Below are 71,255 nucleotides of genomic sequence, written 5' to 3'. Positions count from 1 at the left end.
TGACATACTACAGCTGTGCCAGAAGGGCCAGAGAACTCTACTGGTATCTTCTCGAACTGGACTAGATGCTAAGATGACCCAAAGGTTTGTTGAATGGATGCATTTAACAGCAGAAGAGAAAGTCTCTGCCCATTGCCTCTGGCCAGAGCGCTTCAACTTTGGTAGGACAGGCATACCCAAGTGGTGATGTTGGTCTTTGTGGTCTGCTCAGCCTTTAGTCTCCAGGCAGAGTCTGCCAGCAGAGCAGGCTGCACCAGAGTGTGTGTGACCATATCTGCTGACGCATGAGCTGGTGTAATGTGTACCAATACCTGACCTAGTGCTGAAATGGCCCTGCTGAGGAAGGTAGGCTAACTTGGATGCTGTCACTGCAATGCCATCGGTATGCCGTTTCTGGGATGCTTCCTCAAGCTAATGTGCTGCACTCTGCACGGCATCACATTGTGGAGCTGTGCCACAGAGCCATAGAGGCTGCTTGCTCTCTGTTATGCCTCTGACTTTTAAGCAAGGCAAGTAGCACAAGCAAGTGCAGGGCGTGGAGATAAGACTGTGACCTTTTAGATTATTCTGTTGCTCTACTATAAATGCTGGATGGGTCCAGCCAGGCAGCTGGGTTCTTTTGTGAGGTTAAATTAATCTCATTAATTCAGATGTCTAAAAGTAACAGCCTTTAGTCATCAGTGACCTGGACTGCTTTCTTGTGTGGAGCAGATTTCTAGAGTCTACCTCCCACCTCCAGAGCTGTTCTCCCTGTGTTTCTGAATTGCTGTCTGAAAGATTGTTTTGATCCAGTGAAGGATTATGAGGCTTCAAAGGAGACCAAGATGCTTGGAGTCTCTGTGACAGGTCTGTGCACCTTACAAGAAAAATGGGTGCAACAAAGAGATGTGCCATAAAGAGTTAAATGGGGCTGCTTTTGTTTGGGCATTTATTTGGTCTTAGCTGTGTAAAGTGTCCAGGGAAGCTGTTAAGCGCATGCCAAAGTCAGCAAGAGCTAACCACCTTTATTAAAGCTTGCTTGAATCAGAACCTAAATGTACAGAAGTTGGACACGCTGGTTGCTTTACAGAGGGACCGATTACTGATGATCCAAATGTCTATGGAGGAAAACTGTCATACAGGAACACCAGGTGAGCGTCCCCATCTCAGCCACACTTCACCCTTTTCCACCTGTGCCTGCACAGGGAAAGCCATCGTTCTGTTTTAGCCGTGAGAGCCAGCAGTGCCACAGGCTGCTGTCTCCGCTGCCAGGCCAGGTGGGAGCTGGGGATCTGTTGGAAATGTTCAAGCTTTTCCACTTTCCCCTAAGGCTGAGGAGTAGAGCATGTAAAGGTGATCCAGTCCTCTTTGTCTCATCAATCTTACCTATTTACACCAAGTCACTATTTCCAAAAGTCCTGCCTTGACGGCGCTTAGCAGGGAAACGTGTCCAGTTATGCAGCCTCCATATGAAACAGCCACCAGCCCAACAGAGGAGACTCCATCTGCAAACGAATTGCAAGTTCATTTGTCTTCCTTGGGGATAAAAGCCTCTCAGCAGCTTGTTGTGAGCTCCCACAAGAAGAGCTGAATCCCGCTGCATGGGAGTGGGTAGTCCCTGTGCTGGCCAGCGTGCTGGCGGGAAGTGGAAGGGGGATTCAGGCAGAGAAGAAATTCTAGAGGGGAGAAATAGATGCAAGAAATTCCTAGGAATGTTACAGAAATCAACATCCCCCCCTCTGCTCCTTCCAAACCAACCCACCTAAAAAATGCCGTTTTGTGGGCTATTTTGGAAAGGAGTCCATGCCTGGGGAATTTTTGGCTGATGCTTATGGCTTTTAGAAGTTTCTGGGAGATCAGACGAATAGAAACAGGAACCAGATGGGACTTCTAGCTGCTGGAAAGAAAGGAGGAAAAAAAGGGGGGAAAAAATCCATCCCTTGTTTAAAATGTGAAGAGCACTTGTTCACTTCTGGGGAGTTTCCCCTTCACCCTGGATTTCTCATTTTAAAGTAATTTACCCCAGTTCCATTATAATCTCTTAGGACATTTATCTCTTTTGTTGTTGTTGCTAAGAGTTTTTCTTTCTTTTGCAATAAAAAGCAGTTTATTCTTAGGAGAATTTAAGCCTTTGCCTTGCTACATAAAAAGAAAGTCAGTGGTTGGTTTTGTTCTTGCAGCAGCCTCAACATCCCTTGGCCATTTACTCACTGAGCTTATCTCTGTGAGGCTGAAAAACATGTAAAAAGGCAGTGGTAGCGGAGAGTAGAGCAAAGCTGGACACAGCTCTGAGCTAGCAAAACCAAGCACGTGTAGGTCCTATTTGAGGTCAACAGCCATCAAAGGGAGAGTTGCACCATGCTGGAATGTATGGTAGACCCGAATGTGGCCCTCAGATGCATGGTGCCTGCAGTGACCCAACTTGTCAAGCACAGTGTTGGATTTGCGGTGTCTTGGCTCATGGGTTTTGGGGCTGTGGATCCAAAAAGCAGGTCTGGTCCAGTCCCAGGCTCCATTTTATCAGACCTTGGCTCCGAAGGTTCATTTCTGGAAAACATCCCGGAGGATGAATAAGGGCCAAAGAGTATTTTCCAGCTCCTGGGTCCAAGCTGGACTCTGTGTTGGGAGTCGCAGTCCAGCTGTGATCTGACACTGTGCTGGGTCTGGGCTCAGCTGTCCCTCATACTCACGGCCTTTTCTTTCTAGTCCAGCGGGCAACAGGGGACCAGTGTGGTGAGGTGTGTTACACGGTGCCCCTGCTCTACTCGGCAGAGCCAGGAAGTCTTATTCCCCAGCTGGTAGGAAGGAAGCAGAGTAGATACTACCTTGTAGATTAAGATTATAACTGGATAGTACCATACTTGTGAGCTTTGCCACTAATCTTCTTTTAAGGGTTCTGCTTTTAAGGAATTCTTTTAATGGTTAATTAGGGGTTGGGTTTTTTCCCTTACAGTTTTCCAGATATTTATGCTTCCTGGAAAAAAAATGCTCTCTTCCCAGGTTCCTATCTTGGTTTATAGTCTTCCTTTTCTTTAATCGTTTCGTATTATTTCTCGCGACCTCTGATCTGCAGCCATTCCCAAGATAGGGTCATCAGCACAAGGCAATGACCCTTGATAAACCTTCACCCGTGGTTTGTAAGTCGGTATGAGAGGAAATCCATCGCTGGGACTTAATGTATGAACTGTATTTTGAGGGAACCAATTGGAAGCTCCACAAACAATTTGAGGACTATACTGTGTGCTACGATACTTATTAGTGATGATGCACAAAGTCAACTGTAGATATTTTAAGACACAATAGTTGATCTTTTGTTTGCATTTTCAAATGTGCGTGCGTTTGAACACATGGCTTTGGTTCCAAGGTTCGTCACAGATGGACGTAACTAAGCCAGCTGCTTGAACCCTGTATTATGGTGACCAATCGATTAGATTAGTTTAAATGAAAAAAATGCCCCAAAATGTAAGGCTTTGGGTTTGAGTGTCCAATTTGAGTTCTGACTTTTGTGGCTTGCTTTCTTCCTTTGGCTCGGGCTGGTCCGGCAGGATGTCCCATATTAGAATGCTGCTCAGTTGTTGTTGTTCTTTGTGGTTCCAGTGAGCTGTTTTTTCAGAAATGTCTGGAAGCAAAGAGACATAGGGGACTTGGTTCACAGGGTTTGCACAAAAGCTTTTCTTTTCCCTTTTTTCCCCCCTCCTTCTTTTTGCTTCTCATGGACCTGAAGTACAAGTGTTCTCACGAGTGACATGCTAAGATTTTTTTAAGCAAAGTGCTTATCACATGACTCAGGTGACTGCTGTCACAGTCAAAGCAGTATCATCCTAGGAATTTTGTTTTAATTTAGCTTCCAGCTCAAACAAAAGTCATCTGAGTAGGCAAGCTTTTACTGGTTTCACTTTGGCTTCCCATGTCGGTTTAAGTTGGCCCATGTTAGCTCAAAATGTCTCCAGCTGTCTAGAAACTTGTTCCTAGCCTGCTGGAACATTCACAATCCTTTTGGCCAGTGTGACCTTAGTTATGAAGGCTGGCTGTTGTTTATTTCAGATAATTTTTAACAGTTCTATTATATATAAGGCAGCTCACATAATTGAAAGAGACAGATGTGTTGGTTGCTGTCCTTGCATTTGCAGGTTATACATTACTGCTGTCCACAATGCTCAAGCATGAGATCTGCCAGAGAACACCACCTCATTTTGTTCCATGGGAGTTTTTGCTAATATTTTCTTTTATATTATCACTCTTTTTGTCTCTCTGTTGGAAAGTTTCCATGTGTTTCACACTGAGGACCAAAGTGTCAGAAGATTAAAGGACTGTCTTTTTGCCCAACCAATATGAATTGGATGCTGAACTGTGCACTACTCAGAAAATGAAATGCCTTCTAAAGCAATAAGTGACTGGAAGAAGGCAGTGAAAAATCCATCAGATTTGCATGACTAATGAGCTTATCCATTAGTTATTATCCTTGTGTTTACTTGTAATGAGGATCTTCAAAGATTATTCTATATTGGCCACGCAGCTAATTTTTTTGCTTATGTAATTTTTTTCCATACCAAGATACTAGTCTGCTGTACCTTAACATACGTAATTCTCTCTTAGCCCAGGTGTCCATCCTCTGGAGGGTGTTGATCCTGCATCCATCAGCAGGGGACAGAGTGAGTGCCCACGCAGCCCAGACTGCACAAGACATTTTCTCTTTCCCCTGAAACTGGTTCTGATTTTCTCAACCTCTCGGCAACCAGACCCCAGCCTTGTTTCACGAGATGCAAATGTTTCTGGATGTCAAGTCCTGGTTTTCAGTTAGCGTACCTTGAGTTATTCAGCTCCTCAGTTCTTAAACAAGTGCTTCTTTTGTGGAATTCATTAATGCACTGTAGGGAGAAATTTTCTCTGTGTGCCTTTCTGATAGTTTTCTCAGTGTATGGTATGATTTCGTAAGAAAAATGTGACTTCCATAGCTGTTATTTTCAGATCTTCCTTGCTCATAATGTTTGAGAGGATATGTGTTGTCTTCTTTAAAAAATTAAAGGTCATCTTGAAATAGCTCTACAAGTTTCCGTATGTCCTACAACTACTTAAATTTATCCATTTTGGGGGGGTGGGAGTTAATACACCCAAAGCAGGACATCAAAGCATGTTACCTTTGGATTTTGAAACATTCAGGCTTAAAAGTAAAATATGAAGGAATTTTTTTTTATTTGTTTTGAAGTCCCTGCTATGTCATTCTCTTAGAAGGATCAGTAGAACTGGAAAAGGGGATTGATGTAACAAACTTGGCTTTTGACAGATCTTGCCACAGACCTGGACTGGGCACTGGTCTCAACCTCCACAACTCAGCCAGGCAGGTGGGTATCAGTTTCTGTTTTCTGGCATTCAGAAACTTCCACTGGACATAGAAAATTTGATGTTTACCACAAAAAGTCACCAAATTAAAACAAAGGAAATAAAAAAGTCTTTTGAGCCTGATGAGGCCTTTTTCCCTACAATGAAAGTAAAATCTGTGTTTGTGACCTAACTTGTCAGCTTTAAGAAAAGTATGTCTAAGCCTGGTGTTATTGTGGAAGCTGATTTTGCCAGCTCAGTGATATTTTTCCTTTGCCAAGAACCTGCAGGGGTGTGCTGGAATCATTTTGCCTGGAATCAAAGTTCCTAATGTGTTTGGGACTTTTATCACCTACTTCAGCCTGAATGAAAGGTGGGAGCTGCTGTCCTCCCCAGGCACTTGTCCATCATTTCTGTATGTTTGCTATAGAGCTTATAGAAAGTATTATCTCCATGTTGCCTGGAGCACGTTCAGAGTGCTTGCTGCCTGGGCACTGAAAGCAATGATGTTATTTCCTTTGAATCGTGCCTAAATTTCTGCAGTGCTCTCCACGCCTCGGTTCTCACAGGTTCCCTGAGCCGGAGTTTCACAAGGAGGATGCTCATGGAGCATCTCAGGACAGCTCCGTGGGGTGTGCTCCCTGCAAGGGAGGCGGAGAGGAGAAGTGCTGGAGATGACAAGGGGTCCAGCTCTGCTCTGGGAAAGCCTGGATGACCCCAGCCCAGCAAAGCCCACCCGTCACTCACCTCCGAGCGGCCGAGCAGCCTTGGGAAGGGACATGTCCCTGCGGCCTGTGGTTAAGTGCTTTGCTGAACAGGGGCCAAGGTCCAGCGTGGAGCCACCCCGCTCCCGCCAGCTCCCTCGCTGGCGCCGCACCGTGGAGCCGGCCCTGGGCTCGGGCTGGAGGACGTTACGAAATCTTGGCCCTGACAGAGAGCAGATGCATTATTGGGAAGCCCTCGGGTCATGAGAGGGCTAATAGTCACATTCCTGGCTGGGATGGCGAAAGATTTACGCCGGGCGCTCGCTCGCCTCGCCCTGCACCAGGCCGGCTCCCTACTTCACCGGCCCCCTCGGCTTTAATTGTTGTGTTAATGGCCCTTTTATTTGAAGCAGATCCCCTGGCTTACAGAGGAGAATGTCATTATGTCGTATTTTAGATGTATTTACATTCTCCTTGCCACAGGGATAACGTTCTAATTATTTTCTATAGCTGACAGCACCAGCGTCTCTGGTATTAGGGACCCCTTAGACCTGATTACATGGTCTGCTTTTCTTCAAATCACCCACAAATGACACGGTGGAGCAGGTTTATTATCAATTGACGTACCTTTGCTTAACGCAACCCGCTCCCAAAACAAATGTCCTGAAACCATCATACATGTTTGGAGCGTGTATCTTTGCTTGCGTGAAGGCAGATGGGCTGGGGAGGCCGAGCCGATGGCTGGGCTGACCCCTCCTGACTCCTCAGCCTTCGTGCGGTGCCGCGTAGCGTTTCCCCCACCAGCCATACCCAAAGGCCGTCAAAAACGACTTCCACGAGTTCTGCCGCTGCTGCCTCAAATGGTGGAGAATGACAGCATGGCCAGGGAACGGGAGGGCAGGGGGAAACGAGGGAGACATGGAGGAGGTTGGCTTAGTTTTGCAATGAGGCGTAGAGAGGTACCAGGGTCTGGTGTAGATGGCAGGGTGGTGCCTGTGTCAGAAGCTGGTTTTAGGGGAGAAGGGGAGCCAGGGCTCCTCGCTGGGGAGAGCTGTGCAACGTGCAGGTGGACAGGGTGGTGAGAGAAGATGCCTGACAGCAGGGCACGCAGGGCTGGTGGATGGAGGTCGGGGACCGCATGGAGAAAAAAGCTGTGATCAAAGACGAGACAGGAGAAATTGTGACAGCTTGATGAGAGGAGGTGGGATGGGGACCAACACAGAGGTGGAGATAAGAGCAGAGAGGGTGGCTTCAGAGCAAGGGGCGATGCCCAGGAGTTAGCTGCGGAGGCGCAGGAGCACACAGAAGTAGGGACAGCAATTGAGATAAGGAGAGTGAGGGAGGCAGTTATTAGAACAGAATGATTTGATTTATCCCGAGTCATTTATTCACCAAATTTTCCCCCTGAGATCTTAAACAGACTGAAGTGGTTTCAAATGTTGTCATTATTTAGAACAATTCAACAAAATGTTTGTTGCTTTGAGAAAAAGGGAGGGGTGAGGGATGGAGAAAAGAAAGAAAGGAAAAATAAAAGCCTGGATGGTCTGGTTTGCCACATTTGAATTTTATTGCCGAATTGGGATGGGTCAAGAAAAATCACTCTTTCTGTTCTCTGAGCGGGAGTTTCACTTACAAAGCTGCTTCTGATGTGAATGCTTACCCAAGCTTAGATGCAGTCTCCATGTGTATTCAAACATGAAACAACAAAAAACAAGTATTTGTGCGAGTGAAACCCTGTCGAGGAAATGTTTGTGCACCAGGACATCTCAACGGAGAGACAATTTTATTACAAAATTCAGGCGCGTCTTCATGGAGACTTTTCTCCTTGCAGCTCTAGAGATTATTTTATACTGGAGCTGCTGGGCACGCAAGGCGTTTTAAAAGCAAATAGAAAAGCAAAGATGCTGCCCCAAGGGACTTACAATTTAACTCAGACCAAAGCAGAGTGAAAACGTTGGCTGCATGATATTATAAACCAGAAGGTGGGCACTTTTATTTGGAAAGCCAAGCATTCCACTAAGTTATTTAGTTTTTCTTGTGTGTGTGTATGGTTTCTAGAGCCATTTTTAACCTCATCTTAAAAGAAATGGGTCTCATTCCCTCCCTCAGTAACATTGGAGCCTATCTGCAAGGTTCAGTTGAAAGGAAGCAGGAGGGTAGAGGTCTCAAAGGTACTGTGTTCCTGTTTTGTTTTGTGAAAATAAAAAAAGCAGGTGGAGGAGAGGCAACCAAACCATTATTTCAACTGAAAGAAAAGCTTCTGCATGTGCAGAAGCAGCATTACTAGTCTCCAAAAAATTTGAGAAAGGGGAAAAGGAGGATGGATGCTTACTTGCAGCCATTGTGGCTGCAGCCACTGGAGAAGTTTCCATCACTGCACAGATGTAGGAGTTGTATGTTTTAAGACTCAGGATAATTCAACCATAGGAGCAGCAAGTCCAGGAAAACAAGATCCTTATCTCCACCTTTCTTGAAGTTACCTGTTTGGCTTTAATTTACTCGTATGCATTTGGTGGATGGAAGTTTGGGGATGCTTCTTTCAGCTCAAAGAACCATGAATGAGCACAGCATCTCCTGCCTCTGCTGGAGAGCATTTTGGGGGTGGAGGTGCTGATGGCTCATCATCCAGTTTGCCACAGTGCAAACAGGAGCTAGAGAGAGGATGAGTTACAGTTTCTTACTGTTTTTATGTTGGACTGAGTAATAGAACTGAGCATCTGCTACCCTGTTTGGTCAACTTGATCGATCTGTTGGTCTCAGTATGGGATGAGGAATGACAAAACGTGGGACTGGTTCTGTACTGATGTCTATTTGTGGAGTTTCACTTGAGAATGTTTAAGTATGTGTGTCCTGTGCAAATTTGCTGCCCTGTGAATATCTGAACTGTTAATGAGGTGAACGCTACTGGAAAGCAAGGGTTTAATTCTCTCTGCTGCTTCAGTACTTTCCTAAAGTGCATTTCAAATCATACACTTGGTTGTGAAATCGGTCATCGATGCTGTGTTTGATGGCTACAGAAGTTGTGTGGTTTTCTTTATCTTTTTTCTGAGGAGCCCCTGATCAGATAACTTAAATTTCAGAGCACAGCACAAAAGAATAAATTGCAAGTACTCTGAATTATTAAAGGATAATAATATGAATAACTTAAAAGAGGAAATGCATGCTAGAATTTTGTATCATGTTGTCTAATTGGCCAGTAGCCAAAAGGAAAAGAAAGGCTAAATTGATTAGTTCAGCTTGTTTGTTAAAACTTTTTGGGTGATAACTTCCAGGTAGTTGTGCTTGGCAAACCAAATAATACTGTGAAGACCGTACCAGAGATTTGGGACTTCTGTTTATTTTCTAAAATAAAAACTATTTGATCACAGTGCTAATTGATAGAAAAGCAATGTAATCCACCTCTGTAGGGCTTTGAGTCAAAAAATGTGCAGCTACAGTGCTCTTCTGAAGGGGTCAATATGTAGTGCAGCAGAAAGATAAGAGGGACCATAGTTTTGCCAGGAGCACTGGACATGCACGCTAAGACATGTAGGAACAAAACTCTAGAAAAGCTTAGGGTCCATAAATCACTTCTGGTGGAGCCCAGGAGCGAAAGCACCAGCCAGAGCCCTGGTGGGTGGACTGACTCCTGGCACTACACCTTCACCATGTAATGAATCCTCTTCTATGCTGTAGGCACCACCACCATTATCTCTGCTCCAGCGGGGTCTTGGCTGGTAGAGACCCACAAGTCACACTTCTGCATGGAGCTCACTTTATCTTCATTGAGAGGTTGGAGGGCTGAGTCAGCCCTGCTGGGATTTGCACCAGTGGTTCCAGGAAGTCTGGGTATTTCAAACCTTAGGCTTAGACCTCTAATCATCCCCTTATCTAAACTGCCTAACATCTGAGTCTGCAAAATTGGGTTGGAAATCTCACACAAACATGCTTTCCCCAGCGGCATTTCTGCGTTTGTTTGCCAGTGTAGCCTGGGACTACAGAAGGGCACAGAAGATTCAGCTTTGAAACCAAAGGTTTAATCAAAGTGTTGCATGAAGGCCTGGTCCTTTCTTGATTGATGGCTTGCTTGCTGCTGGCTGACAGCTGGAGAGGTTCACCCTTTGGGGCAGAAACCCAGAATCAACGCTCAGAAAGTGTTGACCCTCTAGGGCCGTAAGTCTATAGGAACCCAGTTCTTTTAAATTCATTTCTACGTCTGCTGGGAATGGAAGGAAGGGGTTGATTGCTTTCTTTTAACTTAGAAATATGAAATAGTCTCATCCTAAAAGCCCTACTGCTCCATACATGCAGAAGTTGTTTAAATTATCCAAGGTGTTTTTTTCAGCCCAGGAATTCAAAGACAAACACTGTGAAGTTCTATGTCAGGCCAGCATCGCTGAATCCCTCTCCAGGTAATTTTTTCAACCTCACTTGGCCACAAAGCCTAAAGAGCTCAGAGATACGAAATTCTTACAGGTTTTGTGAGAATAGCGGGTTGAATGGGGATGACAGACTAAATTAGCACCCCTATTAGGAAAAGGTTGCAGTGTTAATTCATTCCTTATCATACAGCAGAGGGCGAGTCAAGGGGGAGCAAAGGGCTTTCTGATGTCCCCCAGCTGTGGAAATGCTCCAGTCAAAATTCTCACTTTATCAACCATCTCATTGCGCAGTGGCACCTTAAAGAACAAACAAACCAGCTTTATTTGTTCCCCATCTCTCAGAGCTGCTTGCTTATATGGCATTTTCACTGATAACTTACGTCCGTGTGGAAGTTCTTCTTTATCTTCACTTTTGTCCTGTCACTGAAGGAAAGGAGTATCCCACGGCTCGATGCTACATTGAATGGGGTGATACAACAGAAAGGAAACTTTTCAGTTTTGTTCTCTAGTCAAGAAAGAGGGACTGGTGTAAATAATTCCTCACAAATCAGTGCTTTGGTATGTTTGGTTTCTTTCAGAGCATCTGTGAGCAGATGCATGATAAATTTCTCATTTTAACCGATGTTAGCAAATCTCTGGAGAAACGGACTGTTATTTGCTGCCCATCTATAGTAGTTAAGCCAGATTCCTCTGTTCTGATTTATCAGATAGGATGACTGATGATGTTTGTAAATGTAAATTTTAAGTTTCCTCAAATTCTAGTGTGTAAAGCTTCAAAATAGTCATTTTCTATAAACAGTGTTGCTTGAAAAAGTCCTGCCCGTTGAATATCTGGTGAAGATGAATGCACATTGCATGCAGAGTTGGCAAAGAGGCACCCATCTGTAAACATACAGTTACTATTCATGGAGATTTCTTTTATCGTCTTTCCAGTTGTACAAACACAACACCACCACCACCCCGGCAATATTGCATTGTAAATTACCTTCCTTTTAAAAGCCCTCTCCCCTTAGTGCTTTTCATTCAGGAGATGGGAGACAGCCCTGGGCTTAGTTGTCTTCAGATCAAATGCAAGCTGCAGACTCCGGGTATTCACCTGAATTATATGAACCTCTGTGCTGTAGCTATTTACTTGTTGTGATACATTTCCTTTTCTTGATTAACTAAGCTCTGAAAAGACACATCTGTTTCAGCATTGCCCCCTCAAGGCAGTCCATCAGCGCTCTGTCTTGTAGCATCGCACCTTTTCCTTGACTTACCCTCTATGGCCTGCTGCATTTTTTGTCTTGTGGTCATGATTTGTGTTAGACTCCTGGGGCAGGGACTGTGTCGTGGTGGTTGCCTGTGAAAAGCCATCTATCGTGCAATGGATAGGAGAACTATTTAGGGACATGCAAGTGCTGCAGCCCCTTTTGTGGCTTAAGCCCCAAACATTGAGCTGGTGCCTGTTTCTAATTAGTTACTCAGTGCCTATCTATAGCCTCCTACAATGCTCCAAGGTCTGGGTACCCTCAGTTTCTTATTAGCTTTACTGGTGTTCAGCGTCCTCAGCACCAGGCAGGTCTGGTCCCCAATAACATACTAACGTACCAGCACCCTTTAGCATTTTAAATATATGCACTGAGCACTACTTTTAATAGAAACTGAACAGGACCGTGATTTGCAGTTAAAATAAATACAAGCTAATTTATTAGAATACACTATTGGAGTCACAGCCTCCACAGGGTATTTCTCTCCATTATACTATCCAAGTACTGGAGGAGTTTATTGCATGGTTTGCTATGTGGCATCCAAAACTCCTCTATAAATAGCTGTTGCTTTGCACCTAGGAATCATTTTAGGGAGAAAGGAGAGGAGGAGCCCTATGCCGATTCTTTGATCATGGGGGCCCTTAGGAACACCAGTGTTTGCCCAGCACCCTGGGCACGGCCCATGCCCTGAGGTCCTCTGCAGCAAAAGCAGCGAGGAGGTTTGCCCGGCAGTGGTGGCGTCTGTCGCTGTATTCTGCTCTCAGGCCTCCCTCGCCCTTTGAAGATTGCCCATTGTTTGGGCTATTAACATACTTCTGGGCTGGATGTTTATCTTTTTTGAAACTTTTACAGCAGGCCCAAACCCTGAGAAGCTCTTTGCAAGAAAGCACCACCGGAGCCCTTTGGTGAGCGTAACGCAACTCTGAGCAGCTCTTCCCTTTATTTGATCAGCTCCTAATACCTAACAGTTCTGTGAGTAAACATTTATAGATCAAATCAAAAGCTCGCAAAAGGAAGCACTCTCGATAGATTAGAAGCTAAACTGATCTAAATTAGAACAGATGCAGAGATAACCTTGCCTGGCTAAAAAGCATATACTATCGGTTGCACGCAGATAATTAAATGAATGAGCCCTTTTCTATTGAACAACTGATGTGCAATTGATAAACTTAATTAATAATTAACTTTTTAATTAAATATCAATTTAAAACAAGTGTGGTAATATGCCACTCGCATTTAATTTTGCTGCCTTTTCTTCATTAAAGTACTGTCATTAGGGTTACAGGTATCTGCTTAAGATGCCTCTGTGCGCTGCACAGGGAATAAATGTGTCCACTGGGCACTTGCCAGTGAAGAGGTGGTGATAAACAGCAGCAACTGGAGACAAAGCCAGTGTGCAACTACAGAGAGTAGGAAGGAACTGCAGATAAGTGCCACATCCCTGGACGTGCGTGGCTTTCTTAGCAGCAGAAGGCCTATCTGGATTTATGGCCTTGTTTGCTATTAAAAGAGGTGGCAGTGGATATAGAAGAGCTGAGCCCTCCTCATAAAAACTGTTTGGGAGGAAGGTCCTTCCCAGTGTTATGAATGAAGTGGCTGGATGAAGGCAAGACTGAGCATCTAAACCCTGGCCTGTGTTGGGGAGAGAGAGATCCATCACTTACTGCCTTGTTTCGGCAAAACAATCCTGAATAAGAAAGGGAAAGCTGCAATCTTTTTGCATGTGTTCTTCTCACATGATGCCTTAGTGCAGTTCCTATTAGTGCTAATGGGGTAATTGGCTCCCTCAATGTGAACTCCCTATAATGCATCTATGTAACTTGATTTGAGAGTGTAAATCCCATTAGCCTGAACGGCGATCTTTTCTGCGTCTAATTTACCCATTTGATCCTGCAAGCACTAACAGCTGATCTTTGAAAGCAATAAATAGGCATCTGACTTCCGCTAAATGGTGTTTGCAAACTTGCATGACGGTATCACACCTCCGGGTTGGTGCCCCTCTCTGTGCCCCTCCCCCCCCACAAGTCTGCCCTTGCAAACATCTGTGCAAAAGGGATATTGCTGCAGGGCTGCCAGCGAGCGCCTGCTTTTCGTCTGGCTCCCCAGGGCAGCCCCAGCTCTTGGCCACATGTGGCAGTTGCACGGCTGCATCCACACAGCGTGGGGTGGCAGTGGGTGGGTAGGACTCCCAGGTGATTGGGATGCTTTCTGGGGGTGCCTGCAATCAGATGCTGTGGTGATGGGGTCATAGCAGCTGCTTGGTCCGCTGGATGCCACTCTGGTTGGATACTGGACATTTGGAGATTATGAGTAAGCACACTGCATCGAATGAGAATAATAAGGAAGCAGATGGCTTCTTTGCTGCAGACTTTCCCATCCACCATCCATTGAGTTCTTGCCTCATCCTAATGCTGTTTGAAAAAAAATTACCTAGAGAGCACAACTGTTTATTTTATGTACCTAAATACAACAAAAGAGACTTGAAGCAAATGGCTCCTGCCCAGCCTTGGCATTTGGGATGGTTCCTTCCACCTACCTAGTAAGCGCTTACAAGGAGTAAGGTGGTATGCAGGAGGCAGGAAACTGGGTTTGCAAACTGGGAAAAAAAGGTGAAAGGCTGCAAGAAACATTTCCACCAAAGTTGCGCCTGTTAGCAACAAAAAGAAATATTTGAGCACCTCACTGAGGATATAAGAAAGTCTTTCCGCTGCAGTGAAGATTAAGGGTTGCTTTTTTTTTTTTTTTTTAACGTCTTGATTTGTGTCCAACTGAAAAAAGTAGGGTATAGGATAAGCCAACGAGGTCTTGACTGTCCTTCTGCAATGTGGGGCTTGAAGCCAATTGGAAATGACTCCTCAGAAGGTACCATCGTGGACACGGCACCAGACACCTATCCGGTCGGAACACACCGCCAATGAAAGGATGATTTCTTTTCCTGCTTTGCCTCATAAGAGGATATTCTTGCTTCTCCACATGTGAAGGGAAGATGGGTCCCTCCCGTGGGGAATGTTACTGCTGGCCACCACTTCCTTTCTGAAAGCCCCATTTGAAAAGGAGGAAATAGTTGGTGGAGGAAGTTCCTGAAAAGGAATCTTTCAAATCCTTATTTTTGTCAGTTTTTTTTCAGGGGACACCCAATATGATGGAAATAATTGGTGTGGCTGCCTCAAGTGATGGAAAAATTGCAGAAAACTGCAAAGGGTGTGACAGCAAGAAAACCGGCTTATTCTCCATTTATTGTACAATATTTATCATCAACCCGTTTTGTATATTTTGCTTTCTTTTGTGTAATCTTATCATCACTGGGGTTGAAAACGATGTAATTTTTTGCTCCTTTGAGTAGATGCCAAAAAAGCACTTACGTTGGAGTATTAGTGTATCATTTGGCTAGCACATCACATAATGGTTTTTTTACAGCAAGTATTTAACCGTGTTTTCATCCTGTGGGAAAGAATGATGGGTCTGTTTTGTAAAAATAAGACCTTGTGGCAATGTGGACATGCAAGAGATAGAAACATAATGCAACAAATTAGTTTCAACACACAGAAATGAAGTAGTCCAGGCTCCATATACATTCAGCAGTGCTGGTTTCTCTCTCTTTTGTCTCTCCTTGTTTCTCTCTTATTCTGAAATGTATTGCTGGATTTTATAGGAAAACTTTGCAAGCAGAAACTACTAGAATTCAATGAGCAGCCTGCTTGGGTTTGGGCATGCAAGATGTTATACTTGTATACATACACATATTCGTGTATATGTATGCACACCTATAGATAAAAATAGTATTTATGAGTGCATGTGCAAGAAAGAGAGAGTAGTTGCGGATGCTAAGCAGATACGATCAAATTCATCCATTTTGTGTGACTCAATGCAAGTTCATGGTGTTATAGCAAGAACCAAATTAGCTTTATTATAGACTGAAAAGATACTTTGGGTTTTTTTAGCAACAGAAACAGTATTGTAAAGCAGGAGAAATGTGATCATTCTAATGAAGACCCAGAACAAAAAATATTTTGTCTTTAGGTGCTTCAGAAATAATCAAGCAGTTAGTTGTTACAATTTGAGGCGATCCCATCAAATCCCTCCCAAATAGTGGTTAAGTGAATCTCTATTATAACCTGAAACCCACCATTAATGGGAAAACTCTTCATGCTGTGATCCATATCTTTCCAATCTATGTGTTTTTCAACCTATCCCCAATAACGGTCACTCTCATCTCTGCCAGGAAAAAAAAAAATAGAGTTGCTGTTTTAAAGTTCTCCCATTTCTGAACTTTATTCTTTTTGTTAAAATGTCTCAGTGAGTTGTGACATACTTCTTTTTCTTTGTATGTAAAAATTCACCAGGATATCTCTCAGCTTTTGCCAAGTAACAGTATAATCTGTTTGATGTCCACCTTCCCTTTTCCCAGCAGCCGCTTACCCGTTTGTGCAGTCACGTGCACATTTGTATTTTGTCATGTCTGAATTCCGACCCAGAGTCTGGAGATGCCAAGTACGTGCCTAACTTCACTTATGCGAGGAGTGGAGTTGAGCATATGGCTACATGGTTCCTATGTAAAATAAAAAAATGCCATTCAGCAAATTTATTAGGGCTTTATAGTGAGTTATTATCGGTAGCTGCACTAAAATACAGCTCAGAAAAGACTCCATGGCAGAGACTTCCTGATGGAATAGGCTTTTTGCATGTCTTCTCTTTGCTTGCTAATTTACAGCATTCCATAACTTCCAAGAACCATCTACGAATCGTTCTCTGAAAGCCTTTCATCCTGAAAGGTGCTGGGAAACCACGCTGCTGGCTGGAGCTGCCATGAGTCAGGGTGCTCAAAACCTGCCCTTTGGGTGCCCAGGTCTTTCCTTTGAATCAAGGGGTTTTATCATAACAAAAACATGCTTTGGGAGGGTTTTCCCAGACTGCATTAGTACTTTGGGACTATTCTGCTTTGAAAAACTGGAAAGCCCCTGTTGCAATACCAGAAACAAGACAGAAAACTGAGATGGAAGGGGGGGAAGCTGACTATCCTGCGTCTGCAGGCCCACTGAGGAGGACGCATGAGCTACGGCTTGCTGGAGGAAGATGCATCCAGTGCTTTCCTAACCGGCTTGCTTGCCTTAACTGATCTTGCTCTAGGTGTGAGCAGAGCTTCACCTTTCCTGTCCTGTAAGAGGAGTGATTAAAAGCAAATGAGAGAAGGTGAGTCAACAGTGACTAAAGACCATGCATAAATTCCTAAGGAATGGCTGGCAGGGGAGATAAATAGCAGAAACACGAAGCAGCCTCATTTTACTTTGAGCAACACTTTATCTTCACTAAGATGTCACCACTGTGTTATATCATTTCCTCTCTAGATATGGCCATGGAGGAGCAAGACCTTCCCATAATGGGACAGCACAAGCAATTGGGATATTTTTCATTGCTGCCTTGGGGGTGCCATCAGCCATAACAGAGTAAAGACTCAGGGCGGGGGGTATAACCAGGGAGAAGAGCTAATAAATGACCTTAGCAATAGTGCGATCCTGTCAAGCCCACCGAAAAATGACAGGTGAGGTAAGAGTTTGTTCAGGAGCTGTGTCCTGCCTGAAGGGTATGACCGGGCAGTCAGGCAGATAGGAGCAAACTTGCAACACTGGATTTTTTTAGAGGGCTTGTGTTATCCTTGATAAAAATCTCATTGGTATTTGGGGCAGTATTGTTCTGCTGGACACTTAGCCTGGCTCTACCTATGGTTTTCCATTAATGCTCTGCTAAAATCCCAGCATTTAGTTATTCTTGCTCCAAATAAAATACTTTGACCTGGATACATCTCTCAAACTTTTATGTGTTTTTTTGCAATACCAATGCAGAAATACCTGCTCTTAGCAGTGCTGACCTCCTTCAGGGTCCCCCATCTCATGCTGTGCCAGCCCTGCCTAACCCTGTTCCCTCCCAAGCCCCTGCGGTGTGGGTCCCCTTCTCTGCTGCTGAGCTTGACCCCAGAAAACCCCTACAAACCCCAAATGTGTGCTGCCCAAACGCGGCGGTGACCGTCACCACAGGGCTGCACGCACCTCTAGCCTTCCTTGTAAAAGTCTCTGGAATAGTTGTCTTGTGCAGAAAGAGGATTAAATAAAACTTAAGCTTGTGGAATAAGCCCTATTTATTTAATTTTTTGCTGAAGAAATGCTCCCTTACCCCCATTGAATTCATACTGATTTTTAGAAAATGTGCTCTTTTGCAGGGTCTTGCAAGATGGCAGGAGCTGGAGGACTGTGCAGAGCCTTGTGTTGCAGTCAGAGTTCAAAAAGGTGAGTTCCCCCGAGAGGGAAAGATTGGTTTTCTTGTTTAATGCCTACTCTTGTTTAAACTTAGAGATTTGAATGGCCCATTTCTCTTTTCTTTTTTCTTTAAATATGTTTATCTTTGTATCTGAAATATTTTGTGAACTTTGCTTTTTCTGTCCCTGTAAAGGGTATCTTTCAGATAAGTTCTTGTTTCTTGCATTTTCCATCTATAAATGCAGAGATTTAAGAGAAAGAACGTGCATTTTCATAAAGCAGTCATCTGACGTGAAGTTATGGTAAATGTATTTGCTCTGCCTGTTCCCTCTCTATATTGACTTTCCATTAGTATCCTGGCATACACATACGTATATTTACGTATATGAATATGACTGGCAACAGATAAAATAGGCTCATGGTAGGGAATGTTGAGGGATGTGGGCCACTTTTAAACTCTTTTAAATGTGTTTTTCTAAACTTTTTGACCACCTAAGTGGGTATAAACAAGCATGTGACAGGTATGTTCACTCAGAGCCAGATGAAGGATTTAAATTCCAGTTTTCAGATGACAAATGCTGCAATGAGTGATGCAAGCAATGAAAATTAGTTGCAGAAAATAAAAAAAATGTATCCAAAGCCATTGCAGACTCTTTACTTGCTGTTTGCAGGGAGAAAGCAAAATTCATCAAATGAAAAATTTGATCCAAATGATTTGTCCAGTTGCTGAAGGAGCTAACGGGGTGTCTGGACTTGTGTACTAGTTTGTTTGTACGTGGTACTACCAGCTGTAGTGACAAAGAGCACAATGCAGAAAAGCTGGGGTGGGGGGTTGTTGGTTTTTGGGTTTTTTTAGAAGGAAGCACAAGCAATTCCTGAGATGCTGTATTCTTTTCTTGAAATTTCTGAGCCCATGTTGCCAAACATCAGGGCCAATGCACTCAGGTGCACGCTGCGTGCACCCCGTGCAAGGGCGTCCGGAGAGCTTCTTGTGGTCCCTTCTGCTGCAATGCAGCAAACTGCTGTCATCCTTCTCTGCTGTGAGAGGGGAAGGGATGGCAGAAAGTGCTTGGAGCGTTGTTGGTGCTGCCCCTTCGGGGATGGCTGTGGGGCTGCTGGCGCCACTGGTGCTCTGCGTGCTCCAGCCTCACCACCTGTGTCGATAAGAAAAGGCTTTTCCAGTCTAAAAATAAGCAGCTGGTGTCTGAAGTCTGTTCATGGGAGCATGTGTCTGATATGTAATTTGAACTTGATTGCAAGGGCCTCGTAACCTCTCCTGGAGCCGGTGCTGCCATCCCGGAGCCAGCTTCCCCTCTTCCCCAGGTAACCAGGCTGTTTGTAAAGCTGGGCTCTGGCATCTGCTGCACTTGGTCCAGGTATGCTCCAACCTCCCACCCCACACCCGGGGAGTTATCAAGCAGAGATGACTCATGGCGCATTATCCTGCTTTAACTGCTCTCCTACTGCTTCACATGGTGCTACTGAAACCCGTTTGTTTGGCAACTGCCGAAACTTGACACTGATGAGGATGAGCAAGGGAAGGGGGAGACCTGTTGTTTCCAAGGGTGAATCTTAACTGCAAAAGCTTGACGTTTGCTGCAGAGCCCTTTGGGAAAGCTGTTGGTGATGCTGCTGTTATGAATGGGGCCAACTTGGAAATTCATTTCTGGATCTTATCTTCTTTGCTTGGAAACATTTGGATCTGCAGTGCTTGACCAGAAAATCACAAGGAGAAATTTTTCCTTGCATAGTGCTTATTGTGCTGAATGGGACCTTTCCTGGTCCAGGCTTTTAATGCAGTCATCGAGTTAGTGTGGTGCTAATGGGGAGATGGGCCAATGAGTTTTGGAGTGGGTCCCATCACCAAAATGCTGATGCACAAGCCGGACTGTAACCTCACTTGTGTGACTGGCTGAGGAGGGTTTCCATGCAGCTCAGATAAGCTATGTCCATCTTGGTCCCATTTTATAGCGTGGAAATCGTAGTGGTTTTGGAATATGTAGCTGGAAAACCAGGTGCAGCATTGATCCAGTTTCCATTTTATCCAAATAACCAGATCTTAGAGAGAGGGGGTCTAATGGAAATGGGTTTGGCAGGCAACAAGAAGAAGCCCAGTCAAACTTCTCCAGTACCAACAAACTCCCCTGGCCTTCCACGCAGTTCAGAACCATCTCTCCAACTCAGGGACCCCCTTGGCTGTGGGTTTTCTGTGTCACAAAGGCTGGCTCTGACAAACATTTTTAGAATCACCATCTGTCAGCTTTTCCTTCAGGGATCCCCATTTACAATAGCTTGTATCCAGGCCATGTGCAAATCCCACTGGGCTGAAACTTGGCCCTGCGCAAGGTTGGCCTGGATGCAATTAACAAACACAAAATTTATTCAATTTAGTTTGGCCAAAAATATAAGATTCTTTTGTTTGCAGATGCTGAAGTTTAGATGCCTTTCCAAACTTATCAAGGACAAGGGAACCACTTTGGAGAAAAAAACAGCCAACCCCAAAGTCATCCTAGAATTCAAATTGAAGTGGAAACCTACGCACCAAGTAGTTTGTGAAGCTTAGAAATGGAGTCCATTTTTTCTGATTAATTTTTGCTGCTCTCTCTGAACGTCATTGTTCTGACTGGACTCTAGGCAGAAACACTGAAACATCTGAAGAAAAAAACTGGCAGAGGGCAGCCCAGCAGGAAGTATTGGAAATCTCCCGGGAATTTTTCAGTTCCAGGAAATTTGGAGAAATGTCTGACCCAAATCCCAGAGTGTGGAGGCTAGGATTGTCATGGGAGCATGTATAAATTGCTTTGGTCTGGAGATCTGGCTGGAAATCTTGTAAGATCAGGATCTGTCTCTCTTGATTGTCCATCCAGGCTCTCCACTTTTTAGGTCTTATCTGCCAGACTTAAGCATGATAAACTTCACGGTGCCTGATTTATCTGTCTCGGAAAGATGAAGGACTGAGTCAGTCCTGCACTGACATCTTTGTTTCCCACTTCCCACAAAAGCACCAGACCGCTTAATTTATTCTCATCCTCCATGCAGGTACTCCGTAATTATAAACCAGAATTCATATCTAGGACACATGCTTTCTTCAAGCACATTTAACCACTATCTACTCCACGGTCCTCTGGTCCAGGCAGGTTGCAATACTTCTACCCAAGCTGTGAGGTGGTATGAAGAGCTGAAGGAGAGGTCCTCTGCACACATAGGAGCAAGAAGACCTGGGATAAACAGCTCATGCAGTGCAAGAAGGATCAGCATGGCAATAATACTTGCATATAAGCATCCCCCAGACTGCATTTCTCTCCGAGAGGTAACACTGGAGCGTCTTGTAAAGACGATTTTTATTAGTTAGAGGGAAGCTACCCCAGCTATGTCTGATGAAGCAAAGACCCAGAGGGGCAGGGGATGTTTGGCCACCTCTTCTCTGTACTGCCCTAAGCTCCCTGCTCCTAGAGGAGGGGGAGCAGATCAGGTGCAATAAACCCACCCAGCACCCTCCGCAGCAGCCAGGCGCGTTGCTGTCAGAGTAGTTAGTATGCTGGGGCTGTGCGGTTCCTCTGCCATCTTCATTCACCTTAGAAATGTGGAGTTTGAATGGTTTATCTCTATTAATCACCAGCTCAAAAAGCTTTGTGCACCAAGGGCCGCAGATAATTAACTTCACTATACTGCTTGTCTTATCAGTATCAACCTCTTGTCCTCCTGTGAAATAGTTAAAACCATCAGCCCCTTTTTACTTTTCCATTTAACTCTAATGCTTTAACACTGATGTTCTAAATGGCCCTGCGATTCATACTTATTAGACAAACCTTTCTTTCTGCATCTCTTATATTTTTTGATAATTGACCATGTATGTTTCTAAGGGGCTCAACAGCTTTTCATGCCACTATACTAATAATTAAAGGTTTCTCACAGCCTTTCAGCTTTCTCTTTACCTTCTTTTCTTTGATAAATATAATTTGCTGTTTAATTGGGGAGGGGGGGAGAAAAGTGGTAGTAGCGATAGGCCGACTGCATAGGAAAAGGTTTTGTTTAACAGAATTCTCTAATTTTAAACAAATCTTCGATGTTTCCCTGTTTTTGTCCCTTCTCTTGCTGGAGCTCCCCTCCTTCCCGCACTGTAAAACGCTGTAACAGTCCAGTGAGAGGGAAGCGTAGGCAGGACGGGGAAGTGAGAAGTGTGGTGGAGGCAGGATGGTGATGGGGGCTCTGCTCTTCACGATGCTGCTTGGTTTAGCCCTTTGCTTTGCTAATGTCCCCATCCTCACTGCTCATTTTCCACTGGTAGCTGATCTGGGACTAAGCCCCTGCTCTGTTGGGGACAGTGGCCCAACATTGCCCTGCCTGGCTATGCCAAGGTGGGGACAGCAGATGTGAAGAAGGCTGCTTGTGCACCCAGCCTGCCCAGCAGCACCCTCAACTCACCATGAGCAGCCCCTGGGCACTGGGGCTGAGCTTTGCAGACTGGCCAGGGGATGTCCTGTGAGTGTCAGCCCTTCGTGCCGTGTGTGCTAGAAACCCCTCCTTGGTGCAGCTCCCCACAGAAGCCCTCCCCAATGGGCTCAGACACCAGCAGTCAGTGCTGTTGCGCCAGCTCCCTTTGGGTTCCTCTCAGCTCTCCTGGTGGGTCCTGTGGCCATGTGGCGCTGCCAACAGGGCATTCTCACATGGTGCTCTTGGAGTTTCAGCCTTTCATATCCACACGCTGGGTTGTTTTTAAGGGGCCTTTCCTCCTGGAGGCTTTCTTATTCCCATCCCTCTGCCAACTAACCAGATGTCCTGCCTTCCGTGCTAGTGGGATGTAAATGTGCGTGTTCGTGCACCTGACACTCATGCTATCCAGAAGCATTTCTCCATTTTGTGTGGTTTTGTCTTTATTTCTCCCACAAGCCCTCCCTGCAGTCCCTGTTCCAGAGAGCTTTCGCTCCCTCTCCCACTTGCGTTACTTGAGTTTTCTTTTTTGTCTCTTTTTCCCCACGTTCTCCACTTCCCACATCAATGGCTTTTCTCTCCCATCTTTAAGTCCGTTCACTCTCATCTCATTTCTTCCATCCGCCTGTGCAGGGACACTGTCAGGGAGCTGACACAGCTAGGGGGTGTCCTTGGCCCAAGTGCTAGAGCCATCCCATATGGAGAACAGCCCAAAGGACTCCCTGGGGGCACCACCCTTCAGCTGCAGAGGATAAAGAAGCTTTTAGACAACCTGCTGGCTCTCCTCTCTGTTCCAGCCATGGGTGAGTTCCGCTGTGCCAACAGAGGGAGGATGCCGGGTCTGAAGGAGCCCCATTACTGCCATGGCTGTCTCTTGCTTCCCTACGTTGCCTGGCGCAGAAGAGATGTTTTGGGGGTCTTGGAGGTAGTGGTATGGGGGAAGGATGGGATCTGGAGTACAGAAGCTCTGCCGCTCTGGCAGCACACCTGGCTCCATTCACTCAGGTGAGGCCATCTGAGCTCAGAGGACTCAATGCCTTTGGGCTTCACTAAAGCGAATCTGAAAAATATTACTCAGTAGCTCACATCCTAATTTTTAAACTAATTTGCTCCAACTGTCTCTTTCCACGTACATAGATTCAACAGGCATTAATGCTTTTGTGGGACATATGCTAGTGTACACTTCTACACCCCAGCTCCTGGAGTCATGTGATGGGAGGCTCTTGAACTTTCCTTCAAAACAGAACATTTACGAAGTTGAGCAGAGAAGGATGGACATGTGACCCCAGTGCTCTGAAATGGGTAATACAGAGAAAAACATCCAACACCACTTTAAGACTTGTGATTTTACAGCACCTCTTGATGCGGGGAGAAGGTGGGAGCTAAGTGGAGAGAGAAGAGCTGATCCAAAATGTTGGGCTGTTGGATATGGGTAACATGTTGTGCTCCTCTGGTCAATGCACAGTGACCATCTCTTATCAGTGCTAGTATTGAATTGCAAAACAAGTTCATGCAGAAGTCATTCAGTTATTTTTTCAGTGAAGAATTCACACAACCTGTGATCTATTCCAGGGTTATTCTTCAACAGGGGAGGAGGAAGAAAAAGGCTGATGGTGCCTCTGTTGTGAATAATTCGTCCCATCCTACTAGTGTGGGTGCTAGGTGACCCCTTTGTTTAGCTCCCACTAGGGCTGGGGAGGAGTATGGGATGCCTCCCGTTATCTCTGTTAGCTGCTGGGGGTTAATAGGGGCACTCAACACACAAGCACACTCTAAGTAGGGTCAGGGGGCAGCCAGCACATTGTGACCTAAAATTTGACAGCTTTTACTCATTTCATGTTAGGTGACCCCATTTCTCTTTGGCCAACTGCCTTGCCCAGTGCCTATGCATGGTGCTGCAGGATCCTGGCCCGTCCCCTCAGAGCACTGGGGACACCAATGACCCCCTGCACAGATGCACTCTTTGCCCTTATATTCCATATCCCAATTTGCTACCCAGTATCACAAGGGGAAATAAAAAGGGACAGCAGCTGTTGAACGACTGTCCCCTGCCCCTCTGCCACCTCAAATAGGACAGCTTGAAGACGCTCGGTTCCAGACGATTTGTATTTTACCCCGCCAGGTCTTGGTGCCATGTTGCAGTGTGACAAACGTTTCCAGCTCACCATGGGGCCCTGGCAGCATCCAGACTGCTGGAGCACCATCCCCACGTGTCACTGCCCATCCCATCTAGGGGTTTATTTTGGTAACTGTGATGTGAATAGTAGTTAGATCTCTTCTTGAGCTGCAACCAACATCCCTGGGCGTTCTTAGTGATGCATCAGTTTTCTCCCATTCCCCTGAGACAAGGCTTTGAGGGCAATTCTCTTATCTCTGCTTGTTTTGTTTTGGTATCTTATGCAGCAGAGTGTCTCGAGGTGTCTCTCCTCTTTCCTCCTTCCCAGTTGTCTGTCTCCCTCTGTCACGTTGTCACATTCAGCTGCTTGTTAGTGTCTCTGATTTCTTCCTCCTTCTCCCTAGTTGGTCCATCCATCATTTTTCCTCAGTAGTCCATGCTCCTTTCTCTCCTACTTCTTCTCTGTCTCTTGTTTCTCCCTCATTTCTCTCTTTCGTTTTTCCCCCCTAGTGTCGGAACTTCTTTCTTTGATTCCCCCCCCCTCCACCTCCCACCCTTTATAGTGCTGTTATCTGTGATTTTGGCAAAGAGCACATTTATTGGGGAGGAATATCCCCATGGCAACGCAGCAGATGGTGACTTTTGATTAACTTGGCTTTTTTTTTTTCCCCCCGACTGCCAAATCACAATCCGTCTTTGAAATTAAATCAGGCTGTGATAGCATCAGTTGTTCTGGAGAGGGGACGAGAGAGAAACAAGACTGAAGTATTACAGCGGGAGCCAGGATGTAATGCAAATTCGTGTTTTTTAACCCCAGCAATAAAACCCCCTGTTCGTTCCGGGAGCAGGAGGAACCACAAGAGAGCGAATAATAAAATAAAAAAATAAGATTAAAAAAATGTTATCACCCCACATGGACTCCTCACTCTGACCATGCTGCAGAGTGTCTCTGTAACACCAGAGTCACTGCTTGCCAAGTCACTTGGTGCTGCCAGGCCTCATTCTGCAGCTGCTTAAACACCGTTGAGGGTTTTCCTCATGTCATGGGTGGTGGGAAGAGGCCAGGCTTTTAGCCGAGCAATTTGAGCAACTATTTATTTACAGAGATGCAGTGTCCAAAGTGGGAAGGAAAGCCTTAGCAAGCAGCAGAAGGAAGGAAAGCAAGCAGCTCCTGGAAGGCATTGGAGGTAGGTGAGAGGGATTCAGGATAAAGTGAGGAAGCAGAGGAGCTGGAAAGGGTGGATAGCATCATTGAGCCAAGATGCTGAGCGATGAAGGGCATGGGAAAGTGAGGAGCTGTCTGTAATGGCACCAGGGAGGTCTGAGCCTGGGGAAGGAAGGGTGCAAAGTTCTGCCAGCCATGAAGAGAGAGTTACAGGGCATAGCCCCATGGAAGATGCGAAAGCAGATACTGAAGTCAAACAGTAAAGAACTTTCTTGAATGCTTCAGAAGTGGGTGGTATTCAAGTCCCACGAGCTCCTTTGCCTGGTGCTTTTTGGAGGGTGACCAAAGGTGAATGCAACCGAGTGCTAATCATAGCCAAAGATAAAGGAGGGCTTAAAAAATGAAAGCTGCAGAGAGGAGGTGACTAATGACCCAAAAATTTCATGGGAACTGACGCGTTGTCTCAGGCTGCAATTCTGCCGGACTAATATCTCCAGTTACTAATGTTCCCCATACAGGAGTTTAGAAAGCAGTTGTCTGGTCTCTGCACTGGCTCCTTTGGATGCAGTGAGTTTAGCAGTTGTGGCTGAACGTAAATAAAGGGTCACATTCCATCTTGGTGAGGCTCAGTGGAGATGGTGGAGTTTCATCAGAAACAAAGTGCCTCAAGGGTTAATACCCTTTCCTGACCGAGGCTGTAGCATGCATATTTTCTGGTACTGCGGAGAGCAAACACATGTGGGCACTTGGTATGCTTCATATGAGCCTTGAGATACTTAAATTCTGTCACTAGGCTCTCTTTTACCTTTGCAAAGAGGCTCTAACTTTCTGTAACGTAGCCTGCTAAAAGATGCTTCTCCTGGAGGAGCTCTGATCCTAATGCAGGATTCAAACCTGCACCGTTCTGCAAATCTTTAAATACGTGGAATTGCCTTGTCGCTTATGTTAAGAGAAATAACAGAGAAGCTTCCACTACACTTTCTGAAAAATAGTCCATGCTCTCTTGCTTGTTAGGAGCTATGGGCCACTGCCACATCTCTCCCACTGCTTTTTTAGTCAAACTAGTGCTTTTTCCTGCTCTGCTCCGGGGGACTCTGTGGGCTGTCTTAAGTTCTTCCAGGATAAGCTCTCTGTCCAATAGATAAAATTTTGCTGCAGATGTTGTTGCTTCTGTTGGAGATCTCAGTTCAGGAGTGTTTTGTGTATGCCATGTGCTAGATCTGATGTTCTTTGAGGAGAAGATAAGATGTGGGTGCAGGAGATAAATCAGGTAGGGACGCCACTGGAGCTTAATTGCCGAGCAATATCTCAGGGTCTGATGCTTCCACGTGAGGCATGATGGAGAGCTCCAGCCTGCAGGGGTTCACATGTTGGTGGAAAGCATCAGAGGAGTGTTTAATGAGTACAGTGGGATCTAAACCCCTGTTTGAATCTCAGATGGCTAGTCAGGGGGGTCTAACCCATGGTTCATTCTCTTCAGATGTAATCCTAGTTTAGACAAGAATTTGTATCTGCTGGGTGCTGCTTCTCCCTGTTTTTGTCAGGCAGCCACTTGGTTTCTTACCCCAGGCACCTTGCCAGTGCCTGTCTGTCCCCAGATATCTCTCTCCCTTGCTTGCACCTCCCCTTGCCCTGCACAAGCGCCTTGCAGCCACGCTCTTCTCCCCCCTCACTTGCAGCCCCTGAGGGCTGGTTGGGACCCACCACCGCACCTTTCTGTAGGAACCACATGTCCAACGCCTGTGCATTTGCTCTGCCCTCTGGTACCGTGGTGCCCCAGCTGGTAACCTCTAACAGGGTGTGGGAGCCGCCGATGGATGAAAGCCAGACCTGCCCTGTGGCCTGCCCCTGCAGCTTATCCCAGCAGCGCAGCAGACATGTTCTGCGCGGTCCCAGCACGGCGAGCGTGGCATCCGCAGGGCTACGATCCAGTCCGTAGAGCTGCACAAAACAAACCGGCTGTGACACCACGGCAGAGCGCTTGAGCCTCTCCGGCTTGACACCACATCGTTATATATTGATGCCATGACACCAGCACTCAAAATAGAATCAGGACAATTTGATTTCCTGCAGATCTCAGGATGGGGTCATAAAAACGGAGACTGTTCTGGAGAAATGGGATAGGGTGGAAATGTTTGTAGTGACATCACAGCCACTTCCATGCCAATGGCCTCCTACTGCTACAAACATGTGATTGTGATTTTGCTGCACGCTCCATCAGAAAAGAGCCAGACTGGCCGGGGAGGGAGAGGGAGGGAGGAGAAGGGACGGAAATATTCTGTTCTTGTATCTCAATTCAAATATCTGACAATAGCCTTGCAGCCCAGGGTTCTGAGCGATCAGGAGTGGGACCATGGAGCTAGGACTTCTGCCAGATCAGTGTTGCCCAGGGGCCTGTGGCAACCTAACTGGGGGCTGAACAGGGACCTTTGATTTTATGGTGGAGGATCTTGGTCTGCATTGGGGTGCTCTCTTAGAGAGTTGGGTGGTCTCATGCTCACTCTTCCTCACTGGTCCCATTTAATTCTAACGTCACTTTTCTTGGCAAGGAAAGCCTACAGGCCTGAAATATGGCTGCAAAAGCCACCGCGTAGCTGTTGTCTTTTAGGGGTTCCTGTTAAATAGGAACAGATCTGTGTTGGAGTTTCACCGAAGAAGGAGGGAGCATCGAGGAGGGATTTAAGTAGCTGAGGCTAGAGGAGGAAAGAAGGGAGCAAAAGGAAGAAAGAAAAAGAGGTCAACTCAAAAAACAAAACTAGTTTGCATCTGAGGGTATTGCAGGAGTAAATGTCATGTCGGTTGCCCCACAAAAGGCACTGATGGCTGCAAAGCCCATCTTGGTAGCAAGGCCCTTCCCAAGAAGCAGCCTGCAGAGATCAGCCCTGGCTGTGTCCAGCACCTGGGGGGCTGCGGATGGGACTAGTGTCTGCAGGGATGGTGAGGGAGCGAAGGGATCCATCTAATGCACCCGTCTATCAGATTAGGCTGTCAAGAAACCAAACCGTTTCCATCACTGTCTGAGGAGAGACTTTTACTCCTTGCTTAATGGGATGGCAGTCCTGTTGTTGCCACTCCAGGGAGAGGGGCCACTGCCACCACAGTGTGCAGCAGGCTGCGAGTTTAAAATCCTATTAGGCAGAGACCAACATTTGCAAAAAGAAAGCAGGTATCCCCTAGTGGGGATTTAAAGATGTTTAGACGTAATTTGATTTTCCAAGCAGATGTCATTATTGTTAAACAGTTGCCCACTTGATATGTTCAAGTTGTTGGCTGTAATTGCTAAAATTAGCAGGTCTGCATAGAGCAAAGGTCAGTCGGTTAATATTGTGATTTAGTATTTTATGAAGTAATTCCAAATGCTTTTATGTATGTTTTTGTTTTTGCAGCCTAAGTCCACATTAAAGTAGTTGTGGGGCCTGCTAATAAAATAATGACTCAACCTCTCCACGCAGGCTGCCGGCTGGGCTCAGTGGCGATGCTCAAGCCGCCTTCGCTCCCTGTTTTTTCCCGGTGCCACAGGCCAGCCAGAGCCACGTGCTTGGGTCTGGTGCTGCAGTCAAACAGGAGGCCTCGAGCTACCCCACAAGGTGATGTGTTCAAGCAGAGCTGGTGCTTGAAATAAGCCCATCAAGTCCAGCGGTGGCTGGAAGGATGAGGGGCTGGTTCCCATCAGCAGCTGAGCAGAAGGCTCTGCCGTGGGTACCTGTGGTCCTCACAGGTGAATCGACTGGACGTGCAAGTGCATGCAAGCACCTTCAGCCATGGACACACCTGAAAGGCATACTACTGACCAGGAAAGGTCCCAAAACAGAGCTTTTTAGAGGGAAGATGCATTTCTGGAAGAGGAACAGAGAGCTGGAACTGGGCGAGGCAAAGACTCCTGGGTTGTGCTGTGGCTGGACATCTGGCGCTGCCTCCTCTGGCACTGCGGTTGCAAAATGGCATAAGAAAAAGCTTTAAAAAAACTCCTTGAAGGTGTTAATGTTTTGCTGGCAGGCTCAGTGGTAGCCTGACCCCCTGTCCTGGGACAGGCAAGGGTTCTTTTCCAAGGCAAGGTTTGCTGGGGTTAATTTATCTTTCTCTATAATGGACACAGCCCATTTCCGTGGGTGGTTTGGGCACACCTGGCGGATTTCTTGCTATTGCAAGAATGCAGGACTTTGCTAACACAGTCTGACCTGCTGTCTTACCACCAGCCCTTTATGGTCGTCTTTTTTTTCTTTTTTTAAAAAAATCTCAGATCTTTTGTTCACAGAAAGTGCATGGGGGAGACCTGCAGTGCACGGGCAGAAGTGGAAGAAGATCTGCAGGTCCTCCTGGACATGACACTTACTGGGTGAGCTGGGTCCCTTCCTAATCCATGTTCCCGTATTCCTAACAACAGGTTTTGGTATGCACAGCTGACAGAGCTGCCCCAGGAGCTCTCTGCTGCTGCAAGCGGCAATGGAAATGCTCTGACCCAAGGATGGGAAAAGGAAGCACTTGCACTTAGATGCTGCCTTAGATACTAATACAAGAGAGGGAATTGCTGACCCACAGCAGGACAGGTCTAAAAGGTGTGTAGATCTGCATATCTTGATCTCAGATCAAGAAATACCGATGTGCATACATAAAAATATCCCATTAGAGATGATACTGAAGCAAAGTTTTAGCTCTAGCAAGATGAAAATGTTGAGAAGCTGGGAATTCAACTCTGGTCCAGATTTCAAAACATGTTATTTTGATCAAAGACCATGTCAGTTTCCGATCCAAAATGTGCAGTTTGGTTTGTTGTTGTTGTTGGGTTGGTTTTTTTTTTACCTTGGACTTCCTCTGAAGTAGCATAAGGTAAATTCAAGAAGCCATCTCAGTTGAACATGGTGTCCACAGAGAGAGTATCAGTAGCAATATTTACTTGTGTTTGCTCTCACCAAAATAATCTTTCTGTACCAAGTCCCTTAAATCTTCACAATCCTTGGAGTCCCAATGCTTGCAGGACTGCTGATGGTCCCAAACTGGAGGAGCAGCGGACACAGTTTGTCCCCACGCTGAGGTTTTCCCTGTTCCCATCACCACTGGCCTCCCTCCATGAACTCAGCATGCACTTAAGATTTCTACTTGCCCCCCAGTACTGTGCCTTTTTCTTACTGGGAGAGGGACTTAACAGTCCTTAACGTAGTAAATACAGTTTTGGTCTGTTTTTCCAAGCTGGACATGGTTATCAGTTGCTAAGGAAAGTGATTTAAGCTGCATTTTTCTTTTCAAAAGTAAAAGGTTTCAATTAATGCATGCAGTATTCTGGCTAATTCAACTTACTGCTTAGTATTTGGAGTCCTTTACTAGTACCATTACCTCGCAGTCTCCTTCAAAGCTTGGGAGTCTGTTATTCCCATTTTACAGCAGAGGAAACAGATGCAAAGACCTGCCCAAACGCAGGCAGCAATTGCAATCTGGATTAGAGTGAAAACGTCCCTGAAAGCTAGTTCCAGTCTCCAGGGAGACATCAGTGAGCAGGGCAAGCTGGGAAACTCAAGGGGATGTAGCGTGGGACCGAAAATAGGAGACGTGTAAGATTTTAAATGCCTAAGGTGATCTGGCCAAGCAAGAAACAAGGCTCAGCAGTTCATGTTAGCACAGGGGAGGGTGGAAATGTGGGGAGCGTGTTCCTTAGCTCACTGGAGGACGAAAGCAGCATGCTGGCTGGCTGTGCAAGAAATGCATTGTGAACCAGCTCTTACAGCTGTGAGCAAGACAATAAGGATGGTAAAGCACCATCTAAGTCCCCGCATCCAGCTTTGCACAAAGAGGGAGTTAAACTCAGCCCCCTGGAATCTGTTTGCTCATGGTTTGAATTTAGCTCTTTTTGTTTAAACGACTCCAAGCAGAAAGGGACCATAGGTTGTCCCAGACCAAGAGCCATATTCACCTTCTCCCAGCTCACTTTCAGCCCCCAAGCTACGCAGTGCTTCCAATCAGGGTCTCTGGTCATAATTTTGCCAGCATTCTCAAGAAAGCCCCCATTTTCTTCTACAGCTTGGGGAATGACATTTTCTTCTTTCCTTTGTTTTTTCCTATGCCAGTCCCTCTCCTCTAGGCTCTGCATGACCCACTGAACCTCCCCCACCTTCTTGCCTGTGTACAAAACCCCTTTTCAATGAATATGCATCTTCTGATGCACCAAAGGTAGGATATTCTTCACTCAGCCTCAGGGATGTGTATGAGGGACATGCAAGTCTTTATTCTTCCAGCTAGTAGACTTCAAGACTGGCATTTCAAGGAGTGGAAAGAGGACCTATAGCTTGTCACAGAGCTCTCTTACCTGCCCATCAACCAGCCTGTCTCCTCTTGCTATATTAATCAACTTGACCTCTTTGGCAAACTGGCAAGGTTGCTTTCACATATATCTACTATACCTATTTAGTGAACAAGCACTATCTATCACTTGCACAGAGTTACTAGGGTCCCACTCCTCAGTTTAATGCAACTCCATATCTTTAGCTGTAAAGTATTTGTTCCCAACCACTGAGAAGTCTGCATTGGCTGCGTCATGGACTTAGCATTTATTAATACTGCTTGTAGTAGATCCTGTCCATTGAGCTATGAAAGCATGTCCCACAGCTTGCACTTCATGCTTGTTCTGGGGTACATTATATCTTCAGGTGGTCTCTCCCATTTATTGTCACAGACCTCATCTGGCCGTCTTCTTCCATACCTATTCTCTCCTGCCTGTTCTCAATGATTTTCCCGATGGTGATCCTCTTGCCATTGATCGCTTCAGTAATAGTTAACGCTGATCTGACACCGTGCAGCCCAGCTGTGCCCTCAGCAAAGGAGGAGGTGGGCTGCTTGCTGGGGCTGAACAAATTCCGTGGCATAAATGACTCCATAAAGTCAGAAAACAGGCTGGAGCTTCTTCCTCTTCCAATTGTCCTGTGCCAGTTCTCGCCATTGTTTCTGATGTTGCCGAAGGGGTCCCAGAAAACATGTACAAAGGGATCCATCCCTCTAAAGATCTCCTTGAAGTCATGGAATACATAGGGGGAATCAAAGGAACTTTCATGACCCGCTGTGGCACTTCTTTCTCTGTGGGATCTGCTCTTTTTAACAGACCTGTCATAGAGCAATCATTTCTGAGGGTCAGGCAAAACCTTGTATGCCTCACCAACTGCTTTGAATTTCTTTTCAGCTTCTTCCCTGTTGCTGGGATTCTTATCAGGATGCCATTTCAGTGCCAGTTTGTGGTAGGATTTCTTAACATCATCCTGTGAGGCACTTTTTTGCAGTCCAAGGACTTTGTAATAATCCACCATTGCAAAGGAAAGGTGGTGCTGTTTGGAAGATGCCTGGTACCTCTCTCCCACCAAGGATGTGAAGCCCAGGGATGACCAGTATGCAGGGACTCCTGGACACCTGCTGTGGCTGCGCTCCTGAGGCATGAGTAGATGTTCACTTCATCCCTTGATCTGCTCCATCCTTTTGCATCGTGAGGCCCCAGAGTGCTGCTTGGCCACTGTTTGCTCACAAACGGTGGGTGAGATTGTGAGCTGGTGTAGTGCTAATGTTACATATGACTTTGTCAGATTACTTTTTTGCCTGTACCTGCCCAAAAATGGGATTCTCAGATGCTCTCTGTGGTTTCATGTGCAGTCCACGGAAGTGTGGTGTAGGGAGGTCATATTTCTCTGTTGGGGCATAATACCCTATAGGAACAGCTATAGGAAAGCTGTTTGCAGCTTGGCTACCCACAGTTTGTGGAGAGCATTGACAAATTGGAAAAGGCTCAGGGAAGAGTCATAAAATACGGTTAAAGTTTGGAAAATATGTTCTGGAATGAGGTAGTCGGGGAAGGTATCTTGGTATTAAGAGGAAGTTCAATGCCAGCTTCATCATAGTCTGTAAGAACCTGCATGGGAACAGCAATTCAGTGGCACAGGGATCTCCAGGCTCCCAGACAAAGCAGTTGGAAGGTGGCATTGGCCAAATTTAAACTCAAAATACATTGCACGTCCTTCATTATGAAGGTAATGAATCATTAGAACCTCCTCATGTGGCCATTTTCAAACCTAGGGTGGGCCTTTTTCCTAAAATCGTGATCAGATGACCATCATGATCTCTTTTGAATTTATAGCCAAACCTAACACTTCCAGAAGAGCTTAGCTCTCATGTTGGTACCAAATTAAATGCCCAGAATGAAGCTCATTAGCTGCCTTAGCCTCTTTTCCACATGCTTGTTTTGATAATCTGTCCCAAGGTGTATGCATGTGCAATAGGGATGCCCCATGAACTACATACAGACAAGTTCAGCTTTAGGAGTTGAACTTAGACGATAGTTTGGGGCTATCCTGCATCTGTTTCTGTTCCCTGGATTTGCAATTCCTGTTTGGAAATGCAATATCCTTACAGAGAACCATTGCATGAAGGAGGTCTCCAAGGAAGTGCCGGCAAGGAGAACTCATCTGTGTGTTACACAGCATCGTAAACACCTACTAATAGCAGCGTGTGTTGCAGATCACTGCCCTCATCTCCATTATCCCACATTATGGGAAGGAGTCAAGAGCTGGCCAGACCAAAGACCATATGCACAGCATACGAGCTGACTGCTGTCCTAACCTACATCGTAATTGTGGGGCCCAGAAGCCAAGGGGCTGCCACGTCAGCCCGTAGAAAGCGATGTGACAGAGGAAGGATGAAAGGCAATTGAGCTGACGTGTTGGGGAAGGGCTTTGTTTTGCTGGTTTTCTCACTGGTCAGCGATGGGTCAGTAGTATGGAGGTACTTGGCATGCTCCTGCAATAAAAGTTACTGTAAGGCACCACGGCACTGGTCTGGAGGCTGGAGATGAAGGGGGTGCAAAGGACCTCTTGGTCCCGTGGGTTCACCTTTCTGGGGAGATCTTTGCTTTTCTTCTTTTTGCACAGAGGAGGTCTTCTTAACTACAGGGTGGTTGTGCCACGTGAATTATTTTTCTGCTGGGTGTTGTTTGTACTGTAGCAATGGCAAAAGTTCATCTGGACCCAACAGCAAGCTTCTGCTGCCCGTTTGAACTCAGAGGGCTCGTCACCCTCCCAGTGCATCCCAAAGTGCTCTTCGGCACTGAGGGGCTTCATGGCTCACTCACACGGTAGTAGTGATGGTAGCCTTGAAATCTTCACCAAGGGGGCTCATTTACTTGGGCTAGTGTTTTTTAGGATTGTGCATTGGACTTGAGGATATCCAAGCTTACCACCCACAAGCCCGTGAAAGGTGCCATCAGCTCCTAGCCACTGTCAGCACCGTCCATTTTCAGATGCTTAGCAAAAATTTCAAGACCAATTGCTCTTCCTACTCTCTGTCACCCAGAAGGGAAAACAGGACATCAGAAAAGCCTGTTGGAGGGTGCCAGGCCACTTATCTACAGCAGGGAGTAGGGCTGTGCATGGAAGGAAGGAGGTGGCTCTGCCCTGTGCTGTCGCTTTGCAAAGCATCTCCTCCCGTACTTGCTTTTGATGATGAAAGCCCATCTCAGGCTGGCTGGCGCACTGGATTATCTGTCTTGGATTTAGTGTGTCCTACCCATCTGAAAAGTAGGGAGTGTTTTTCTCCTGTCATCCCCAAATGGAGGACGCTCACTGCCTGTCTGTCTGCTGCCTGCAGCAGGCGTCAGAGATTAGCAGCCATTCAAGAGAGGCCACTGCTGTGAGCCAAAAGGGTTTCAAGAAAAAAAGAAAGGGTCGAGGAGAGGCAGGGAGAAAGGGAAGTGAGAGAGACATGCACACATCAAGTAACTAGACCCAAACTAGCCTGGCAGTCCCATCCCTAGAAACCAAGGCTTTGAAATGAGAAATGTTTTTCGTATCTTAAATCTCAAGTACAAACAATAAAAACCAGCCCAGACTGTGTTCTTTGAAGAGAAAGTACGAGTGACCTGAACACTGGTTATCAGCAGCGTCATTAAGATAAACCCTTAACATGATTTAAAGCATCCGAAACTGAAGGCAGCACTTTCAGATACTAACAAAATGGTCTGACATTGGGGATGAAAATCAATAGTAATCTGATGTCACTAAAAATACTCAAAAGTGTCCCATGGCTGATGGAGGTGAGATTAGTGTAAATATTTGTATTCTAATCAGTGGCACGCGAGGGCTGGAGGCGGCCTTTCTGTCTATTTAATTAATGGAGTAGCTTTTTAAAAGGATCCTAATCATATGTGATTGTATCTGCTTATCAACATTTTTGCTAATTAGATGATATGGAGGCAGTCACTCTGCTAATTCCCTCATCCAAACAGCATATCCTGCACAGATAAAGTACAGTCTCTTTTTAATAAGAAACAATCATGAGACAGACTAACCTTAATGGTGCTTATTATCCGAGGATCTTTGGGATTTTCTCTTCTACCCACCCCCTCCTTCCTTTTCCTTCATTCACTGCTTCAGTATGCCAGATGGATGCGGATGCGGCAGTCCCTGTTCCCCCCAGTCCCCCACTTCAGGCACCACCATGTCCAGCCTGCTCTTCCCTTCCAGCCAGGCATCAGGTCTGCAAGGGCAGGGGTTGTCAGCCAGGTCAGGATGGGAAGCAAAACATGGAACACGAAGTAGCAAAATGCCCCGAGCTTTTGGTCACCATGACCACAGGTGACCCCAAGCTTGCAGCCCCAATCCCTGACCTTGCTTTTGGCTCCCCAATGCACCCTGGTCCAGAAAGGAGTGAGCATCTCCAAGTTGTGACAACTTTATATTATTATTAATAATTTTTATTATTATTATTGTTGTTGTTGTTGTTATTATTATATTGGATATTAGGAAAACTTTCTTCACTGAAAGAGTTATCAAGCATTGGAACAGGTTGCCCAGGGAAGTGGTTGAGTTGCCATTCCTGGAGGTATTTAAAAGAGGTGTAGACGTGGCACTTAGGGATACGGTTAGTGGTGGGCTTGGTAGCGTTAGGTTTACGGTTGGACGCGATGATCTTCAAGGCCTTTTCCAACCTAAATAATTATTATTATTGTTGTTGTTGGGGATTTTTTTTTCTTTCTTCTGTTTTAAAAAGGTCTGAGGGCAGAGGGAGTCTACACGAGTGGTTTCTCACCAGCCCTGTAGATCCTGTGACAAGGCCAGGGTCCTTTTATCTAAACCAATATAAGCTGGAGACATTTGTTCCAAGTCCTTTGGCTATCTAAACAAACATGGGTTGCGCTTCACTCCACCAGTCAAACTGTCATCGGCTTCCTCCCCCTGAGGCAGCCCCATCGGAGGGGACACTGCACTCGCTCTCAGGGGATGGGCGCTTTGGGCTGACCTCCTGCTGGGGGAGCATCTGCCTGACTTCATAAGAAGGTTGAAAACTAAACAGAAAATTTGCCCCAAAGAATGCCTCCTTACCTCCCAAAATATAAAAGCATCATGATAAGGAGAAGCCGTCCCAAATGGGTGTGGGTGCCACCCCAAGAACCTCTGGGTGGACCAGAGGCAGCTGCCGGGGGGGGGGGGTGGGGGTGGTGGGGTGATAGGTGCCTGGTGTTTAGTTTTGGGATGTCAGGAGTTTGCCTGCTGTTGTTGCAGCTGTGAATGTTGAGCAGAGAAGGCTTAACTGACATGGATCCCTGCCTCCACGGGCAGGAGGGAGGGTCAGTGTGTCCCATGCATTGATCCCGTGTGTTGGGCTCAGCATGGAGGTTAGCTGAGACTTGGGAGATGGGGTGGCTCTGGGGAGGGCTGGCTGGGAGGGACCCCCAGAGGCTGGGAGACATTGCTGAAGGAGGACCCAGATTCCTAAGCCTGCATCCAGCTTTTCTGAGCCTCAGGCTGGGGTTTGAGTCTAAACCGAGGCTCAGACAAGAAGACAACCAGCTTCTAGGTGGTGGTGAGGGGCAAGAACGCCATGAAACCGCTCTTTTTTGAGGTAAGAAGCCAAAGAGGAGGCCTGATCCTACTTAGTGGAGTCAAGGGTGGGCCTAATATTTTTTTTTTTTTATGTTAGATCATGCCCTATGCCCAGTCTTGGAAAGCCCAAATGGTGCTGTAACTTGCGTCCATGGACTCTGACTCCAGCAGAATTCAGGGCACTTTGATTTCATTGCCTGGGTCATCTCCATCTGCGCTATCCTCCTCCAGGCATGGCTATGCTGAGGTTGTAGTCAGCAACACAGTTGGCCGGTCCTTCTACTATTCCTCCTTTTTCGCACAGTCCCTGACCATCCTTCCTCTCCGTGCTATGTGCAGGAATTAATTCAATATTGACCACTTTCCCAGAGTGGTTTCCCGTTGCCAGTTCCATGACTGAGGGCTACAACTTGAAAAGAGGAGGGACTTCTGGGCCAAGGATTGCATTGCAAGCCGTTGAGTCCTGGGGCTTAATGAGGCACTGCTTATCAGCGAGCGTGCTTATCTGGAGCCTGCCGACAGTGTACCTGCTCCAGCCCCATCGTGAGCGAACATGTTTTACCACCCAGTTGCAGGGAGCCGGCAGCACGCATGCGGTCAGATGGCACGGTTCAGCTGATGCGTGGTAACTCATGAAGCTGCAGCAACTTTATCACTTCACAACATCCATACATAGCCACAGCCTTGAATCTTCTCAGGGGAAGAAAGGATGATGAGTTACTGTCCTGGGATTTTCTCTCTGTCTCCAGTCAGTGGGAAGTGGTATGTGGAACATTCATTTAATAAACCAGAGGGGAAAAGCTGTAGATCAGCTTCTCATTATTCCAGTGCTGGCTCACGCCATCGCTTGGGTTTGTGCCTGACAGTTCAGTGTGTTATTTGAGGCCACTCAAGCATTCTGCAGAAATGATGCCACCCTCTTCTGAAAGCATGGGGTTCATCCAAACAGGGAGGCCTGCCTCTATTAGTAGGTTTATCAGTGCTAACTTCATCTCAGTTTTAGGGCTCAGTTTGCAAAGGAGGTGCCCACTTTGGAGATCGGTTCCTGTTGAGAGCCACTGCCCCAGCAGGAAAACCTGGAGATGGTTCTTCTCATGTGGACCTCTGAAGTAAAGCAACTCTAGATGGGTAAAAAAGCACTGGTGGGGCTGGTTTGCTGAGGAAGGGGGGAGTCTAAGTGGTACAAAACTTAGGTGAGGGTCCTGGTGATGTGCATGTAGACCGAACCCCTCTGATTAAAAGAAGCAGCATCTTGCTCTGGAAGGTAGGAGGGATTGTAGGGGACCACTGTAAGTGATTGTCCCTAGTATTTGCTAGTGTGTTATACCTACATCCAAGAAGGGGCATGGCTGGGCAATCAAGGTAGCAGGTGGGGGACTGATGAATTACAAATTACTTTTCTGGGAGTGAGGAACTGAGGAAGACCCCACATTGAAGCCACCAGGACGAATGTCCTGGTCCTGCCTATGGGCACCTTGTATGTGGGGCTGCCAGGAAGAGTGAAGTTTCCACACTGCCTTGGCAAAGGTTTGGTCTGAGTTTATTGCTGAGATTAAAAGACTGGACAATATAAATTGTAAATGTTATGACTTAAGAGCTCATAAATTCAGTATACAGCCCCATTTCAGAAAGCGTGTGCGCAGTGCAGCCGTGCTGCCTTGGATTCACGAGTTGCCCATGCCCCTGTTGCTCAAACCCAACTCTCCAAAGAGCCCTTCTGCCCTGCCCTGGCTCCTGAGAAGATGCATGTGTGTGTGTGTGCACAGACGGTCAGAAACACAAAACCATACTGCCCAGGGATGCCATCCTTTCTGTGCACGCTGGTTTTGCTGTTTATGTACAGACATGGATTCCTTGCCACTGCTTCAGCCCAGAAACCAGTGGTAGTGCTGGAGTAGTATTTGCCCATATCTATCTGCAGCGACAGAGCAGGTAGAGGTCTTGAAGATGATGTTGCATTCTCCAGGAGGAGGGACAGTCCCCCCTAGCTGGCGAGCTATCTTTGTTTACCTGGGCTCCAAGTGTCGTCGCTTGGGGCTTGCAAAGGAGCTTTATGGTCTTACACATGTTCCTGTGTGCAGGCAGCTTGAACTGCCTGGGTGAACTGGTCACACACAGTCAGTGGAAGCAGCATTGTCTCTGAGCTGTGGTGGAGACTGCCAGAGTGGGAATGATGGAGCTTTTGACTAATGTACAAGTCCCTCCCCAGGTTTTGCTGTTACCCTGCTTGTGTCCCCCACCCTGGAGCTGGATGTCCCCTGTGAGCAGAAGGCTGACGAAAGCTTTTCAGAGGAGTGGTTAACATGCCGGGCAGTTTCTGGGGTGAGTTATGATGAGGTTTCTACATTTGGGTCATGGCTGTCACTGAGTTTGTCCAGTAAAAAGTTCCTTAAGTAAATGGGTTAGATGTAAGCATCTTTGACATCATGTGCTTTTTCCTCTTTTCCTGAAAGATGGAGAGGTGAAACTAGCCTACTCTTAGGATTGGTCCATCCCATGCCAAGGATGTAGGTTTTGGTCTGGGAACCCTAACTGAAGCCAACAGGGGAATGCAGCACCCAGTGCCAACCTACTGTCCTGCTAGGAGCAGAGCTTATGACACTGTCTGAGTAGGGGCAGCTGGGGACAAATCCTGGGGGGACACCAGAAGATGCCATGGAATGCCCTTCTCCTCAGTCAAGTGGACCAGCATGCAATACGCATGGAATGGATGGGCTTGGCAGGTGGTTGCCATAGACCTTGTAGCTCCCTGTCCTTGCGCAAGCACGCAGGGGTCAGCGCTTGGGGCAGGCTGTGCTCTGGCTGGTGCCGGGTAAGCCCCAACCTGCTTTTCAGAAGACAGAGCCCTGCAGCCCCCTGTGCACAGGCCCCAGCTGCGAAGGGATGCGTGAGTCAGCGCCGAGCGCTCCCTGGGGTGCCAGGGTTTGTTTTTGGGGTCCAGCACAGGGGACGATGGCAGCACTTGCAAAAATCCACACCAGCCTCTCCCAACAAAACCAAGTCCCCGAGCTCCTGCCAAATTTCTCTGAAAAAAGTGGCTCAGGCCTCCTAGATGGCACGCTCGAGGTTTCCCCTCTCCCAAGGTCCAAGCCTTGACAAGGCAGTTTCAGCAGTGTTTTGGCTCAGAGGTGGCTGTGCAGCACTAGTCCTTTGGAGCAGTATAGGTGCTGAGGGTCGCATTGGATGTACAGCTGGCATTTGCTCATTTTGGAGACCTTTTACCAAATGAGCAACAAGAAAGGAGGTTATATTTTTGAAATCATTTTTAATTACTGTAAAACCCACATTCTTGCTGGTTTGTTTTTCGATCGGACTTGCAGTAAATGTGTCATTAACGTCACAAGAGCACGTGTGAACGTAGGGCTGCGCGTGCAGGTTCACGCGTGCACGGCTGGGCAGGCAAGGCTTGGGGTCCCTGCCTAGAGGCACGGTCCTGCCTGAGCAGACTCAGGAACACACTGCATACGCGGGCCAAACCATGCTGCGTTTTCCTATCCTGGCTGAAGTCTATTTGGCAGCGTTCTGGTCTGATGGAACCATCTTCCCTTGCTTCCCTCCACCCAAACCCTGCAAAACTTTGCAAATTCACCTGAAATGTTTGCCATTCCTCAGCACCATGTTTGTGTGACCCACCATAACTGCCCTTTCCCGGGACTTGGTTCTGAATGTGGAGTAGAGATAACGTTTAACAGGCAAGACCAGATTAAAAGGAGATAAAGGGAATAAGGGGAGGGGGGGCGGGAAGGGAAAGGAGGGAAGGGAGGAGGAATGCAGAGGTATGTGGCTGCATGTTGTACTCTGTTTATGCATAAACAGGCACGCTTATCGATATCCAGATGTAAGCATGTGTGCGGGGTAATATCTCCTGAAACAATAGGCGCTACTCGACGTGGGGAGTGCTGCTGGAGCCTCCCCATCAGATGCTGCCGTGTTATCAGGTTGCAGCAGGCGTTCCCATCTAATGGGGGATCTGAGCCCCGCCAGCTGCACCCGGGGCTTTCAAAGCCTCTCCTCCAGCCTTCAGCCTGCTTTGGCTCTCCGAGGAGGGAGGGCAAGAGGGGACAAAAGGGGCCAAGCATCTCCAGAAGCAATACTCGGTGCACCTGGCTGCCCAGCTTCACACCTCGGCAGGGATGTAGGAGCTGGTGTGGCCACCATGCGTCCGTGGGGCTGGCAGCAGGGTGACACCGAGGACCCAGCCAGCCCTTGCCAGGAGGGGAGATCCCAGCCCACAGCAAAGCACCCGCTTTGTTCAGTGCGGGACAGATAATGTCAGAGGGGCCACAGCAGCCATTTCACCCCCATCCCCTGCGCTGTGGCAGGACCAGGAGCCAGCCCTGGGGGCAGCGCTGGCAGCCAGGGGCCTTTTCTCTTATTTTCTTCTGTGCTTTTAAGGAAGACTCCAAGAGCAAAAAAAAGCTTACAAAACCTTCTTCCCCCCTGCCTCTCCCTAGCACCAAAAATGCAATGACCACTAATTTTACATGGCTTATAACTGCAAATAGCTCTGGAACTAATTAATTTGACAGTGCGGCGGCTGCCTGTCTTTTTCACCAAAATCAATTAAGGAAACGCACATTTCCCCTTCTCCTCCCTCCCCTCCCCGCACCGCTTTGCAGCGAGGCAGAGGGGAGAAGGGGCAGTGAGGACCAGGCACTGCTTTCCCAGGGGTCCCGGGGGGGTCGGGGTGGGGAGCCGAGCGCAGGAGCACAGCGAAAGGGGATTAACAAGGTGGAGGGAGAGACGCTGCTGCTTCTGCACAAGAGGAGCGGGGATGCTCCCCAGGGACGGGTGGCGGTGGGAAAGCTTGATTGCCACACGCAGCCACGCTGTGCTGCGTTCCTCCCTCCCTCTGTCCCAGCTCCCTGAAGACCCCCATGAATTGTCATTCCTTGCTGGTGCAGGGGGGGATTTGGCTGCCGGGCTCTCGAAGCATTTTTTATTTGCATGGCTAATGAGCCCCTCCAGAAGGGGCTGCAAGGGAGGCAGGTGGGAATTTCGGCACTGTTTGCTTGCCAAGCGAGGGCAGAGGTGTGTGTTAAGAAAGAATCAGCGAGGAATTTAGGGAAGCAAATTTTGCATTTGCGAGAGGCAGTGGTAGAAATTGGAGAGGAGTCTCACGCCATTTTTAAGGCTCCTGGCCTTGGAGGTTTAAAACCACGGCCAGGGAGTGATGGCGAGGAGCGTGCTGGAGGGGTCTGCTGCTCCCTTCTGCTCTAGGCTGGATGCAGGGCAGGAGGGTCTGAGCTGGGGGGTGTTGTATCAGCATCACACTGCTTCCCAAAATATCCAGCAAGAACAGGACCCCGCTCTGCGCTTGTTCTTCTGGTTCTACTTCCAGGTGGAAATGAGAGCCAGGTCTGGGGGAAATGGGTTGGCTGATGCCAGAGCTGTGTGATCATCCAGGTCCCCAAAAACACCCTTTTCAGGGAATGGGAGACAACCATCCTCAGGACACGGTGTCGAGACACCTGGCCAAGCTGGGTAAAACCTCCTGAGCGTTATTTCTGTAAATGCCTCCATTTGGTCCATATCGCCTCCTCCAATCTCTATTGAAATGCCCTTCTATTAATAAATAACTCCATTCTCCATTACCCCATCTCCACAGCTCACGTTGAAGTAACTGGGAATTTGGGTTTGGTTTTTATAGCCATTAGAAATAGATTTTATCTTTATTAAGGGCTTTCTCTCCACCTCCCCAACCTTTGCTCCATTGCACCAAGCACGGCAGCAGCTGGAGCGGAGGAAGCAGGTTCCTGGGCTGAGCTCAGCACAAGGAGAGGAAGGAGAACATCTCCCTTGTTTCAGCCAGGGCAGAAGGGGTTTTGAAGGGCCAGGTTCTTCCCTGTGCGTTGGTGGCCTGTGAGTACATCTCTATAGCATGGCGTAAAGAAAGAGAAAACAAGGGAGAAATTTTGAATGAAGAATATTTAAGAAATCATGTATCTGGAAGACTTAGTTTTCAGGCGTTTGTTTATTTTTTTCTTTGTGAGGGTAGATATCTGGCTTGGGAAATACCTATAAGGAAACCTCCCTGAATGCAGTCATGATGCTGAGCGACCACATGAATTTGGGGAAGATTTTCTTTTTTTAACTGTGGCTTGTAAACATTCCCTGGAAAATATTTGAGTTTTGAAGTGCATTGGTTGGTCGTGATTGGGCAGGGAAGTCACAGGGCAGCATTTTTATCCCTGGGTTGGATGGCAGCAGTTTCTGGCAGGGAAATCAGTGCATGTAAATTAGAATTGTGGTTTCCATGAATGCTATCATATATGGGTTGGAAGCTGATTTTCCAAGAGCAATCGTGCCAGGAAAACTTGTGCTCTCACATAGCCCCAGGCAGCAAACACAAGTGACACAAACATGGTGAGGGTGAGTTCATTTACAACTGTGACTGTTCAAAAAGTATTTCTAAAATTTGCCTTCCCTGCTGTTCCTCCCCTGTCCCCCCTTCCTCCTCCCCTTCCAGCTATGCCGGAGTGAGCTAGGAGGTTTGGTATCCAGCCTTACGCAGCGGCTGGTGCTCGGCTGGCGGGATGGGCGCTGAGGCCGGCGTGCACCTGGGCGCAGGTAAGGCTCTGGCAGGGTGGGGACTGGATTCCTTCCCGGCCCCTCTCGGCAAACAGCTCCTGCCCTGGAGCCCTGCGTTCCTCTGCCCTTATCTCCCTGTGCAAGGCAAAGCTATAAATGTTATTGGCCATGAAGTTATTCATCCCCTTCAAAGTTACACATATGCAAAATAGGCTCCCCTGCTAGAAATGGGAGCCTTCTTAGCAAGAGTGTTTAAAGATAGGGGGTTTTATATAAAATTCTCTGAGAAAGAAGTGCATTAACACATAGCAATGTTAATAGCACTAGATCTGTAGAGACCTATTTATGTATATTACCACAGGTAAATGCCCACAGCATTTCTTACAAGGTAAATATACTCTTGCTCCAGGCGTGGCTAAATCGAGGTGCAGAGCAATGACCTGGCTGGTCCACACAGCGGGCAGGGGAGAGAATAAGTGGGAAGTGACAGAAAGGAGCTTGAGTTGTGACACAGGTCCTGCCTTCATCTCAGGCACAACTCAGCCCCCCTTGGCCCCTCACCATACCCATCCCAGGGATGTGGCACCAGGCCCTGCACCCACAGTGTTCAGCATGGCACACAGCAGCCTCTGTCCCGGCTCGATGCAGTGATGCTCTTACCAGAGCAAAGACCAGACTTTCAAAGCTCAGAAGACCCACTGCCGCCTTCTGGGAGTTTATAAAATTCATTCTAGTTCATACCTGTTGTTGTTTTAAAACCATTCCTTTCTGAGGAATGACTCAGCTCAAGAAAGAAAAAGTTGTTTTATTTTTTGGCTAACTAGGAGAATCCAGTGATATATAAGGGGATGGGAGATCTCCTTGACCTCCAAAGCTGGAAGAAGCCATTTCCACATTTATGGCACACCTATTTTATTAGGCTCGGGCACAGGCTATGCCTGCCTGCATCAGCCATCTCCCGGTTTTCCCCCCACGTTGTCTGTTGATGGCTCAGACCAAGACCTTTGCAATGCTTCAAGCCAGCTGAGCCTGGAAACGTCTGGACAAGCCAACCAGCAGTTTCCAGTCACTCTGCCCCATCCCCTTCCCTTCTCTCCCTGTGGGGCTCCTCTCTGCTAAGCAATGCGGGACGGGGCTTTTTGGGGAAGCGAATGCAAGACCCTGGCTAACTTCTGTCCCGTATTTCAACTTCCAAGGCCCAACATCAAACATGTCACTGCAGCCTGAGCCCCCATGAGCCTGACGGAGGAGCAAAAAGAGAGGGCTGGAGGCAGCAGATCCTAATCTTTATTAAATAAGAACAAAGCTTATGCCGGCTAATGAGAGAAACAAACCGATGAAAGATCCGGCGAGCTCCTCAGAAGGACACAAAGAAATTCTCTCTGAACAAGAGCAGGCTAAAAATATTCCCGAATATTTATTTTGCTGGCAATGGCTTCACAGGCTCCAGATTCAATGCCGCCTCTTTGGGGATTGGTATGGCCATCAAAGTGATTTCAGAGGGTGCTCCGAACTCCGCATGACACCCGGAGCTGCAGCAGAAACAGCCTTGCAAGCCAAGACGCAAGAGCATGATCTGCCTCAGTGCTGTGAGAAGACAGCCAGTCCCTGTACACCTCTGTTTCTCTAAGAACAACAGGGTGGTTTACCATCAGTTTAGGCCCATCATCCTGTTTGGAGCCAATGTGTAAGAGCCAGAGATGCTGCAGGTGTTTTTCTCCAGTGTCAGTCCCTTTCTCGACATGGGTCCCTGTGCATGGGCTGCTGAGGCTGCCAGCACCAAGACCTGCACTGATGCTGTGCACCCTCTGCATCACGACATCAGACACATCAGGGACAACCCACAGGAAACTGGGAACACTGGTGGTCTTTTCCAGCTCGAGCCCACAATGTTCCCCCAGCGAATCTCCATAACCAGCTGGTCCTCACCAGCTCCAAGTCTCCTCTCTGCAGCAAGCCACAGCCCACGCAGCCATCATCAGTAAAGGTATGGACATCATTTTCAATCAAACCCAAAACCATGTGAAGTTGCCTAGATTGTGCACGTAGCGTAATGAACTCCAAAGCACAGACTGTGCCTGGGGAAACCGGTCAGGGTGGGGAGCATTTTGGGAGGCTGTGCTCAGCCTGGTGTGGGCTGTGGATGCCAGCAAGCAAGGAGCTTGCACCCACACAAGTGTTTGCAGAGATTCAGCCAACCCAGCTCTTTCGCTCCTCCTGCCCTTGCCACCTCACATAGGCCCCCACAACCTCTGTCCAGCCCATCATCTCCAGAGACGATGGGAGTGATGGCAACCACCATACTGGATCAGACCGCCTGGCTGGGGCAGGTGGGCAGCTTCCCAGGCTGCTCAGAAATTCAGCTTCGCAACTGCCCCCCGCTTTCCCATATAGGCTGAGCCCCAAACCTCAGCCTTGACTGCCACTGAACTTGGCTGAAAATGTCGCTTCCAAAGGCAAAAGCAATGCAGCAACGAGGTCTGCAGTTCCTCCTCCACCTCTGCCTTCGCTGACCATGAAACCTCAGCCTCTGCTCTTTTAATGTACTGTGGCTGAACTTGCTGCCAGCAGGTCAAAGGGAACATAATTTACTCGGGCTTTGATGCATTTGATACAGTTTGGGGTGAAAAGGGAGAGGGGGAGGACAGGAGACGGAGGGCATAAGCGGTGGCAAGGAAGGAAGAAGGTTGCCTGGCTGTATGGGAACTGGATTAGTATGAGGATGACAGAGCCATTTTCTAGCCAAGAGGGACTTAGCAATAACCAAGAGGGTTTTGACTGGAGCAGGGGCTCCACGTGCTCAGATCAGCGCGGTGGGTAGGAGGCAGCCTGAGCATTTGTCTGCAGGCCCCTTTTTATCTCTTTCTCCAGTTAGGAGATTTGGACGGGGAGGGGGAGGGGAGCGTTTGTATTCTGTATCGCCTGGAGAGTCCTTTTACTGCTCAGGCAGGACCACGGGACAGTTGTATTTCCCCTCCTCGCAGCCAGTTCTCATCGTGTTTGCTTGTCCTTACACACCCTCCTTGTCTTAGAGCCCTTTGCCAGCTGCTTCGTGAAGCCCCCCTGCCCATTTTCCTGCTGGAAGGATGTTGCAAGGCAGAGGGCAGGTAAATAAACCCACGTGGTACCATAGGTGGCTTTTTTGGAGAGAGAAATTGCAGGTACCAATTGCCCAGTCTACACTCAGAGCATGGAGAGCTCGGACACCGAGGCCAGGCTGCAACCAGGGGAGCACAGCCCTTACATTGCTTCTGGCTGGGCTTTTTTGCAGCAAGATGGTCCAGATCATCTTGCCAGCTCTGTCTGCACTGGTGTTGTCCAAACCCCAAAATACTGTGCAAACATCCACCCTCTACCCTTCTCATTCCTCTAGCAACCACCATCAGCCTTGGAGAAGTCAGGGGCCATCACGTGCCTCTTGGTGTAAGTTTTTCTACAGGTACCAAAGCTGTACCTTGGCTATAGGCTTCAGGGCAGGACTGAATTAACAGCAGGAGCCAGCAGCTTTTGCAAAGAGCCCCTCCTGATGGCAACACTTTCGGGTCACACCACACACCTCACTGGGCTGTGAGCACTTGGGTCACAGTGATGCTTTCAAACACAGGTCGCTTCCCCCTTTTTTTGTAGGGGGTTTGAAACAGGAAAACGGCAACATCTCTTGTGAGAACCTAAATACTTTACTCTCCAGCTTTTGTCTTGGCTGGCTGGTGTTTACACAGGGGCAGAGAGGCCAGGAGGAAGCGAAGCGATGTGGCTGCTGTGGTTTCAGTTCTCACTCCACCTCACTACTGAGAAACTGGACCCATGGTTTGGTTTGTGGCTGGGGGGGAAGAGGAAAGGTCCTTGGATCCGATCCCTGCTGGGGAGGCTCTCCCAGCCCCGCAGAGGCACCAGCAACGCTGATGGGGGGCCTTGAAAAAGAGGAGAGAAAACCAGACCCTCAACAACACCCCGCTCCAGCAGCTCTCGGTGCATTAATATTCACTGCAGACCGAGGGGTGTAAATTCACTGCTATCTCCTCAGAGTTTGCCGTTTATGCCGTTCATTTCAAATAGATGTCACTACTGCCTTATGAGCACTCCTCCGAGCCAGCCGGTTAAATGGACCTAGTGCATTATAGTAATGGAGTAACTGTATAAAAACAATGAAATCCAATCTCTTTAAACTGATTTGATGTCTGCCTGAACCACAACATTTCCTGCTAATGGCTTCCTTCATTTTGTAACCGTGATCTCCACCTGATCAGATTACAGCTGTTTTTAATTACAAAGCTAATAGAGTTTGTAGGCAGTGTCAGGCAGACGGCGCATGCCTGGGGTGGGCACAGGGTGGAGGGGAGCCGGCAGGGGCTCTGCGTGACTCTGCTAACACACTCAGCCCGTCAAGCTGACTGTCAAAACACTGGGAGTGGGGGACAGCTAGGAGGAACAGTGATATTTTTTGGCGTGGAGCCAGCACACCGATCTCCAGGCCAGTTTGTGCGACAGCAGACAGCCCTGGGTTGTGCTCCTGCTACATGCTCAGGATGCCTTGTCACCAGGCCAGGCAGCTGGTGATGCCCAGCAGATTTGTGGCATGTTTGGTCCTCCTGTGAGACAGGTGCTAGGGTCACAGGAAGGCATGAGAAGGGCAGAAACAGCTTTTCTTGATGATGGAGTGTAAAAAGACCAAGAGAAAGGAAAAAGAAAAGAAAAAAGACCAGAATAGGGATGCGTGGTGCCATTTGACTCTGCAACTGATGGGGCAGGAAAGAGCATTGTGGATAACTGACAGTGGAAAAAGCCCTTGAGATTGATGTCTTTCTTACGGAATAGTGCAGTCAGCTGCTGCAGGGTCTGCGTCTTCTGCCTCGCCTCGGCCCAGACAGCAAACCCCTGGGGACCACCTCCACAGCTCAGTCCCATTCCCAGTGGCCTCGTTTTTTCCAGCGGTTCATTTGTGTACTGATTGCTCCATCTCTCCAGGTTAGGGGCACAGATCAGCATAGCTGCAGGGGGAGAAGCGGTTCGAAAAAGCTGTTCCAAGCAGCGCTGGCCAGGAATGCCTGTATTCAGCAGAGCATGTGCATGGCAAGCCCCAGTTTGACACTCTGATGGTGGGGAAAAACCTATGGGTGTGTTACAGATTGGTGCTGGGTAGTCCATGCTGACGTTTAGGATTCAGTTGAGGCTGGGCTCAGTTGAAGTTGGCTGAAACATCTCAGCAAAGAAACAGCAGCATCTCCCTCTCATACCTCCCTGTCCTGCCATGTGAACTTCTTTTGTGGGTTGGTGGAGCTACTCTTGTCTACCAAAGCATAGCGCCAGGCAAGTGGGATGGCTTGGTGGCAAGCAACCCACTTACAGCAACTGAGGAAGGGTGGGAGCAGGCAAGAGGAGGACCCTGACTCAGCCAAGCCTCCATAGGGGTGTCCCCGGGCAGTGTGAGCCACGTCAGAGGTGCCCCACTCAATTCACACTGCTGCAGGAGATGCTCGTCCCTTGCTGTTGTAATGCCAGAGCTGCCCACGTCGGGTTACACACCAGCCTTGTAAATGATTTAGGGTCCACATCAAGAGCGCATCAATTATGTACCCTGGGACTTAATTATTTAGCTTGACAGGAGTCTCTTCCCTTAATTTCATTGTCTTCTCAGTCTCCCCTTTCACAACAGAGCCATGGATGCTCTGCTGGGAAGGGTACGTTGTCGTATGTCTCTGCTCCTTCCCAGTATTGCCCAAAGTCATCTATTTTCCCCTTCCTTTAGTGGATGAGGAAAACAAGCCCCACACATGACACTGGGTCAAAGTGAGGGTCTGGGCCTGTGCACCACAGCTGCTGTGCTCTGCCCTTGAGGTGTGTTAGGGACTGGACTCTGCCACTGGTCCTAATTGAGCAAATTTTGAAGAATCTGGGGATGCTGTAGGGGCTTTGGGTGTTGGGATGAATTTTTGTGATTTCCAAAGTCCTTTCTGATGCTCGGTCACCCATCAGCAGCCAGAGAAGAGGGTTCCTATAGCCCTTCCAGGTGCTCCCTGGCAGCACTGGGGGTGCTGCCTGCCTGCCACACCAAGAGCCATCAGCACATACTACCATTCCAGTCAGCACTTCCCTCCTCTCCTCCCCTCCCTCTTTTCTTCTCCTTCCACCTCTCCCTTTAACCGAACTTTTAAACCCCATGTCTGGTGCAGGTTTTTACAGTAACTGAAGCCTTTGAGAATTGTTACTGCTGTGCTGTTTTCACAGTGACATTACTACGCGCTGCAAAAATGACGAGTATCAAAAGTCGGTCATTGCTGCTGGGAGGCCACGGGTCACAGCAGCCACAGGAGAGCAGGAGATGAAGACGTGGCCACGCTCAAGGGGCACAGCTCAGGCAGGCGAGGCCCCAGATTTGACAGGATTTCCTCTCCGCATCATCTCTTCGTCGTGTCTTGGTATGTCTTTAAACATGTTTATTTTTCAACCCTTAAAAACTACCTTTTCCTAAAATAAATAAATGAAGCTAAGACCAGGAGCCTAGGATTTTAAAGCAACCCTACAATAACAAAGCAGTGTGTGCAGACCAGTTGTCATCAGCAACCCTACAATAACAAAATAATACACGCAACCCCATGCAAGGCTGAAACAACCACTATGGGCATGTGAGGAAGGAAATATATTTTCCAGCGTTGAGCTTAACAAGACTTTGTTCTGCAGTAAACTCGGGGGTCAGAATGGGGATGTAAGGACCAAAACACCTTGAGCAGCGTAACTTTAATGTCACGCAGCAGGCAGGGTCATCGGACATGCAGCAAACACCGCTTCATTGGCGTGGGGTTTAATAGTCTGGAAAAGGAAAAGAAAGCAAGGTTTTGCGATGAAACAGGAAGTTCCCTCGAATCCTGGAGCCTTTGAAGAATTGTCAAAGGAATGAGAAGTCTGTATGTTTGAAAAGGCTCTGGGTAGTGGAGCCAGAGGGGGCAGGGGGACACAGGGAGGGAGGCACCAAGCACAGGCCTTCTCCAGTCCCACACTCCACTCTTTGTTCCCCTTTTCTTTTTTTCTTAAATTATTTGATGCTTTTTCATTGCTTTATTTTTTTATTTTCTGACACACACACACGCACCCTCTGAGGTTAGCAGGAGTTTTCTCAGAGTTAGAGCAAAGCCACGATCCTACATCGGGCTGCTGCTGGCACGGCTTTGCCTGCACCTTGCTGCAGAGCGGTGAGTGGAAGTAGCTCTGTGATCCAGGCTCTGCTCATGCCTGACACACAAAACCATTTTTTTGAGGAAGTGTTTCTGGAGTTCGAAAAGGTCTTGGTTAGCTGTCTTTTTTTTTTTTTTTTTTTTTTTCCCTTTTTAAAATTTATTTCTGCCCCTTCTATTTTTTGGGCATGGCACATCTGTGTGGCTGTGGGAGCAGATGGGCAATGCCTCCCCTTCCCAGAGTGCCTGGGGTTGACCAAGAGACACCGAAGAAAATCCCTGTATGATTTCTGACACATTTTCTCAGTGTTTGAAATACAAATATGTGGAAAAATTGTAGTGTCGTGGCTTAGCTGTTAGTAGAGGGAATCTAGTTTCTGCAAAACTGATGCTGCTGCTGATGTTTCTGAGGGCTGAGTTTAAAGGCCTGTTGCATGCCCATAAAGAGGACTGGACACTAGACCTAAGAGAGGTTTTCAGCCAGCTGAAGGCATCATGAGGGTGCCCAGCACTGGAGGGATGCCTGCAGGCACTTCTTCACAGGGAATGGGTTTAATTTCCTTGCAAACCCAGGGTGAGGAGGACCAGCTTTTTCTTCCTACCCACCAAGGGAAACAGAATCTGCCTCTTCCCAGGCAAAAACTGCTGGTGATGAGTTACCTTCTCCACTTGCAGCATGTCCTTCCTGGCACCCAGAAAGAGCAAGACATGAGCAACAAGGTGAACGAGAGGGAGCACCCAGCTGCTCGGCAGAGAGGGCGAGCCTGGTGAAGGGAGCCTGGAGGGAAAGCCAAGAGACTGTCATGACACTGCACTTTCCTCTGTGCTAATTGTACACTTGGGACCAAATTTAGACTGGTGTAACTCTGCTGAAGTCACTAGGGATTAATTTGGCTTCTGGTGGCTCCATTGTTTTAGCTAAATGAGTCAGAAGAAGCAGCCTATTCTTATCTGCGCACAGTGGGGCGGTGACAGTAATGGCTTGGTGAGGCAGACCCCAAAAGCAGCATGACTAGGACCCAGGATCAGGGCTACCATGAGCCGAACGGGGCTGCAAGAGGAAATGTTTTGACATTTGGGTTATAGATGGAGGCAGGCTCGGCGTGGGCGCGCTAGTGGTGCTCACCGCTGCTGCAGGCGGAGGGGAAGGGGGCTGTCAGGTTCCCTGAATATTCGGTGGTGCCGTTTGGAGTTCCTCAATTCTTCAGCCACCGGAGAGGGAAGCTGTGGCTCTGGAAGGGGCACGTGGTGTCTAAGGGGACTTCACACTGCTTCCCGGCCCAGTGAGAAAAGGAGCCAAGGCTGGAAACATCCAAAAAGCACCGGCTGCATCCCTGGGCTGCTCGTGCATCTGTCAGCAGCCGGGTGCGGGGAAGGAGGGGTGGGACAGAGGATGGGCTTGCACAAGGTTGGAAGAGATGCCTGGGGCATAAGTTTTGCCTGCTGACACAAAGCAGCATGCCACTTTTAAGTGTGTTGTGCATTCCCTCAAACTTCTGGAAAAGTCAGGATGGTTGGGAAGTTTTGATTTTTCCAGCCCAGGTTAGGTGCAAGTTGCTTCCCAGCAGAAAGGTGGTTTTTGTGGGAGCTCTGTGCCTCAAGCAGCCAGCACCCAGCCTTGTGGCAGGCAGTTTTGGAGGGGAAATGGTGTGAGCAACGGAGACGAAACCATTGTCCTTCTTCCCATGCCTGCTGCTGCACCCAGTCTCCTCTTTTCATGCTGTACCCACTGGGCAGATAAGCACAAGACTTCAGACTCTGAGGCTTTCAAGTCTGCACCTTTCACCATGGGTAAACACGCTTTAAAGCAAGTACAAAGGCAGATCTTCTGAGGATGGAGATAACAATAGGTAGGAAGGGAGGGGAGAGCAGACCTGGAGCCTCCCTGCTCCCAGCGCTCCTGCACCTCCGTGGCTCAAATAGGCACATTCCCAGCATCCAGGGCCAGATAATAAGCAGAGCCACAGCAGCTATTCAGGAGGCTCTGACCCTGGCTAGGTAACTACATAATGAGCCTGTTTGAATTGCTCCCGTCCCTGCCAAAGGGGTGGGATCGGGGGATGCTTTTGTTTGCAATAATGAACCTGTAATTATGCTACATTTCTTGGTTTTAGCCACATTTTTTGTGTGCGTGTTGTTCTCTTTGTATTGACAGATTTATGGCCAGGATACTCCGCTGCACCACCAGCCGTACGGCACTGTGTGGAGACTGTCTGACTGTTGTCTCGGAAAGGTGTGGGAGGAGGGGGGCGGGGGGGGGGCTCTTTACACTACCCCAGCCCCTGAAGGGTTAAATAAATGCATTAAAATTAATACAAATGGCAGAGGTGCTGCCTTTCCAAAAGTCACTGGTTTCAGCAAGGCAAAACCAAATCTTTTGAGCTTCAGGTGAATAATAATAATAATAAAAAAAAAGTAGGAAACGATTAAACTGCATAAATAAATAAATAACACACCAGATTTCAGCTCCAAGGCGCTCAATGAAATTACACTTTGAAATGCAAGGATTAAGCAGGGTAGGTGACAAGGTAACTTTGTTAACAGGCTAATCTCTCGCCTTAACAGAGACAGGGGATTTACATGTGACTGCACAAAACTGCTTTATGGTCTTTTTTTCCAGCTGGAGATGGTAGGAAGGGGGCAGGATGAAATGGGACAGGGTTGGATGGTTTAGAGCCATTTGTAAGATGGGTTTAAACTGATTTTTTTATTATTATTATTATTTCAGGTTTGTTTGTGGTTTTCTTTAAGCAAGTCTGCATGGAAATGTGTCACCAATAATCAGCTGTTTCCAAACAGTTCAGGTAGGGGTTGATGAAGATGTCACAGGATGATGAATAATTGGGTAAAAGCATTTGTGGTGCTCTTTCTCCCTGAATGGTTTTATTTGTTTTCTTGTAAAAAGCCAACCAGCAGCATGGGCCAGTCAAAATGTTATGTCAGGACTTCTTTGCCCTGAGTCTATCCCTGAATTTCAGCACTTCTTAATCAAAGGCTGTGTGAAATCTAAATCCAGGTTACTATGGCTTTTTTTTTTTTTTTTGGGGGGGGGGGAGAAGAAAAAATAAAAATAAAAAAACCTTTATGTCTTTACATTTCTATCTGTTACTAAAAGTGACCGTGATGGGCAGAGGAATCTGAAATGAGACCTGAATCTTTCCTGTGAGGTTTTGTACCATAGGGTGCCCACTTCACTGCACCCAGGGTTGAGCTACCCCTCCCTCCTCCAGCAGGCAGAGCGCTCCTGGCTTTGCAGTTTAACCTCTTGCCTGTCAGTGTGGATCTCCACCATGAACCAGAGGAGATGTGGGGGAGCAACCAGAAGTTCAAATTTTCTCCAGACTTCATTTCTGGATAAAAATGAGAATGAGAAAACCATCTCCTCCATAATGTTCATTTGAAATTCAACAGAAAACAGCAGGCAGAATATGTTCTCTGGTTTTAAATAGATCTGGTGAAAGTATTTATCATGTCATATTCATTGCAGCATTTCTAGGGTATTTGTGCTGGCTGCAGGCGGAGGGACTGATCCTGGAAGGAAACGCAGTGTCAAGTCCCTAGCCCATTTCCAGATTCATGTGGTGGACCATTTCTAGATGAGATTTCAGCTTTTTCAGGTGGGTGAGGATGATCTCCTCTATGAAGGCATGGGAATGGATGTCCTAGTGAGGGAGGCTCTGCCACTGGGTCAGGGAAAAGTTGCTTTTCGCTTTGCTTTGATGCCTGGGTAGCAGGAGAGACGATGGTTTCACACAGGAGGGTTGTGAACCTCAGTTGAGTACAACTGTTTAAAAGTTTTCAAACCATCAGCTCTAAGAGTCTCCCCTACTAATGCTGGAAAAACAGAAAAACGATGTGGTCAAGCATTGCCCCTCAGCCTCCAGACCTCAGGGTTATGTCCATTCCCGCATTTCAAGCTGCCTTTGCAGGAAGGCACATGTGAAGTGCTCACAAAAGGCACATGAAGGTTCAGCAGTGCATCTGCCCAAAACCACCGTGGCCAGCTTGGCCAGTGACATACCAGCAGGTCACGGAGCCAACGGCAGTACAGGCAGAGGTCAGAGCCGCAGTGGTGCGGCAGGAGGGGAGGTGGGGGTACGGGACAGGGCTGTCACAAGCACAGCAGGTAGCTGTTTCCCCTGGGGAGCCATCTGACTCTTCAAAGAAAATGCTCAACTTTGGGTTGAGTTGACTGAACCTGATAGAAGTGCTGGTCCAAGCTGCAGCCATGACGTGGCCGCTGGGGACCTGGAGCATTACTTGGAGACCCTTCTGCGCCTCAGCAGTGATAACCAGAGCACACCCTCCACACAGCGTATGGGTGACAATAAAACTTGTTGGCTTGCCGCTGCCCAAGGGCTCGAGCTTGTGCACAGGTCATGCAGGCTGCCATGTGCCAGGTCCTAGCAGGGCTCATCGGAGGTGGACTGCTGTCTGTGAGCACATCAAGCACTTTCCCATGCATGGATGGAACACAAAGCATGAATTACCCACTTTAAAAATCAGACATAAGCCCAACTCTGAAGTTTATCCACCATTTGGGCGCTAAAACATATTCAAACTGAGCATCAGACATTTATTCTGCACAGGAATCTGACCAATTGTTTCCCTTCTCTCTCTCCTCCTTATACCTTAAATCATTTTGACCTTTAATTGGCCCTAATTTGCCCACAGACGGCCCTGGGACCCTTCAACACATTTGCTTGTAATTGGGTCCCTTTGTTATTTTTCCAGAGAGCCACTGCTGGTTGTTTCTTTTTGAAAACATTGTGGCATGTCATTGAGAGCGGAGCCGCTTTTAAATTAGCCCTGCTGGGGGCCAGGAGAGCCCTGTGAAAAGCCCAGCAGAGAGAGACAGGGCTATCTAAATGCAATTATCATATCACTGCGAAAATGTGAAACCAGCCTGAGCTTAAGCAAACATCACACGCCCCTCGGCTGGAGGGTGGTAAATACTTTGCTGGGAGGCACGAGGTCGAATGCCAGCAGAAGAGGTTATCCTGCCATCACACATTCTGCCGGGCGAAGTGGCGAACGTCTCTCTGCCTCTTGCTCCCTACAGCTGGGAATGTAACTTGGAGATGTGTTTTCCTCAGAGGTTTTATTCAAATCCACCTTATTTCAGCATGGTGGTTTGCAAGCAATCGCTCTGGTACAGCTATAGGGCACTGCGCCGCGGAGCAGGAATAGGAAAGTCCAGACGAGGAGCAGCCATAGCAGTGAGCAACTGTATTAGCAGACAGCCGGCCCTGTGTGCGCTCTTAATCTGGCTGTGGCCACAGTTTGCCCCTAGCCCCACTCATAATGTCATCAAGATCTTAACAGTCCAAAGCTAAGTTAGAACAGCAAGGGATAATACCGCAGCTAGATAGCATCTGCGCTGCCTCCTGCGCTAATGGACAGTTGTTCTGTAACCGAGTCTCCCAGCTCAGTTAGCCCTGCAGCATGGAGACCTTGCTTTAATATTCGCTCTGTGCAGACCTTAAAATCAAGTTAAGTTACAGTGCTGTCAAGCATCTGACCACGGGTTGTTATGCTGATGGTCCTCTTGTCACCAGCTGAGATTGAAGCTGGTGCCCAAGCAGCTGGGAGCTGCAGCGTGTCCCGTAAGGTCATTTTAGTACCAGATCCCAAATAAGTTTACTTTCCATGGCTTAAAGCATTCATGCAGGCAGCACCCACAGAGTTCCGCTGCCTTGGAATAGGTTAGTGAACTACATGTCACATTGTACAGAAAATCAAGTCAGCCGTGGCTGGCAAAAGCTAAGGCTGGATTTCTGCCCTGCAGAGGGGAGTTTTGTATCAGCTCAGTCTGTCTGTGTGTGGCTCCAGCAAGGAAAAGACACTGCTGACACTAGTGGAGGTCAATGGCAACTGAGAAGGACTTGCTGCTCTGCAAAGGTAGTATGTATGATGACGCCTCCTCTCCCTCGAGGCTGTGCGCTGAGACAGGCATGGCAAGACAGTGATCGCAATGTGAAAGACACGTTTGGAAGGAGGGCAGAGTCCTGCCCTACCAGCATGGCTGTTAAATCCTAGCTGAAGCCAGTAGATGGGCCCTTAGAAACAGACAAACCTCGCAAGTCCCTCTGTTGCCCATGGATATTTCTTCATCTGAGGGACTGGAAGCTGTAGTTCCTAATGGTCAAGGCATCTAGTTAGAGTGGCAGCTGGAACTGGCTGAGTAAAGTGGGTCTTACTAGTTGGCAGCAAGACTCCTAGTTGCGTAAAGTTGCTACCATAATCTGGCAACATGGAACTGGCTCTGAGGTGCTGGGGGAAGAAGTCCATCAAAGTGTCCCCCTTGCCCTCACCACATCAGACCCTGCTCTCCCAGAGCCATGTGAAAGGGGCAGCACGCCTCTGCCCAAACCTCCACCAGCTGGGGCCGCTCACCCGGAACACAGAGCCCTGGAGGCTGCTGGCACAGAGCAGCTCCTGGGTGTGACCGGAGTGCAGATTTTGGCCAGGACATCACATGCAGACCTGCAACTGCAGCCAAGTCCTTTTCTAAGGTTAACATGGAGCCAGCAGGCCTGGGGGTGAGGTTTGGGGTCCACATGATGCACCAGGCATGGCTGGGTTCTCCTTTGGAGGACGGCCTGCGCGTGAGAAGCACAGCTCCACCAAAGCAGGGCTGAACACTCTGGAGTCTGCAAAACAAGGTGGGAAGCATTTTTGTAGTCGTCTTCAGAATCTGCCTCTCTCTTCTGACTTAACTGTACATTTTTCCCAGGGTTTTCTGATGTTTCTATGCAGCTTGTTTAGGATCCGAGGCATTTTACCTCTGTGGGTCAGAGCCCACATCTGACCAGAACCTCATCACCAGTCTTAGGTTAAGACTGAAGACCCTCAGAGTTCAGCAGTGGATCCCTGCAGTCCAGCTGTAAGGGAGGACAGCATGCACCCTGAAGAGTTTACAGCGTCAGGCTCAGTCCTGGCAGATGCTGGTCCATGTAAGTATGTTTAGACACACGATCCTTCCCCTTGAGCTCAGAGTGCCCAGGATTCTTGCATATGTAAATGTTCGCAAAGTCAGGGCTCTGTTTGTATTGCCTGCTTACTAATTTAAGTTTATATTTAAGCTTCTGATTTTTTTTTTAAATCCATCCATAATTTTAAGGAAAGGCTTTTTGCTGTGCTTTTTAAGCAGATGTCTGAAATATTCCTTGTGAGTTCAGTGTGTTGCTGCAGTAGATACAAAGTCTGGGTCCAGTAGTTTGCGACAGGGCCTCTCATTTTGCACAATGATGAAGGAGCATGAGAACTGTGCTGTACAAACCCTTGTTTGCCATTCCTGACAGTTTTTTGTCCCGGTTGCTGCTAGGATGTGCTTTCTCATGGTCAGACCATTATATAGGTCTGTGCTTGGTGCCGAGTCAGAAAGCTGGTCATCTGTCCTGCCTTTGAGCAAGACAAGTGCAACAGGGCATGCCTGCCTGCGCCAGCTCCTCTTACAAGCCCAAAGCCTCTCTGGGAGCTTGGAGAAAGCCAAAGCATCACCCTGGCACAGGGAGGAGATGTCCATATCATGGAAGCCCTTTGACAGCACCAGCTTGGTCAGACCCAGAGAAAAAATGCCTTGCTGGTAGGGGACAGTGGCATGGCAGTTTGCTCCTGCCATGCTCCAATTACAGTGTGTGGAGCAGCAGAGGGTACTGGTCTTCAGGACTGTCACTCCAGCACTAGCAAATTCCCCTTTCAATCATTCTTTTTTTATTATTATTAAAACAAAAAAGCCTGAATGGTCAAGCAGGAAGAAGTCATTTTTCCAAAGTACTTAGTGATGAATTTGGGAAAATTGGAGGGAGGCCAAGGAGCTACAACAGAGAGTACAAGCTGGGTGACTTTCCTGGGAGTGACCAGAGAAGCTTTCAAAGCCACCAACCCCCCCTTCCCCACCACTGCCACAGGAAAGCGAAAACCTTGGCGGGCAGAGGAGCTGCTGCCACCGCCACTGCCTCCTTTTCTTGCTGCCAGATAAAGAGGACAGGCTCTCCTTTTTCAGCCCATTCTGCTCACACAATGGGAGAGGGGGATCAGCGCCAAAATTACAAGTGTGAGCCCTTAATGCATCAGGTTGAACAATGGGCTTCGGAGGCGTCTGCCTTGTCGTGAGGAGCAGTACAGCTAGTTCTGACTACCCAGTGCCATGGAAAAAAACCTCATTGTCCTGGTGAAATACTCCCCAGAATGAAAACACCCTCCTCCTCCTTTCTTCAGCTTCCTAATGGGAAGCAAAATAACAAACCAGGCCCACAATTAAACAAACATGCCACTAACTGAGCAGAGCTCAAGTGTAACAGATGTTGTTGCAGTTGGACCAGGCTGGAGGCTGGGAGCAAACTGCGCTGGCTGGCTGCAATTCCTGGGACACTGTTGCTGCCATGGTTTCTTTGCCACACCAGGGCCTTCTCCCTCCACCAATCTTTCTTCCATTTTCTCCAGTGTTCCTTTTCCTTGCTCTTCTCCTCTTGGAACATCCCTTCTGCTCATCCTGCCCAGCCACCCCATTTTGTCCCAATATCTCATTCATCACTTCATCATTTTCATTTTTTAACACTCAAACCCACAGGTTTTATTTCAGAAAAGCTCAAGAGAAAGGTCAAAGCCACTTCAATGAACTTTTTAGACCATTTTAATATAGGAGAACATAACAATTATTTTTCTCCTTGTATTTTTTCTTGCTTACATCCAGTGCAGGGACCAGCTCTGTCCCCTCACTGGCACACAGTCTCCATGAGGGTGCTCAGTGCCACCTCCCAGTTCCTGCAGCCCCCCTGAGTTTGATGGTTGTGATGCTGGTAGCTGTGGGGCTGCAGCCGGGCACACGTGAGATTCCCATCTGAAAAGTGCTGTCCCCCCGTTGCTGTTCCTGAAAACCGCTGGTGCCTCTGCCACACAAGAAATTTGGTGTTGGAGAGGGAATGGAGATGGCTAAAGAAGGGCAAGCAAAAGGGAAGCTGTGTCCTTTCCACATTCAGCTGGAACACATCTTCTCTGGGGCTTCACAACCCTGGTGCAGTCCATAATGGGGGTCTTTTTACCTCTGAGGTTTAAAGTCCCTAGGTCCCCATATGGCACCAACTGATGCTTCTGACAGCCCATGCATCCCTGAGCTTTACTGGAACCTGTTTCTTCCAACTCCGTGTCAAAGGCACCAAAATAATTGGGCACATCCCAGAGCCAGAGGCTGGTTGGCCTTGCTCACTCCCCTGTAGAGCTGTGTCAGGGTCTTATGCTGCTGGAGGAACAAGAGGGACTCAAGAGTTCAAGCAACCCCCAGGGCTGGGCACAGTCTTCTCAGGCCTTTGGGTGAGTCCCTAGAGCAAAATCTCCCTGTCTCTTCTGGGAGCCATGGTCACCAACACCTCACTGAGGTGTTTTGAAGAGGAATACAGGGCTGTAGCATGGGCCATCTGTGCCCACACAGGTTTTTGACTTGTCTTTTGTTCTACTTGCTCTTGTAAGTACAAAGTCCTGTGCAGTGGGGTTTTGCCTTACCCCAGGCTGCCGTAGCGACTTCTGCAACTATTAATAGAATCTTGAAGATGCAAGAAAAGTTACTTCTCTTTCTCCTTCAAGCAGGGGAGCTGGAAGAAGTGGGAAGATCCCCGAAATCTTCCCTGAGCTGTCTCAGAAACAGGGGCTGGACCAGCCCAAAGGCCCCCAGAGCCACAGCTCACTGGCACAGTTTGGGACTGGAGCATCCCCCACCCGCCGTGACCAACAATGCTGTGGGGTGGAGCAGGTAAGCAGCTCAGAGTGAAGCCTTGTTTCGTTTACCCTGTTTGCTTGTTAGGTGAGATGGGCTGGATACCCTGAGGTACTGGCAGTATTAAGCCCACATCACCTCTCAATGCTCTGCTTTGGTAAGGAGCCAGCCAAATGCACAGTCACTGTGGACCAGGTCTGCTAGTTCACCACGCCAGGGGTCAGAGCAAGAGCAGCACAGCCACGGATAGCTCTGGCCAGAACTGGCTCTTCTGTGCTCCCAGATAGCTAGCACAGCACCGAGCGATACTTCTACTCATATGACAAAGTTGTGAACAAGCAACAGGGAGCCCTTAGCAAAAAGCTCCCCTGCTGTCAAAACCCCCTTCCAGTTCAAAATGAAAACCAAGTCCAGGTGAATGTCCAGGTATTCCAGACCAGGGTAGTGCTGAAGGTAAATCACAGCAAGCCAACCAACCACATACTGGTTTACTAATCGCCTGAGTTTTTGGGTTTTATACTTTTGAACTACTTACATTGAGGCAAAGCACCTCAGATGGAAAATTTGATCACAGTATTGGGTTTTACTTTACTTCCTTTTTCACAGTTGATACACACAGTGTGTGCACATATGTGACTGCACATTTGATAAATACAGCAGATTTACGAGGTCGGCTCCATTAGAACAGTTGATGACATGAGCTAAAATGACTAAGAATTACCATCCAGAAGTGGATGTAAAATTCTTAGACTTCAAGAAACTCAGGGGAAGTCCTGTCCTATAAAACACTGGTGCTTTGTTCAGAAAATGCATCTCTCTTTTCGCTGCCCTTCATTCTTCACCCCACCCCCTTCTTTCTCTCATTTTAAACTCAAATTTACCTCTCTTCAGTTCCCACTTTGTTGCCCACAGCATCTTTTATTTTCACAGCAGCTTGGCAATGCAGATTTTGAGACTAAGACCTAGGGGGACACACGTTATTATAGTAATGTATCTGGGCTGTGGCTGCAGAGCACCCACCACCACCACCACCCTCTCACTAGCTCTGGGGCTTCCTGGATCCTGCTCTGAGCCTGATCAGGATGCTGAGCAGCAAAAGGAAAGTCATTTTTGGTTGGGTTATTTTTATGCCAGCTCAACACGTGGAGGCAATTCTTTACCAGGTCAAGTGAGAAAAGGAATGGAAAAGAGAGAGACCATGTAGGACAGCAGTGCTCAGCAGACAGGTTGGCTAGGGATGCTGCAGAGCTGCTGGCTCCAGCCCTCTTTTTTATTTTTTACTACCGGTGTATTCTGTGTCTTGTATGGATGTTTGTCCCAGTTCTTGCTCAAGTCACTGACCTGAATATACTCTTTACCAGCAGCTCTCTACTTAGTCCCATCCCAGTGAAGAACTATGTGGCTTCTATATTTCAAAGCCTTTTTAATTTAGGTCTTCTGTATGCAGGACTATTTTGATAAAGCTGGGGAAGTGATGACACAAATAGTTGACAACACAAATAGTTTTGCTGGCAGGTCAGAAGAGGTGGCAACCTCTGGATGAGAGCCATGAAAAGCAGCTGTGAACAGACACCTCTGCACAGAGCTCAGCTGCAGCTGAAACAGGATGCACAACCTGGGGCTTCAGTCAATGTTTCATCAGGTCAAAGGAAGGGACAGGGTGAATCAGTCCAGAGCAAATGAAAACTATTCTGAATGCCTGCTCATAAAACCAAAGGGAACGTTTTTTCTGAGATCTGAAAAGATTTGTCTAATTCTCCACCATTCTGTTATTTCTGTTGTCGATCTAGTGCCTGGTTTCATTCCCATCCCAGACAAAAGCAGAAATGCTGGGATACCACAAGTAGTTGTTGGTCTCTGTAACTCTTCAGGCCAGGTAGAAGCAGAAGTAGTGGAAATTTCACATAAATTATCCACACGGTATTTAAAGGTGTGTCTGTACTGTCTTGAGTGTCTCAGCCTCTTCCAAAGCAGATAGTGTAAGGCACCAGCAATAGCAGCATTTCTGACTATGATTCACTCTGATTTGGCTGCAACATCTCAGATGCCTCAGATCCCAGGAGCTCTTGAGACGTATAACCTCTATGCATCGTTTCAGGTCCAACCAAACATTTATTGGAAAGAGCAGGTAAAGTGAAGGGGAAACACCCTATGTGACACAGAGCAAGGAGTGAAGGCAGGACTGAGCAAGACTAAAAGATGCTGCATGACAGCAATTCCCACCCATTGTAACAGCCCTCAGCAGAGCTGCTACAAACTGGAATAGTTTGTAACAGCCCTGAGGGACCAGGGCCAGAGCAAGGGAGATAGCAGCCAGCTTTGTACCCCCTCACAGGACTGAAGCTCAGCATGATTTGGAAAGAAAAGGATCTTTTTTTTTCACTCTGGGAAACCGGAATCTAAGGATGCCAGCTGATGAGGGCTGTTCTTACAGAAAATGCCAAATAGGAGTACCACATAACCCTGTGACTGCTCACACTTAATCCTGTGATCGCTTTCTTTTTTAGATCCCTCTGTCCCCTCTGGATGGGAGCCCTCACTTTTGCAGAGCACTGACGATATGATATAATGCTCATGCAGTCCTGGAGGAGCCTTGCTCATCCCAGTGCCGCCATCAGGAGAAAAGCATGCCCTTTTGCTGTAGCCACACCAACCTGCAGAAGCCTTTAACCCTCAGGCCACTGGTGACAGGATGCCTGGCATCTGCCTATGCCTGCAAGCATGCAGCAAGAGCTCTCTGATGCAAAGCCCCTTTGGCCTTGCGTTGCTATGTGAGTCAGCTTCCTTGCTCTTCGCATTTCAATTGCATGCATCCACATCCAATCATTTGGGAATCTCATTGTAACTTGCATAAAGTCCCCACTGCTCCATAATTACAGGGACCAAACTAAGACAGTCCTTAGATTGTTTGTGAGTCAGGTGATCAGGATGTGGCCTAAGGTATCAAAACTTCCAGCAATAAAGGGGACATCATCCTAGCTAAATCCTCTCAGGGGCTGGTATGTGGCAAGCACTGGAATGCACCACTTTTCTTCATCTTGCTTGATATAATTACTTTCAGTGTTATTTAAAGCTCTGACTAATCACATGGCAATGGCCAGGTTTATAATGCAACAGTGTGTAGCCTGGAGCAAATTCTGACATAATTATACTTTATAAATTCCCCCATTAGAAATGACACTGCACTGGCATTGTGTACAAAGCAGCCATGGTCCAGTCAGCTGGCTCTGTGAAAATCTGTCTGACAATTGTTTACCCTGTTGGTATCTTATTGACACTTCCTACAATGATGAAACTGTTACATGACAGCGAGTGGGAGCCAGAGGCTGCACAAGTCTCTCCTTTCCTCTCACTCATTTCAAGTGCGGTCGTTTTCTTGCCTGGTTTTCTCTGGATGAGGGCTTGCTCAGTTCTCATTGCTCTGAAATAGAAAGAGAAGCGCATGGTTATGGTACAAATCACAAAAGCCCATAGAAATCCTGGTTGGGGTTGCATCATTTGCCACAAGAAGCAATTACTCCCCTAGGCCCCGTCCCTTTGCTGCAGTGTGATTATGGACCATTTTAGGATTCGTTCTGACCTGGCATTGCCTTGCGCCATGGCAGGGTAGCAGGAGCCAAGCTGCTCTCCCGCTGTTTTTGGCACATGCCAACAGAGCAGCAGGGCATTGTGATGGGCTAATTTGTCAGACCCTGGCATGTACCGCTGCAAAATGATTGCATGACATATTTGTTTCCCACCACAGTGTCAGGGCTGTGGCACGTTTGAATGGCCTGATGAGGCTGCCCTCTTGGTTGGGAGGAGGCCTGAACTCTCAGGGCTGTGACCAGTGCTATTTGGGCAAAGGCAGCCAAACTTCTCCAGTTTCGGAACACTGATTCAGTGTAGGACAAGGAAGGATTTTGTCCTTTTTGGTCATTATCTTGTGTAAGGGTAGGAAAAAAGATATTGGGAAATACTCGGTAATCTGGAGAAATTCGATGAATGCAATGAATATTGGTTATGAAAATTAAAACTTGTAGAGTGCTTCAAAGGCAGTTTTATCACCTCCCTGAGGAAGGTTCAGGAAGAACTCACTGAAACCATATCTTAAACAACAGGCTTGCTAGCAACAGAATAGCAACAAATGGTGATATCATTCAGAGGACAGGATAGAGGAGTGATTCCAGTCTCCCTCTAACTGGTAATTCAAAGTATGTGGAATGGGATCTGGGCCCTTTCCAGATCTTCAATTTCAAGCTGTCTCAGGAGACCAAGAAGCCTCCAACACAGGCAAACTTAAGAGAGAAATAGAGGAGGGTTTTTGAGTTAAAGCTGAAAAAGAAGGAGAAGTTAAACACCTGCATCCCCACCTGTAAAGGATTGTTCCTTGCAATATGTTGTCTATACCAGTTAATTTACAAAATCCCAAAAGACTGAGTTTCTTAATTTCCCTGTGGAACAGATTATTCTTTAAAGGCGGTATTGTCACATCCATTTGGAAAACTTTGGGGCTTTGTGCAGTACAAGTAACATTGGTAGCGTGTGTCCATTTTCACCAGGTAAGAGCTGAACCTATTAACACACCTAAACCTGGAGCAATAACCCAGGACTTTTGTTTGTTTGTTTTCAGCATCATCAAGAAAGCTGTGACCTGGATGCACCACACAGTCTCCTTCCTAAACAGTAAGTAATGCCCCTAAGACACAGAATTTTCCTGACGGTATTCAGAGGCTGGACGAAGTACTGAGATGTTATTGCATGTATGGGAGCAGTGGTGTGGTGCCCGGCTTATGTTCTCAAATCCCAGTGTCCCCACATTGAGCTGGGTCCCTATGGGAATACAGTAGTTTTCCCCAGTCCTGTTAGTGGTACTGCGGGACCTGAGCAGCCCCCTCCTCTCTGGGGTGCATGTCCCTGCCTTGGCAAGGAGCAGCGTGGAAGAAGTCAGCACTGCTGTTCCCTATGGCAAACCAAGCTGTGGCTAAAGGAGTATTTAGATACCCTGGGCTGCCAATTCAGAACTTTTCTAAAACCAGCAGTAAAATTTGCTTCCAATTCCTTTTTAGGAAAAGAAGGCTGTAGTATAAAGTCCCATTTTCTAGGCATTAAAAGTTTACAACCCACACCATTAAAAGCAGCATTCTGTGTCTAACTTAATGTTTGGTCTTCAGGAACAGCTAGGAGGAAAAGAGAAGGTTCCCTGTTTGTTCTACAAAACAGGAAAGTGGTTGCTTTCTATACTGTAAATATGCATTAGAAAGCTCTTATAGGCTCGTGCTGGGGATTTGATGTTTTTAACTGACTACATTCCTTACATTTTTGTATAACTGCCAAGAAAGCTAAATAAAATGGCTTTTTTAGTGTTTTCTCTAAGAATAGCCCTGCTTCTTTGTAAATATAGCAAAGGAATTGTTGATAATAATTCTTTGGGAGAATAACTGGTGTTATTGATGTTAAAAGTAGAAAGATTGCTGTTTCTCTGTCTCAGAAATACAGCTAACCAAGTGGGCTGGGACTTCAGAAAGCGTGAGCATTCCATAGCCAGTTACTGAGATTAGATTACTGGTTTCATTCCTGTGCCAGAGAAGGTGTAGAATCAGAGAAGACTGGTACTGAAGCTCAAGTGTAAAAAACCAAAAAAACCCCACCCACCCACCCCCCAAAAAAAGAAAAATAAAAAGAAAGATTTGTATTTTCTTTCAGAATGCAAAACTGAACTTTTTCCCTCCTTTTTTGCATTTCTCAGTTTGCAGATGGTTCTGCCTTCTGCCAACTTACCCTGAAAAGCTGGGGGTTAATCTACTCAGTCTGAGTCAAATATGCGCAATTAACACTTGGGCACCCCTAAACCTCTGCAGTGTTAGGTGGAACCCCGTCCTCCTGAGATACCAGCAGGCAAAGACTGTCATTCTTAGCTAGAAGTTGACAAGTTGAGCCAAATTTTAGACTGTTGCAGGCCCCTGGCTGTTTACTGGTTTGATGCCCATCATATGCCAAGACCTTAGATGTGTTTTGTAATGCCATATGATAAACTAGTGGTGAAATCAGGATTGCAGCATGAGAATTTGAACCACCCTGTGCCATGCTTTCGCTGCTAAACATTGCTGCCATCTAGGATTACCGGAAGGTGGAAGGCTCCTAACCCACTCACATGTCACCTTCAGGAAACAAAAAGGCTAACATTATTTTTTTAAGGTTGACTGAAAGCATCTGCCTTCCCTGCAGTCGAGGCAACCTCTCACAAATTCTGTGTCTAACTTAATGCTTGGTCTTCAGAAACCCTGTCATTAACTAGAACTGCACTTCAGTTAAGCATGCAAAGATTTGGTGCTTGTTCAACCGGGCTTCATCAGGGCTGGTAGCCCTCGTTAGGATTATTTTTCAAAACAGAGACTTGATGGGGCCAGGTTGTAGCATACATTGCCCAGATGCTGCCTTCTGTTTGTTCTGACTGTCTCCTCCTAGCCTCCCTAGTTGCTCCGTACCACTGCCAGAAAAGGTGGTAAATGGTTGCTCCTGATGCACCTTTGCCAGTGCCACTCAGCAGATTATACACCTCTACTATATTCTCTCTTACTTGTTTACTTCCCAGACTGCAACACTTCAGTCTAGTTATTCCTCGTAGAGATATAGTAGGTAAAAACAGGATAATTTTGGGAAAAAAGGTAATCAGTCAGTCCTGCCATTACTTTTTTTTCCTGTATCATCAGTTTGGTTACATGGTATCATTGTTAATGAGGCATACACTATGTCAGATGGCATCTGAGGCCAAGCATCTTGGCATCTTTTGAGCCAAAAGAAGGGTTCTGTGTTTCACCATCAAGCCTGTGCTTGTGCCACAGATTTGATGATATTCTCTACCCAAAGCTACAATATCTAGAACGACACCAAAATTCATAGAGCCTGTAAGGGTTTCATCATCTCTACGATTGATTTGTGAATAAGAAGGGTGGAAGGCAGAGTTCCCACCCTGTAAGGACTTTTAAGATTTAAAAAATTAAAACAGCCCCCAGTAGTCCCCATACCTATCAATTTAACAAAAAACAAACAAAACCCAACAACAAACAAACCATAAAAAAATAAACAATATCCCCCCAAACCAGTGTGCTTTTATCAAGACTGGAAGATGTTACACAGGCTGACTACAGCATCAATGAGCTTGTTTGTGTTTTAGGAAATTCAGATTCTGATCCCTCACCTATCATTTCCAGCATGATCTGGGCTGTTGGCTGCTCTGCTTATGGCCCTAGACCTCGTTGTCACTGCTTGTTCCAAATTTGGGTTGAATCTCAAGCAGGTAGGACCAGACCTTGTTCGGATCCAAATAGCAGCCAACTTACAAGGCTCACAGAACTTCAGTCCTCAATGAGGGCAGAATTATGAAAATTGCTTGTCCTATGAGAATGCTGCCTTTCAAAGCCAAATCCACATGCTAAATTTGATTCGTCTATTCCTTTTAGTGCTCTTTGGAATAGTCTGAGCACTGTGATAAGGACTGTGTGGAGTACAATGACAGAAGAATAGGTTAAGTGTTGCAGATGTGCTCAAATTTGGGTTAGAGAGAGAACCCAATGGGACTAGTAGTCTGGGATTGAAACCACTTTGTGACTTCTGCATAACTGGAGAATTGAGCTGTAATGGGATGCAGAGTGTCTGCATGTTTGTCTGCTCATGAGAGGCACAGCTTCTTTCAAGTTGCCTGGACCACAGGCCCCTAATGATCTTTTACTAACTATAGGATAAAACAACTGTTGCCTCCCTGAATCCATCCATGTGCCGAAGAGGGATGTGAGTGAGGGCTGAGTTCCCAGAGCGGGTGCTGGGAGCACAGTGTGAGAGCGTGCGATGCTGTGCAGAAACACGGCTTAAGGTCAGACTCAGCTCTAAAGCTTCCCCAGAATCCCAAATCCTCTTTTTATATGAGTTTCACTCAAACACAAACAATTAAAGAATTTCATCTTCTCCAGCTATGGTGGGAAAGCCTGGATGCTTCTCTGGTCTCTGAACTTTATTAAATAGCTCCAGAGTGTTCCCTAGATGAGGGTCCTACTTGGCTTCAGTCAATCCATATCTTTGTGCTTGATGCGAATAAATTGGTCACTGACGCCAGTTGGCAGTGGGGAAGAGAAATAACACAGCCTGTTGCAAAGAAGTGGGGAGAAAAAAAAAAAAAGAACAAAAAAAAAAGGGCAGCTATGAGCCTCATGTCTGCTGGTATGATTGGAGTCACTTGACAAGGACTCCCATCAATGGCAGCTTTTCAAAGACCTCAGCGTGAGCTATTGCACATCTCCGCTATCTGCCTCCTTTTATGTTTCGCGTCCTAAGGGCAACACACATGCCACCTTTTGAGCTTACATAGGTTCTGATGTCTGGGTGGAGCACTGGGAGACGCTTTTTGTAGGTTTAATTTTTTAATTTGCCCCATTAATAGCAACGGTCTGGTGGAACGGGGAGAAACTTTCCCCTGGGCTGGATTGCTGTGGACGCCAGCAGCTCTCTCATCACCAGGGGTTTGTTAAAGCGTGCAGTATGCTAACATCCTGCCAGCTCACCTTTCGCAAGCTGAGTCAAAAGCATTAGTCCCACCAGTGCAAATAAGGTGTCTGCCACATGTCTGCTGTTTTTTCCCTGGTGCACTGAGGCAAAGCAGCCCTTCCTTGTCAGTCATTGACCAAAACTGTTGATTCTGGAACAACGGACTATGCTGGTTGTAAAGGATGCCAAAACCTCTTGAAAGCTGGGAGGCATAGGTGTTTTCTTTTTAAATGAATTAAGCCGTAGAAGGAATTTCCCTGAGAGCTTGTTTGATATCTGGAGTAGAAATGGTTTTCCTTCTCCACCTCTACCTCCTCAACACTCAGAGTCACATCCAGAGAGCCTTTAGACACATTTCCCCTCCTCTCTCCAGACTCCCTGCATTAGAGTTCCTCTGCCTTTATATCTAGACAGCTGACAAATGTTCCAGTTAAGTCCAACTTGAATTTTCTTGCTGGGTTAGTGTAATAATGGACTTAATTCAGCCTAAGGAGTATATAGCAATTGTAGAGCACATTTTCTGTTATATCAGACATTTCTGACAGGGTTGAGCTGGAGGAAGTTTGATACAGTTTGGTTAAACTGTCTGTTAAAATCACAACCAGTTTCTGAACCGCTTGTTAAAGCTCAGGTCTGGTACATCCCACCTGATGGAAGTGCTCTCCGTTTTCCCAGGAGCCACTCCTGCTCAGTTTAGCAGGCAGTTCCCCCACTTCCCCTCCCCAACAGCAGGCTGAGAGGGGATTTGTGGCCAGCTCCAGGCCCCAGGGTCACCCAGACACCTCCTGACCCCCCCTGCCTCCCTTGAGCAACATAGCTGTGCAAAAGGAAAGCTCATCCTGAGATCTGTGTATGCCCAAAGCAGCACAGACCCCATTATATTGCTAAATGCTGCCACATCTTGTGTGAAAGGTCTTTTCCAGCCCAAATGATGGTATGATTCTGTGACTGAAGCAGGACCTTGCAACGCAAAAGGCATTTTGCAGACACATAGGAGAGCAACCCCAAGACAGGAGTGGCTTTTAAAAAACAGGCCTTATTAAAAGGAGCAGTAAACCCAGCTCTCACCATACCAAAAGACACAGATAACACCTGGTGGCACAGCACTGGAGCTGTGAGCCTAATGCCCCTTGGCTCCTGCAGGAAATAGGACCTCTACCAGCATCCGTAAATAAATATCCCCCTGTGTCTTTACACACTTAAATACCTTTGCAAACCTGACTCCTTGCCTGTTTCCTGCTCGGCTGCTGGCTTCTTCACTTTTGCACAGCAGCAGGAGCAAGGAGCTCAGCTGTAATTTGGGGCTGTGTTGTGCTAAGTGCTGTACAGGCACACAACAAAAGACCTCTGACCCCTTTCCAGCATCTAGTTCTTGTTGTTTTAAAAACAACCCTCCCTGGTTCTCTTTTATTTTTTGCTTCTTTTATTCATTGTTTTCATGCTTCCTCTATATTCCTGGTGCCTCCAAGCTAGAACACCTTTGCTGAGCTCCTGAGTGAACCAGGCCAAGCTGGCCACATAGTAAGGACTTTTTACCTGTGTCCCACTTATCTGCAAGTGGTAAGTGTGGCTGGAGTGAAGCTGCGAGGGTTGAAATGAAGGGTGTTAGGGGTAATGCTGCACAACAAACTTAGTGCTTCAAGGTTCCCACTGAGATTAAGCATTGCTGGGAAAAAAAAAGCAAAAGTTTATACCACAGAGAACTGAGCAGATGCAAACATGTGACACCAAAACTGAAAAGCTGTGCTCCGAGAGAGGCAAATGTACTCCAGCTGCGCCTGGAGTGGGTGGGTTGTGCTTTTCCTGTGCCCAGGCTGTTTATTCGACAGCAACTACCAAGAAGGGATTTCCTACAGTTTTACATCAAGGAGCTTCATTTCTTGCATCTTGACCCTTAA

The 71,255-nt window shown here is 47.3% G+C and overlaps 1 protein-coding gene and 1 long non-coding RNA gene across 2 annotated transcripts; one reads left to right on the top strand and one right to left on the bottom strand.

Annotated features, from left to right (window-relative positions):
- Positions 1-32,202: 32,202 nt before the first annotated feature.
- Positions 32,203-32,865, bottom strand: DNAJB8 (DnaJ heat shock protein family (Hsp40) member B8). Its single transcript, XM_005447483.1, is given in 1 exon segment — positions 32,203-32,865. A coding segment is annotated over 1 exon segment (663 nt).
- A 12,295-nt stretch (positions 32,866-45,160) lies between these two features.
- LOC129736032 (uncharacterized) lies at positions 45,161-53,355 on the top strand. Its single transcript, XR_008732175.1, has 3 exons — positions 45,161-45,940; positions 50,179-50,369; positions 53,278-53,355. It is a non-coding gene; the product is annotated as an uncharacterized LOC129736032 (long non-coding RNA).
- The last annotated feature ends 17,900 nt before the right edge of the window (positions 53,356-71,255 follow it).

The sequence above is a fragment of the Falco cherrug genome, chromosome 4 (assembly GCF_023634085.1).
Source record: "Falco cherrug isolate bFalChe1 chromosome 4, bFalChe1.pri, whole genome shotgun sequence".
NCBI lineage: Eukaryota > Metazoa > Chordata > Aves > Falconiformes > Falconidae > Falco > Falco cherrug.
Note: the sequence above shows the minus strand (reverse complement) of the source record. Positions and strands in the feature narration are given on the sequence as shown.